This window comes from Balaenoptera physalus (genome assembly GCF_965194825.1).
Source record: "Balaenoptera physalus genome assembly, chromosome: 16".
Classification (NCBI taxonomy): Eukaryota; Metazoa; Chordata; class Mammalia; order Artiodactyla; family Balaenopteridae; genus Balaenoptera; species Balaenoptera physalus.
In genome coordinates, this window is record NC_138898.1 from 28519887 (window position 1) to 28579932 (window position 60046).

The 60046-nt window shown below is 42.5% G+C and overlaps 1 protein-coding gene across 3 annotated transcripts; it reads left to right on the plus strand.

The window, feature by feature from the left end:
- Positions 1 to 5614: 5614 nt before the first annotated feature.
- Positions 5615 to 52875, plus strand: PSMF1 (proteasome inhibitor subunit 1). 3 transcript variants are annotated; one of them, XM_082431415.1, is made up of 7 exons: positions 5615 to 5924; positions 12267 to 12419; positions 14252 to 14334; positions 26050 to 26232; positions 49635 to 49688; positions 50829 to 50987; positions 51531 to 52875. In XM_082431415.1, the coding sequence occupies exons 1-7, from the start codon at positions 5796 to 5798 to the stop codon at positions 51580 to 51582; spliced, it is 813 nt and encodes a 270-aa protein (XP_082287541.1). In that variant the 5' UTR covers positions 5615 to 5795; the 3' UTR covers positions 51583 to 52875. The 3 variants fall into 3 exon arrangements, with proteins under 3 accessions (XP_082287541.1, XP_082287542.1, XP_082287543.1); XM_082431416.1 differs by having other exon boundaries at positions 5649 to 5810; positions 51531 to 51954; XM_082431417.1 differs by lacking the exons at positions 5615 to 5924; positions 14252 to 14334 and having other exon boundaries at positions 12282 to 12419; positions 51531 to 51954.
- Positions 52876 to 60046: the final 7171 nt, after the last annotated feature.

Below are 60046 nucleotides of genomic sequence, written 5' to 3' on the forward strand. Positions count from 1 at the left end.
CTCATCACTCGTGGGAATGCAAAATGGTGCAGCAACTTTGGAAGACAATTTGGCAGTTTCTTACAAAACTAAACATACTCTTACCATACTATTCAGGAATTATGTTCCTTGGTATTTACCCAAAGGAATTGAAAACTTATATTCACACAAACGCCTGCACATGTATGTTTATAACAGCTTTACTTATAATTGCTAAAACTTGGAAACAACCAAGATGTCCTTCATTAGGTGAATGGGTAAACTGTGGTACATCCAGATAGTGGAATGTTATGCAGTGCTTAAAAACAAAAACAAACAAAAAAACAGACCAGAAAAAAAAAGCTATCAAGCCATGAAACATATGGAAAAATCGTAAATGCGTATTACTAAGTGAAAGAAGCCAGTCTGAAAAGACTACATACTGTATGATTCCAGCTCTATGATATTTTGGAAAAGGCAAAACTATGAAGACTGAAAAGAACGGTGCTTACCAAGGATTAGGAGGAAGGAAGGGATGAATAGGTGGAGAGCAGAGGATTTTTAGGGCAGTGAAATTAAATTTCTCTGTATGAAACTATAATGGTGGAAACATGTCGTTATACATTTGTCCAAACCCATAGAATGTACAACACCTAGAGTGAACCCTAATGTAAACTATGAACTGTGGTAATAATGATGTGTCAATGTAAGTTCACCAATTATAAAAAATGTACTACTCTGGGGGGGATATAGATAAAGGGAGAGGTTGCGCATGTGTTGGGGCAGAGGGTATGTGGGAAATCTCTGTCCTTCCTCCCAGTTTTTGCTGTGAATATGAAACTGCTCTAAAAATAATGCCTATTTGAAAACAACCTAATTCAAAAATGGGCAAAGGACTTGCACAGACAGTTCTTCAAAGAAGATATACAAATGGCCCATAAGCACGTGGATAGATGCTCAACGTCACTGATCATTAGGGAAATGCAAATCAAAACCACAATGAGATACCGCCTCATACGCATTAGGATGGCCACTGTCAGAAAACAAAACCAAAAACAACAAGCGTTGGCAATGATGTAGAGAAACGTGAACCGTTGTGCACTGTTGGGAATGTAAAATGTTATTGCCTCAGTGGAAAACAGTATGGCAATTCCTCATAAAATTAAAAATAGAATTACCATTGGTTCAGCAATTCTACTCCTGGGTATATATTCAAAACAATTGAAATCAAGGTCTTAAAGAAATATTTGTACACACATGTTCATAGAAGCATTATTCATAATAGCCAAAAGATGGAAGCAACCTAAGTGTCTACCAACAGATGAGTGGATAAGCAAAATGTGATAGGTATAGATATTCCAATAGATAGATAGATAGATAAATAGATATATATCTATGATACAGATATATACATGGAATATTATTCAGCCTTAAAAAGGAAAGAAATTCTGAGACACGCTACAACATGGATGAACCTTGAAGACATTAAGCTGTGAAATAAGCCAGTTACAAAAAGACAATACTGTATGATTCCACTTAAATGAGGGATCTAGAGTAGTCAAATCCTTAGAGACATCATTCTACAGAAAGTAGAATGATGATTGTCAGGGATTGGGAAGAGAGGGGAATGGGGAGTTAAGGTTTAATGGATACAAAGTTTCAGTTTTGCAAGATAAAATGAGTTCTGAAGATGAATGTTGGAGATTGCACAACAATATGTACTTAATATCACTGAATTGTACACTTCTAAATCATTAAGACAGTTAAATTTTGTCATGTGTATTTTACGACAATAAAAAACTTTCAAAAAACTACGTTATATTAAAATTATATATATATATATATATATATATATATATATATATATATATATATATAATTTTTTTAAAGAGTTATCTCCTCCAGGTGTCAAATATGCTGGGCACCTCATCGACAAGGGGAATGGGAAGTTCAGATACTATTGAACAGTATTAATCATGGAGGGCTTCTCGGAGGAGGTGTAGTGGTTGGGCTGATGCTAGGCCAAAGGGGCAGAATTCCAGTGGTGAATGATTCCACCTCAGTGTTCATCTGGATCCTGCTTCTCATCTCACTACTTCACAGTTTCCAGGGAGATAGCTTCCAGAGAACTTGGAATACCCATGTTGCTGTCACTTGGCAACCAAGAACTGGTAGCTGCAGCAACCTGCCACGTTCTTTCCATCATCCTGGGCCCTCATCTCTGGCATGGGCTCTGCACAGCCCGGGCACCGGGGGCCCAGCTAGGGAGGCACCTTCCACCTGCTTTCCTCTCAGCCACTCACAGGCCTCACAGGGACAACTGAGACTCTTGTTCATGGAGGTAAGTCCACAGAAAGTGCTAGATGGACTGGGGGTAAGGACTCAGACAACCTCCAGCCCCAGAGGATTCTCCCATTTGCTTCCATCCATGGAGGACCCTGGAGGACCCTGGGGTCCAGTGTGGATGGAACACAGTCCTGATCTCAAGGGACTCACAGCCTAGTGCAAGAGACAGAGCTCATTTCATTCTTTCAATACCCAGATGCTAGTGCCTACTCCATGCTGGCTGCTGACCCACAGACCAGGGTGTGGGGGATGCGGCACATAGCAGACTCCATGGTGCCCCACTCACTCCTCAGCAGGCACCTCTAAGAACCACAGGCTTCTTTCTTTAAACTTCGCAATTCTCTGCCTGAGGGCTTTTCATGCCCCCAGAAGCAGCCCTTGACCTGTGGCAGATGGGAGTCAGTGAACAAAACACACCAGTTCCCTTGCCTTCAATTGAAACAACTCTGAGATATGTCCTATACTGTTTGCCAGAGTTGCCTGGCAGGACTGAGCTCCAGGTGTCCAGAGCTCCTGGCTTGAGCACATAACATACATTGGCTGCCTTTCATCCCATCTCACTTCTCTACTCCCTTATTGCTATCTCCTGGAATCAGCTCCCTAATAAACCACTCAAATCCTCATCTCAAATTAGCTTCTGAGGGAACCCAAGCTAACAGGGATGATGTATAACAAGGAACCAAAGTTTTGTGAGATGTGAGCTCTAACCGATTGCACGCAAAGCAGTGGCTGAACCAAGGGGAGCTGTCTGCCCAGGGCAGGCAATAGTGGTAGGGGGGACATTGTCTTTAAAAACTTAAAAGCAGAAATAACATGGACCAACAGCCAGTCTACTTTTTATTATCACCATGAACCAGTCATTCTAACCAACTTCAGTGATAAAATTCCCCTCCCCCCTGAAGCTGATAGATCTCACTGTCTCATGCCCGCTCCTTGGCACTCCACTGAGGCCAGCTGCACTGAGGAGAGAGTCATTGTGGGCGGAGGAGATGGGGGAAGGCCTCAGTTTGTAGCAGTGACCTTCTAATCACCCAGTACCAGCTGCCTGGTACAGTCCTCCAAGTGCCCCTCTGCCATGGCAGTTTTCACTAGGTTACCTCTATCTGTAATTTTTTTTAACCACTAGACAGTGAGCTCCATAGCGGCAGGGACTACAGCTTGGTCATCTGGGCCTTGCTCATAGTAGACACTTAGGAATGGGGCTGCTACTGGGTGGGTACTTTTGTGCAGTGCACAGCCTGCATCACTATCCATGGCAACCCAGCCTATGGAGGTTTAGTGAATTAGTGAATGAATGAATGAATAGGTGAGAACTTTCAATAAGTGGGGAAAGACACTGCAAGCAGAAGGGACAGAGCAAGCAAAAGTAGGAAGTTTGCAAGTGCAAAGCTTCTCAGTGGAAAGGGCAAATAGCTTTATGTCACAGGCAGTACATCTCAGGAGTTCCATAGCCACTAGCTTTAGCATCACCCAGAGTGTGGTCAACATACCTGCACTCCATCTCAGAAATGCTCAGCCAGAATCTCTGCAGATGGGGTTCAAGAATCTGGGCATCCCAGGGGAACCCCAAGAACACAAAATTTGGAAAAGTACGGGCCAGCTAACAAAGTGAGTGGTGGACTGCAAAGCAGTGAGACTGGCCCAATTGGCCTGAGCCCAGGCCAATAATTCATTCATTCAGCATTCATTCATTCAATAAGTATATACTGAGCCAGGAAGGCATTCAGGTATATACCTGTGCACAAGACAGACATGGTCCCTTCTCACTTGTCACAGTTTAGTGGGAAGACAGTCATTAAATAATTACGCAAATAAATATCTAATTTAGTGTCAGCTTATGAGTAATGCTTTGCAGGAAAGAAAGCAAGGTAAGGGGTTAAGAATAGGAGGTTATTTTGGATGGGATGTCAGGGAAGCCCTCTGTTGAGACTGATAGGAGATGAGGGAAGGAGTCATTTAAAATGAAAGAGCAAACCATGCAGATGTTTGGGGAAAGAGCAATCCAGGTAGAGGGAGTATATGCAAAGGCCTAGAGAATAGAACATGTGGAAGAGGGAGACTGGTTAGGAAGCTTCTGCAATAGTCCAAGTATGAGATGCCAGAAGCTCAGACCAGGGTGGAGGTAGTGGAGGTGGGTGGAAGTGTTCGATTCAGAATATATTTTGAGGGTTAAGTTGACTAGTTTTGCTGTTGGATCAGATGTGGGTGTGAAAGAAGAGGGGAGTCAAGGTTATTGCAGTCAAGAGTGCAGGGAAATTGGAGGAGGTAATGTTAGAGAGAGACATTGCGGTGGGGAGCACAGACCACAGGAAGGTTCCTGCAGACCATGGGAAGGACTTACTTTTCTTTTCGGTGTGGTGGAAGCCCTGGGAGGGTTTTGAGTAGAGAAGGGATGTGATCTGGCATGTGTTCTAACAGAATCTCTAGTTGCAGAGTGTAGAACAGACTTTAGGGAAACAGAGATGGAGTACGGCAGTTTAGAGGCTGGTGCAGACATCCAAGTGAGAGATGATGATGGCTTGCAGGGTGCTGACTGGGATGGGAAAACTAAATTTATTTGAGTAAAAACAGTAAGTGGTAAAAATCATGAAGGAGACAGACAAATAAATGCCTGACATTTGGTAGTGGATCAGGAGCGCCAGCTCTCCAGTCAGCAGCTGCGTCTTCTTGGGGGAAGCGGCTTCCATTCTCTAAGCTGTTGACAAATCTGCAAAATGGGAATGATAATGGAACATACCTCATAGAGTTTTTGATAGGGTGATGTGAATGTTTTGACACAGGATCTAGCACACAGTAAATATTTAATAAATGTTATCCAAGGAGCCAGACTGGTAGACTGCAGTACCATCTCTGCCACTCACTCATCTTTGTGAAATTTACCCCTCTGTGTGTCTGTTTACCCATCAGTAAAATGGAGCTATCAAATACCAACTTTATGGGGTTGGGTGGTGAGCATTAAATAAATGAATACAAGTAAAGCATTCAGAATAATGTTCCATGGAGCAAGCACCGCATAAGTGTCAATTATTATTCTGAATATATTTTAGCCCTATTTCATTACCTCTTCTCCCACCAGCGTACGTCCACCCCATTCTGCAGATGGGAGGTCTGTGGCTCAGAACAAGGTAACCTCTCTTCAAACGATGCCACAACCTACGTGTAGCGGACCTGCCTGCTGCGGGGAAGACGGAGATTCCAGCTTTGAAGGACCTCGTCCCCAGGGGTGCTGTCCCGCTCACGCGCTGCCTGTCGGAACCTTTTAGCGTCTCCCTTCTGTTTCCAGCCGGGCGCGCTCGCGCAGCAGCGCCGGAGCTGGAAGTTACTTCCGGCGGCCACACCCCAAAGCTGAGTGTCTCCATTTTGGCCGCGCAGGTGGAGACTCGACGAGAGCCCGCGGAGTAGCGGAGCGGAGTCAGGAGAACTGTGAGGGCCGAATCGGCTCACAGCACATTCTCCCTTCCTTCCTCCGCCCGCAGAAGCCGGGGGCTCTCATGGCGGGCTTGGAGGTACTGTTCGCGTCGGCGGCGCCGGCCATCACCTGCGCGCAGGACGCGCTCGTCTGCTTCCTGCACTGGGAGGTGGTCACGCATGGCTACTACGGCTTGGGTGCCGGCGACCAGGTACGCCACGGAGCCGGCCCGGGGCCAGTGTGGAGGGGGTGAGGTGTCTTCTGCCCAAACCCAGAGGACCGGAGGCTCTGTCCAAAGTGCCTGACCTTCCCTCCTCCCGAGTCTGGGTTCTGCGAGTCATGACACCACTGGTACCTTTAGTCTACCGGTCGGGGAGGTGCTCTATTGTCCCAGCCTAGCTGGCACAGCACGATTTGAAAACCCAAGGACAGAAACTCGCTGCAGCACAGGCTGGCAGTCTCCGAGGCCGGGATTGTGCGGATCTGGCAGCGAGACAGGGGTTACTCTCCTGAGTACTCCTCACCTACCCGAACTCCGCCAAGCTCCTTCCCACGCTGCTGGGTGGGGTGGGGCTGTACCCAGTACTACCTTCCTCATACTGTAGTCGAGCGCCCACCAGATATCTGGATCCAGGCACAGGTATGGGGGGCCTCAGCTCCAGTCAAGATCCCCTAGAGCTCAGACCCCCTTCACGCTTTACTGAACGGCCTGGTGCAGCCCACTGACCGTTATGGTCTTCACTCAGGCTCCGGGGGAACAACCACCTCCCACACACATACAGACATGCACTCTGGGTGTAGGGCCAAGTAAGTTTCCTCCCCAGCAGCTGTCCCTGCAGGACCAGCTCCTCCTGCTCTCCCATCCTCAGGCTCTGTCTCTTACAGCAGGGGGCCCTGTGGTCACCCCAAAGAGCCCCAGGACTGCCGGGCCCAGCCGGCCTCACTAATTCATTGCCGTAGCAGTCTCCCATCTTCCCTGCCCCTTCCCTGTGACTCTCCCCTGTGACTCTCCCCCTATACATCGTTGTACACACCAGCTTCGTGTGAAAACTGGGCCTGGGCCCCTTACTGCCCCTTCATTTCCCTTCTGCTCCATCCGAGAAAATATCCTCCCATACACATGCTCAGGACTCTCTGCCTGCCCCTCACTGTCACTCTCTTCTCACTCTCAGAACCTAGACCAGCTCTGGGGAGCAGGGCGCTTCACTCCTTTCATCTTACAGTGAGATTTTAACCTCACTCTCATTTCTAACTGCTTTAGTTCTCAAATTCCGTAATCCTTTTTTAGTTTCTCAGATATACATCCAGAGTCTTAACTTTTCCTCTCCTGACACAGAGCTTTAGGGATCCCTCCTCAGACACAGTTTACACATCCTGGGCTCCTAGAGCCAGGTTCGCCCCCCCACCCTCACTGCTCCATTTCTCTGTCCCTTAGAACTCGTGACCAAGACTATCACACCCCCTCATGCTTTACCCTCACCAACAGGAATAAGCAACACAAGAACTGTCATGGATTTCTGGCTCTTTTTTCCCCTCCTCAGACCTCAGGTGTCTCACTGGGACCCCAGATACACACAGTAAACTTCTCCAGGCTCATGGGAAAAGAAGGACCAGCATTACACACACGCACACACACCACACCACACCACACCACACCACACCACACCACACCACACCACACCACACCACACCACACCACACCACACCCTGGAAGCAGGAACCATTCTCCCTCCCAGATGTCTTTGTTCCTGGCCTTTCTGTTCACCTTTTGCTTCCTTCCACTTACCTTGCCTTTCAACATTTCAGACCTTGGGATCAGGTAGAGGCAGGGCCCAGAATCTTGAGTGTCAGGTTTCCACTTTCAGTATGTGATCACCCCAAAAGAAACCTTACGTCTCCTCGCTTGCCTCATTCCAGCTTTCTAATCTTTAACAGCTCTTTCACTTGCCCCAGGCATTTCATTTCACCTTTTCCTGGGACATTCTCCCAGAAAGCCGATGCGTAGGATGGTGCAGGGGACAATGGAATTGGAGAGGGGGTAAGACTTGTTCCTGACCTTGGGGCTCCCCTATAGGCTCTCACCGCCGCCCCCCACCCCCCCTGCCCCTTGCCCTGTCCTTCAGATCTAACAGGTTTGCGCTGCTTTCTCCCCTCCTCATATACCTCACTCTCTGTATTTTACTCTCAGCTAGCTACTGCTGCCCTGACACACTGTTAGAACCTCTCCCCCCAGGAACAGGAACTTGTTACAGAGCGCCTGTGTGACTCCCTTCTCTTTTCCCCTTCCACACACACGTATCAACACTGCAGATCTGCTCCCACCACTCGTCCCCTCACAGATCCTGTCGGCAACTCTGTCTGAGTCACTTTGACAGCTTAGGGACATCAGTTCATGTAGGTCATTGCCTCCTCCTAACTGGCACCATCCCCTTGCCATGTACTCCAGGCTTCCAAATTTTCAGAAAGAACACAATCTCATTTCAATACTGGTCTAAAAAAATAAATAAGAGATACTTAACTGAATCCCAAAGGTCTATCTAATTCCACTCTGTTTATGATGCCACATGTCAAGTTCATGCAAGCCAGAAAAAGATGCTGGCTCCAGACATCTTAGGGGAGGCCCAGCGGAGTGCGGATGGGGGTTTAGAAGGCATTGCCCACTGTCCATCTGTCCACCCCAGTGCTAAATCAAGCATGTTCCCCCACGGGGTGGGGGGATGGGCATTTGTTCTGTGCACTAGAGCGTGGTGTGTTTTTGCTTCTCTCTGCTCCTTAAGTGCCACTGGAGTTCAGGTTGCACTTGTCCTCCTCTCACTTCTGCTGAGTGTACTTTCATTCAGAGTAGAAACCTTTTGGAGGCACATCTTTCCTATTAGTTTATTTAAGAGAGGTTTTAGTTTTCCAGCGTGGGGCCAGCAGTCTCAGCTGAGACCAGTAGTGTTTGCCAAGTTCAGAGGATGTTATGTTGCCTCTCCAGCCGCCTCCTGCTTCCCACCCTTCTGGGGGTGATAAGAGAGAGAGGAAGGTCCTGAAATTGTGTGCTTGATCATTTAATATGTTGACAGTTAAATAGAAAGCTAAATTGTCTGCTTTTCTCTTTGCTTTTGTGTCCTCTGGTACAGGGGAATTGTGTGCATAAAACTTGATTAGAAGAGCAATACATCTTCAATAAAAAATTCAATATTTGAATTTGGATTTCTTTCTTGAAGTCAGCACCGCTCCTCATAAGAGCTTTACAGCTGTGTCAGGTGGTTTCAGTAGCAAGGGAATAGAGATGGCCATAGACTTAATTTTGAGAATATTGTTTTCTGTTGTAGGAATCTAAAGATTATGACAAAAGAGAGAAAATGCCCCAAATGATCTTCCTTGGGTGCATTTTAGCCCAGGGACCCTGGAATGAACTCATGGCCATTAAAGAATGCTTCCAGCCCCAGGATTCTGCCTAAGGGGACAACTGTCTTTACTTTTGGGGGGCCAGTCTGGGGGACCTGGCTGGGAAAAATCTCCAGCCATAGCGTGGGCAGTCAGGAGCTCTGAATGCCAAACCCAGCTCTGCACTTGACTTACCATGACCTTGGGCAGTTTTCAGCCCCCCTTAGATTTTTTTTCATCCCAACGAGTTTACACAACCATGTACTTTGGCTGCTTTCCAATCGTAGCTCTTTGGGAGGTCTGATATTTGATGTCCTGCTCTAGAGGGCAGTTGAATGCCATGTTTGGCTTGATATCACCAAGGCCAGTCTCTTTCAGTCCCACCTGTTTTCCCATATCAGGGCAGCCCTTGAGCTGGGGAGCATTGGTTCCACTGCAGTGAGAGGTATCAGCTTCACCAGGCCCTAGGATTCTCTCTTGCTCTGGAAGCCTGAGGTTATGGGAGAGTGAGCAGGCTGAATTATTTATACTCCAAGAAGAAATTCTGGTGGGTTGAATGCTGTACATGGAGGTATAACTATAAATTCAAAGGCCCTTGATAGAACAAAGACAAGGCATGTCATCAAATTCTTGGCTTCCAAAGTAAACCTTAAATCCAGGACACTAAACATGTAATAGGAAATTTACCCAGTTGAGGGTGAGGGGATAGTTTCTCTTTCTCTTAGCAGAGTGGGCTGATTAGTTTCACTTTTGTTTTCTGTCACTCTCATTTCTCTGCTTCAGGCCTGTGAGTTTCCTTGTCATTTAGCCAGGTTTGAAACCATGCCAGTTGCAATGTCTTGAATTTTATTTGGGACCACTTTCCCAGTTTGATTCCTGAGCCCCAGAGGTGACCAAAGCGGAGAGGCCCACGATCTCCATTCTTGGCCTTCCGTTGTCCTTGGTGAGGTGTGAGTTCTGTGTTGCTGGATCTTTGTCTTTTGTTGTTGTTTCTCATCTTTGGTCCCACTCCCTCCCACCGTAGTCTCATGAATATAGATCTTCCCAGTCCACTTGCTGCGTGTTTAGCTGTAGAACTATGCATCTATGAAAACAATATATAGATTTTTGGTGTGTTTTTAATTTTTTTGCATAAATGGTACCTGGCTGTAAATCTCATTTTAAAAAAACTTTTCTTTGTCACATTGTTTACTTTTATCTATAATACTGCAGTTAAATCTAGTTTGTTCCTTCTAACTGCTACACAGTATTCCACTGTGAACATATTTTGCATTTTAACTCCCGTTTGGTTCCTCCAACAGGGTTGTGATGAAGATCCCTTGTCATAATCCCTGTGCCTCTGTGCACAGAATTTCTTCCAGGAGTGAAGGTTTTGGGTCACAGGGTGTCGGCTTATCTAATTGCACTGAATATTACCAGATTGCTCTCCAAAGGGGCTGTAAGAGTGTGAACGGCCACCAGCAGCGCCTGGAGGTTGCCATTCTCCCCACACCCACACAAACACTGGCAAAAAAATAGAAAAATAGATAACAGCAGTCTGATGGGTGGATCCTGGTATCTCATATTTCAACCTACGTGTGTCTGAGTGCTAGTAAAGTTGAATAATCCTTTATACACTGTTAACTGCTCTTATCTTTTGCTTGTTCATACCTTTTTCAAGTGGGTTCCCAATTTTTATTGTTCGTTTTCCAGGCATTCTCTTTTTGTACTAGTTATTAATTCTTTTCTTTTGCAGCCACAGCACATAGCTCATCCTAGCCCGTGACTGCCTGTTAACTTTGTCTGTAGTATCTGTTGTTGATCTGGAGCTTTAAATTATGAGCAGTGTCAAAGACAGCACTTTTTTTCTTTTGTGGACTCATTTAAGAAATCTTTCCCCACCTGGAAATCACTGTATTAGTTTTTACTATAGAGGTAGTTTGAGAACTATTTCTCAAACGTTAGTATGTAAAAAGAAAGTCCTAGGATTTTTTTTTTTAAAGAAATGAGGCCATCACAACTCACAGTGATGCATTTTTACACCCATTAGGTTGGCAAAAATTTTTTAATTGGACAATAGCAATGTTGCTGACCACGTGGAACAAGAACTCTCATACATTGCTCATGGGAGTGTAAATCCATACTTCTTTTGAAAACAAGTTGACTTTATCTTATAAATTAAAAGTTCTTCCCATAGAGATACTCTACAGGAGTTCCTCCATATGTGTACTAGGAGATGTGTACAAGAGTGTTCATAGCAACATTGTTTATAATAGCAAAACAAATAAACTGGAAGCACTCCAAATATCCATCAACAAGTGAGTGTGTAACTTGCAGCATATTCATGCAGTGATGGGCTATATGGCTGTGAACTATATAGCAAAAATGGAACGCTGTACAGCGAGTCAGCTATAGTTAAGTGTATTGACATGGATGAATCTCAAAACAGTATCGATTGAAAACGGCAGATGATAAAAGTGATGCTATTTATATAAAATTCAAAAACATTTGAAACAATATATTTTTAGGATTTGTGTATAGTAACACAACTATAAGGAAAAGTAAAGAAATTTTAAAAACAGCCTAGTGATTACCCATGAGGGAGGAGGAGGGAGATTCATCGGGGATACGCTACTCAAGGCTTGAGCAGAATTGGCCACGTTCTGTTTCTTAAGCTGGCTGTAGATACATAGGTGTCCATTTTATAATTCTTCTTTTATCTTGTACGTGTGCTATATTTTGTTTGTATGAAAGTTGTTCATAATTTTTGTTAAGACACTACAGTAGTCTGGAGAGGTGTACATTAGAATCTGTAGTTTTAGTCAACACTTCTGTGATCCCTTTGCAGATGGCCTGAATTCCAAACTTGGAGAAACACTGTCTTAGAATTTCACAGTATCCCTTTAGGTGACTGACCTTATTCTTGACAGGGGGACAGAGAAGAGATTGTTAAACCAAGGCTACAGATTCTTGACAGGTTCCAGTGCTGTGTCACAAAGGCAGTCAGCTATGAGGGAGGATCACTAGAGCAGGAGTCCAGAGACCCCAGACCTCTAACTTGCTGTAGGACCTTGGACATTTTACTTCTCCTGACCTCCATGTCTTCATCAGTGAAGTGAGGGAGTGGGATTAGATTATCTGTAAGGTCCTTTTTAGATCTGAGGTCATGATCTTTCACCTCTCATCTCTGGTGTCTTCTCAGCCGGGTCCCAATGATAAGAAATCAGAACTGCTGCCAGCAGAATGGAACAACAATAAAGACCTGTATGTCCTCCGGTATGAGTCAAAGGATGGGTCCAGAAAGCTCCTTGTGAAGGCTGTCACTGTGGAGAACAGCATGATCATCAATGTGCTGGTGAGTCCCTAGGACACAGAGGGGTCCGCTGATGGGAGTAGACCTTGGGATCACCTTTTTGAAACCCATTTAAGAACCCTCAATGTTTGTGAAGCCTTTACTCAGTGATCCTACTTCCAGAACTTTATTCTGAGGCGAGGACCCTAAATGTAGAAATGCTTTGTGTTCAAAGATGTTCCCTGCCTATTACTGTAAGAGGAGGGACTTTCCATCACAGAGGAATAGTTAAGTAAATTAAGGTAAATCCATTCAGGGACAGCTTGGGAGAAAAAAGCTTATTGTAGCCCCGGGGGCTACTTTTAGTTCTTTAGATAAGCTTAGCTTTCTGCTGCCTTGGAGCCTGTATACCTCTTGTTTCCTATGCTGGAAAGCTCTTCCTCTGTACCATTGCCGCCTCACACAGATACACACCCTCCACCCTTCCTTTAGCCTGACTGACTCCCTCTTGTTTTTCACTTACTCAAAAAGTTCAGTTCTGACTACTTACTCTCGTCTGCCAGAAAAATCTAAATTATGCCTCTGCTTCATTATTTTATTTTCCTGCCTGGTACTTAACACAGTTTGTAATTAGTGTACTTATTTATGCTTTGGTGTAATATTTGTATTGTACCACTATAGCAGAATATTCTGTAGTCTATGTAATATAGACTATAAGCACCCTGAGGGCAGTGACTCTTTTTTTAAGTTTAGCCTGGTTGTCTGTATTTATACAAAAGTATCATGCAGTCTGTATTGTGCTGCACTTGGCTTTTTTTCCCTCAATATGTTTTGGAGGTCTTTACATGGGAATGCACATAGCTATACCTTATTCATTTTAGCCACTATATAGTATTCCATAATACCATAATTTGTTTATCCCTCTCCCTTTTTTAAAAAAAAAAATTATTTATTTGTTTATTTATTTATTTATGGCTGTGTTGGGTCTTCGATTCTGTGCGAGGGTTTTCTCTAGTTGCGGCAAGCAGGGGCCACTCTTCATCGCGGTGCGCGGGCCTCTCACTACCGCGGCCTCTCTTGTTGCGGAGCACAGGCTCCAGATGCGCAGGTTCAGTAATTGTGGCTCACGGGCCCAGCTGCTCCGTGGCATGTGGGATCTTCCCAGACCAGGGCTCGAACCCGTGTCCCCTGCATTGGCAGGCAGATTCTCAACCACTGCGCCACCAGGGAAGCCCTATCCCTCTCCCTTTTGATGAACATTTAGATTTTGTATCACACAGGGTTCTTAGTTATAAACAACAGAATCCCCTCAGGTTTATTTAAACAGTGAGGTTTATTAAAAGAACTGGGGTAACTCACTGAATTGTTGGGAGAGCTGGAGAAACAGTTTCAAGGCTGGGCTTCCAGGGCATTGCTCCAAACCATGTCATGGAAACCACTGCTGCTGCCACCACCCCAGGGCATTAGGTACTGGCTGACTGCCAACCCAGGTGCCCCTTCTCAGGAGCCACTGATGTGTGACCCTTGCTGCTACCCTCGATAGCAAGACGTCTGCCCCTTACTCAGCCTGTTTATCCATGGTGCTCACCTCCAAGTTGAAGTTGTGCATCCATTTGGCACCTCAGTTACATGCCTGTGTCCAAGCTGCAAAAGAGCCTGGGAAGTAGGTTTTTCTGGGCTCTGCCTCAGAAAGGCATTATTCCTAGATCAGAGAAGTCCCCAAGCATGAGAAATGTATTTCATCTATTACAAACAGTCCTTATATATGTCTCTTTGTGCCCATATGTATTTCTTTAGATTGAGTAATTAAGTTGTTCCTCTCCCCCCTTGCCCCGCCACTTACTCATTAGACCAGAAATACCCCAGTCTCTCATTTTCTATTTTCATTTTTCTAGGAACATGGCTCACAGCAAGTGTCAGACTTGACCCTGAACTTGAATGATTATATCGATTCAGAACACCTGGTGGACTTCCACAGGTATTTCTAAGGGTTGGCCTTTCCCTGGGAAAAAGAAGAGAGAACCAGTGGCCAGATATAAGGAATGGACTTGAGGTGTCAGAGAATGGAGGAAGGTTAACAGAAGGATCTTTCTCTCTTGGGCACAGTCACTTCTCATTTCTCTTTTCTGTTTATTTGAAGAGAAGATTCACGTGGGAAATGCCACTTGAAATAAAATGATGCAATCAAGAGTCCACAAGTCTACAGGGTAGAGATGGGGCCTAGCCAGTGGAGTCAGTCGGAGTGAGTTCCTAGGAGGAAAAAGTGTACCTAATCTGGTACACTCCATCCCCCAATTTTTAAAATAGACTTTATTTTTTACAGCAGTTTTAGGTTCACAGCAAAATTGAGCGGTAAGTGCAGAGTTTCCTTGAACCTCCCCCCTGCCCCGCATTCTCACAGTCCACCAGAGTAGTGCATTTGTTACAGTTGATGAACCTACGCTGGCACACATTATCACCCAGGTTCCATTCTTGGTGGTGTTGGAATGTGTTTACTTTTGTAAGAAACTGCCAAACTGTCTTCCAAAGTGGTTGTACCATTTTGCATTCCCACCAGCAATGAATGAGAGTTCCCTGTTGCTCCACATCCTTGTCAGTGTTTCAGATTTTGGCCATTCTAATAGGTGTGTAGTGGTATATCATTTTTGTTTTAATTTGCAGTTCCCTGATGACATATGATGTTGAGCATCTTTTCATATGCTTATTTGCCATCTGTATATCTTCTTTAGTGAGGTGTCTAGGTCTTTGGCCCATTTTTTAATCGAGTTGTTTTCTTATGGTTGAGTTTTAGGAGTTCTTTGTATATTTTGGGTAACAGTCATTAATCATATATGTGTTTTGCAAGTATTTTCTTCGAGTCTGACTTGTCTTGACTTTTTATTTTGAAATTTGCAACCCCACAGAAAAGAGGGTTTGCAAAAATATTAACAATGACCCATGTACCCATCACCTAGGTTCACCAATTTTTAACATTTTGCCACTTCTGCTTAGTTTTTCTGTATGCTTTTTTGTTCTTGAACCATCTGAGAACTATTTCCAGACTTTATAAACCTTAACCCCTAAATATTTCATCATGTATCTCCTTGTTCTTACACAGACATCCTCCTGTTATCACAATCAGGAAATGTAGGATTGATGCATTAATGTCATTTAATACACAGTCCATGTTCAGATTTCTGTAGTCATCCCAGCAGTGTCCTTTTTAGCTAGTCTTTTGGTTTTAGGTTTGAGGTATTTTTTTTCTTATCCAACCAAATATCACACATTGCATTTATTTTCATGTCTTTTCAATTACTTTTCAACTAGAACAGTTTCCTAGACTTTTGTTGTTCTTAGCATTGGTATTTTTGAAGACTTGAGGTCAGTTGTTGTGTAGAACATTCAGATTGTTTCCTCATCATTTGATTCAGGTTGAACATTTTCAACAAGAACACTATGTAAGGGAAGCTGTGTTCTCCTAAGTGTTTTACATCAGGCACGTGACATCTATCTTATTGTTGATTTTGTTCAGTTTGATCATTTGGTTATGACAGTATCTGCCACCTTTCTCTCCAGTGAAGGCATCTGTTTTCCTTTGTGTTTAATAAGTGATCTGTGGTATTGTATTAGCAGACTGAATATTCTGCCTCCCAACAGTCTTTTACCCAGTGGTTTTAGCATCTGTTGATGATTCTTGCATGAATCAACTATTACTGTGATGATTATAAAACAGTAATTTTCTATGTTTATAATTCTTTCTACATTTATTAGTTAGATTTTTTAATTAAAAGCTTTCTGTTCTCTGTCCCCCTTATTTTTAATTTAAAAAATTTTTAAATTATTTTTGGCTGCGTTGGGTCTTCATTGCTGCATGTGAGCTTTCTCTAGTTGAGGCGAGCAGGGGCTACTCTTCGTTGCGGTGCGTGGGCTTCTCATTGTGGTGGCTTCTCTTGTCGCAGAGCATGGGCTCTAGGCACGCGGGCTTCTGTAGTTGTGGCGCACGGGCTTAGTTGCTCCGCGGCATGTGGGATCTTCCCGGACCAAGGCTCAAACCCACGTCACTTGCATTGGCAGGTGGATTCTTAACCACTGTGCCACCGGCGAAGTCCCTATTTTTAATTTTTAAAATATCAAAATAGACTCCTGGGTTATTTTTTATTCAAAGTTATATTCCATTTCTGTCATTCTTTGAATGCTCAACTTGTTCCAGAGTTGACCAGTAGGAATTCCCTCAAGCTACCTCACCTGTCTTTTTGACATGTCACCATGTCAGAGCGTTTTCACACTTACTGGCACAATAAGGTGTTCTGCCCTCACGTTGTACTTTACTTGCCCCTGCCTTGAAACCAGGGATTTTTCTAAGGAAACATGATTTCTTTTGGTGGGTAATAGTTTCCAAAATCTGGGCCCTGAGTGTGCTCATTAATATGAAGGATGTCATTGCTTTCAGGCTTTTTCAGAGAAAAGAGCTAGGAAACTTTCCTGGAGGTTTTTTTTTTTTTTTTCTTAACATTTCAAACTAATACTTTTATTTTTAATCTAACACTGCAGGATTTGTGTTCTCTTATTCTGTACTTGTAACTCCCTTCTGTGTTGAGAACCCTGATGCCCAACAGCCTGAAAATACTTACTCATTTGTTTGATTCTAAAATACATGCAGATAGTTTTTGAACTGCTACATCAGTGCCGACCAAGAACAGATCTACTAAGTAAAGTCACAAATACAGTTTCTTTCCAGTTCTTTTTGTCCTTTGACTGTGTGCCACTGAGCATGTATATCGTCAGAGTATTGTGTTCAAAATGTACTTAGATTTAATGCTTGTTGGTCCATCAGTGTAATGAAATTATCTGTTTGATAGATAGTTGGGCCCATTTGTTTCCATGTTATTCCATTTCGGGGACTTTATCCCCATCCTCATTGACCTCTTCAGGGTGTTGGCGGAAGCCTGGCATCACTATAAATTCAGTCATGAGAACTGCCTAGAAATCCTGTTGGATTTAATTGCATCTAATCAGCGATAACCATCTTGAACCTGCTCCACTTCTCTCAGACTTCAGACAACCTGCCCGCATCATTCTGGCCACCCCTCTTTGTCTCCATCCTTCTTTCACGCATCCTCTATGTGAGGAGATCCCAACTTGCACTCCTGGTCATCACCCTCCAGTCAGTTTCCCACACAGCAGTTGGACCAACGTTTTTAAAACACAGATCAGGTTATGATTAAAAGTCTTGCTTGAAATCCCTCAGTGATACCACCTCACACACGTTAGGATGGCTACTATCAAAAAAACAAAATAACAACTATTAGTAAGGATGTGGAGAAATTGGAACCCTTGTACACAGTTGGTGAAAATGTAAAATGGTACAGCAACTATGAAAAATGGTGTGGTGGTTCCTCAGAAAATTAATTACCATATGATCCAGCAATTCCACTTCTAGACATATACCCAGTAGAACTGAAAGCAGGGTCTCAAAGAGATAACTGTGCACCCACGTTCATAGAAGTGTTTTTCATAGTAGCCAAAAGGTGGAAGCAGTGTAAGTGCCCATGAATACCTAGGACAGATGAACAGATAAACAAATTGTGGTATATACAGACAATGGAATGTTACTCAGCTTTAAAAAGGAAGGAAATGCTAACAAATGCTTCAGCATGGATAAACCTTGAGGACATTGTGCTAAGCAAAATAAGCCAATCACAAGACATTCTATATGATTCTACGTATATGAGGTACCTAGAATAGTCAAACTCATAGAGACAGAAAGTAAAATAGTGGTTGCCAGGGATTGGAAGAGGGGAGAATAGAGAATTATTGTTTAATGGGTACAGAGTTTCAGTTTTGTAAGAGGAAGCGTTTTGAAGATAGGTGGTGGTGGTGATAGCACAACAACATGAATATACTTAATACTGCTGAACCGTACACTTAAACTGGTTACGGAGTTGGTAAATTTTTTACAAAGTAAATCTAAAAAAGAAACCCCAAACCCTTCAATGAGTGTTCATTTCTCCAAGGATGAAGAACAAAATCCTTGGTGAGGCCTAAAGCCGAGGGCCCAGCCCCTCTAACCTCATCCTGTGCCACTTCCCACTTAGTTCCTGTGTCTCAGCTGTGGTGCCGTGTGCCTCCTCCCTCTTCAGAGCTCTCCCCTTGGCCGAGAGTGCTCTCCCCAGCCGCTTCCCACAGCCAACTGCTCCTTCCTTCAGTTCCCATTTAAACGTCAGCTCCTCAGAGAAGCCTCCCCTGCTCCCCCCATGTTGGAACTTTTGAAGCATTTAATAAGTAGGTATTTTATGATTAACTGCCTACTAGCCTGTGATCTCCTTAAGGGCAGGATCTGGGTCTTTTTCACACAGTAGACAAAGGAATGAAGGAGTGAAGTGAGGCCAGGCCTGGCCTTGGCAGAGCTGCTCTTCTGGGTGCTGCCCACACCGTGACCCTACCTCACCCCTTAAGAGGGTAAAGGGAAGGACACTGAGAGTGTGGCCTCTCTCTTGACTTTTTCATTCTGGAATTCCATTGGGAGAGAAATTGACAAAACCTCTGGAAAAACCCAGGCCTGTACACCAGGCTGTTCATGCTCCTTAGAGCATTTAGTCCCCTCAGCAATACTGAGAGAGAAACGGTGATAATATCTCCATTTTGTTTTTTTAAAATAACATTTGTTGTTGGAGTTTTGTGTGTGTTTGGGGGGGGTGTGTTTTGATTGCTGTACAATGACATAGTAGGACTACCTCCGAGTGTTCTGAGAATGAGATGAGATGTCAGCACAGAGTGCTTAGTGCTGGGCCCAGCCCTTCATGAATATGCAAACGAAAGAAATCTGATCACAAGGAATCATCTCCATGGAAACTGAGGCTCAGAGAGCTGGGGTCTGGATCTCTCTCCTGATCATAAGGCCCTCCCTCTCTCCTCTGCCTTTCTGGCAGCAGCACTGAGCTGCCTGCTTCTGGCCCCCTTCCACCATCTGGCCCTCCTTGTTAGGTCGTCATGGCATGTCATGTCTGTTCTAGGTAGAAATCTGTGCCCCTAGTTGAGTAAACTGGTTTGCTAAGGAGTATAAACCTGTTCCTTTCTGTCATGCCTCTACTATGTTAGGATGACAGGCTGTCTTTTGCTACTACCAAAATGGCAGTTCTCCTAAGGCTTAGAAATCATGCAAGAACTTCTCATTTGGGACTTAGTAGTTTTTTAATCAGACCTGAGTTCTACAGGTAAACCTTTTGCATAGGGAGATCAGAGGGCTTCCACCTGTATCACACACAGCTCATCTTACTGAAAGGAAAGAGGAGTTAGATTTATCCCCGCTACCCAACTTGGTCAGGGAAGCAGCATGGTGTACAAAGTTCTGTGTTCTAAGTAGGAACCTGATCTTTGTAGGGATGTATGGACCACAGGCCCTTAGAACGTCTAAACCATTGCAGGTGTTACACTTTTTAGTCATGGAACTCTTTATTCAAGCACGCGTAATAGTCCATTGTCTGTATTTACCATATTTTGTTTATCCATTCATCTATCCTAGGTATTCATGGCCACTTACGTTGCTTCCACCTTTTGGCTACTTTGAATAATGCTTCTTTGAACATGGGTGTACAATTATCTCTTCATGTTCTTTAGGATTCTGGAGGAAAGAGTAGGGACAGCAAATGGAGGTCCTTGTGCCCTATCCACTTGGCTTTCTCCATTGCCCTTCCTGGGCCCCCTTCCATGCCAGAGAAGCCCTGAAACCACTGATCTAGTCTAATCTCAGTGATTTTATGGTTATGTAATAAGTGATTTTTTAATTAAACTTTTTATTTTGAGATAACTAGATTTACATGCAGTTGTAAGTTGTAAGGTATAATACAGAGAGACTTGTATCCTTTATACATTTTACCTTTATACATTTCATATCAATTATAACATTGTATAAAACTACCTTAAATATTACAGTGAGGATATTGACGTTGATACACTGACAGTAAGTATTTCCATCACCACAAGTATCCTTCCTGATGCTTTTTATAGCCACACCCACTCCCCCTCCCCACCCCTAACCCCCTGGAAACCATCATTTATTCTCCATTTCTAAAATTTTGTCTTTTTTTTTTTTAATTTTTATTGGAGTATAGTTGATTTACAATGTTGTGTTAGTTTTAAGTGTACAGCAAAGTGAATCAGTTATACATATATATATATATACCACTCTGTTTTAGATTCTTTTCCATATAGGTCATTACAGAATATTGAGTAGAGTTCCCTGTGCTATATAGTAGGTCCTTATTAGTTATCTATTTTACATGTAGTCATGTGTATATGTCAATCCCAATCTCCCAATTTATCCCTCCCCCCTCCCCCGATAACCATAAGTTTGTTTTCTACATCTGTGACTCTACTTCTGTTTTGTAGATAAGTTCATTTGTACCATTTTTTTAGATTCCACATATAAATGATATCGTATGATATTTGCCTTTGTCTGACTTACTTCACTCAGTATGACAATCTCTAGGTCCATCCATTTTGCTGCAAATGGCATTATTTCATTCTTTTTTATGGCTGAGTAATATTCTATTGTATATGTGTGCCACATCTTCTTTATCCATTCCTCTGTCGATGGACATTTAGGTTGCTTCCATGTCCTGGCTATTGTAAATAGTGCTGCAATGAACATAGGGGTGCATGTATCTTTTTGAGTTATGGTTTTCTCTGGATATATACCCACAGAGGGATTGCTGGATCATATGGTAGCTCTATTTTTAGTTTTTTAAGGAAGTTTCATACTGTTCTCCATAGTGGCTATACCAATTTACATTCCCACCAACAGCGTAGGAGGGTTCCCTTTTCTCCACACCCTTTCCAGCATTTATTGTTTGTAGATTTTTTGATGATGGCCATTCTGACTCTTGTGAGGGGATAACCTCACTGTACTTTTGATTTGTGTTTTTGTAATGATTAGTGATGTTGAGCATCTCTTCATGTGCTTTTTAGCCATCTGTATGTCTTCTTTGGAGAAATGTCTGTTTAGATCTTCCACCCGTTTTTTGATTTTTGGTTTTTTTTGGTTTTTTTTTTCTTTTGATATTGAGCTGCATGAGCTGTTTGTATACTTTGGAGATTAAACCCTTGGTGGTCTATTCATTTGCAAATATTTTCTCCCATTCTGAGGGTTGTCTTTTTGTTTTGTTTATGATTCCTTTGCTGTGGAAAAGCTTGTAAGTTTAATTAGGTCCTACTTGTTTATTTTTGTTTTTATTTTTATTACTCTAGGAGGTGGATCAAAAAAGATCTTGCTGCAATTTATGTCAGAGTGTGTTCTGCCTATGTTTTCCTCTAAGAGTTTTATAGTATCCGGCCTTACATTTAGATCTTTATTCCATTTTGAGTTTGTTTTCGTGTATGGTGTTAGGGAGTGTTCAAAAATTTTATGTAAATGGAATCATACAGTATGTAACTTTCGGGATTGGCCTTTCTCACTCGGCATAATACCCTTGTGATCCATCTGAGTTGTTGCATGCATCAATGGTTTGTCCCTTTGTCTTGCTGAGTAGTATTTCATGGTATGGTAGGCATGGCATTTCACAGTTTGTTTAACCATTCACTAGTTGAAGGACATCTGAGTTGTTTCATTTTTTGCTGTTACGAATAAAAGTGCTATGAACATACATGTACAGGCTTTTGTGTGGACATATTTATTTCTCTACAATAAATGCCAAGAGTTCAATGGTAATTGCATGTTTAGTTTTTTAAGAAACTGCCAAACAGTTTTCCATAGTGTCTGTACCATTTTACATATCCACCACCAGTGTATGAGTGCTAGTTTCTCTATCTTCACCAGTTTCTGGTGTTATCACTATTTTTCATTTTAGTTATTCTGATGTATAGTAGTATTTCATTGTGGTTTCAATTTGCATTTCCCTGATGGCTAGTGACAGTTCCTTGTATATTTCAGATGCAATTCCTTTGTTGGATCTTGGTTTATAAATGTTTTCTCCCAGCCTGTAGTTTGTTTTTTCATTCACTTAACAAGGTCTTTTGCAAAGCATAAGTTTTTAATTGATAATAGCTATTTGATAAATTTTTGCTTTTATGGATCAAGCTTTTGGCATCAAGTGTAAGAACCCTTTGCCTAGTTCTAGATCTCAAAGCTTTTCTCCTATTTTTTTTTCTAAACATTTTATAGTTTTATGTTTTACATTTAAGTCTGTGGTCTATTTTAGAGTAATTTTTGTATAAGTTGTGTGGTTTAGGGAGAGGTTCATTTTCTTGTCTATGGATGTCCAGTTGCTCCAACACCATTTGTCATTGAATTGCTTTTGCAACTGTGTCAAAAATCAGTTGTCTGTACTTGTGTTGGTTTATTTCTGGGTTCTCTTTTTTTTTTTCCATTGATCTTTATGTCTGTTCTTCTGCCAGTGTCACACAGTATCTGTTATTGTAACTATGTATCAATAGTACACCTGAATATTGAGTAGAGTGATTCAAGATCGCCCACTTTTTCTTTGTCAAGGTGGTTTTCACTATTCTTGAGTCTGTGCCTTTCTGTATAAACTTTAGAGTAAACTTCTCTTTGTCCATAAAAAACCTTGCTGGGATTTTGATAGGATTTGCATTAAACTTACAGATCATTAAACCTAAAATGGGAAAAATTGACATTTTTACTATGAATGTGGTATGTCTCTCCATTTATTTAGGTCTTGCTCTGTTTCTTTCATCATCATTTTATAATTTTCAACATATAGGTCCTGGACATGTTTTTTGTTCTTTTGGGGTGTGAGAGGTGATTATAAATGGTGTTCCGTTCTTGGTTTTGATTTTCAAATGTCCATTGTTAGTATATAGAAATGCAGTTTATTTTTGTGTGTCGATCTTATATCCCGTCACCTTGCTGAATTCGTAGTGTTCTTGGAGGGGTTTATTTGGTAAATTCCTTGGGAATTTCAAGATAGACTGGCATGTCATCTGCAAATAGGAGCAGTTTCATTCCTTGTTTTCTAATCTGTGTGCATTTTCTTTTTCTTGCCTTACTGAAGTGGCTGTAACTTCCAGTATTATGTTAAATAAGAGTGGTTAGAGAGAACATCCTTACCTTGTTCCCAGTCTTAAAGACAAAGTACTCAGTCTTTCATTACTAAGTATATTGTTAGCTGTAGTTTTTTTGTAGATGCTCTGTATCATGTTGAGGAAGTTCTCTTCTATTCCTGCTTTGTTGAGAGTTTTTATCATGAATGGATTTATCATGTTGGATTTTGTCAAATACCTTTTCTGTATCAATTGATATAACCATATCATTTTTCTTAGCTTATTGATACGGTAGGGATTTGTAACTATTGAACCAGCCTTGCGTACATACAATAAATCCTATGGTATGTAATTCTTTTATATATTTTTGAATTTAATTTGTTAATATTTTGTTGAGCATTTTTGCATCCAAGTTCATGGGAAATAGTGGTCTGTAGTTTTCTTTTTTTTGTACTGTCTTTGTCTGGATTTGATATCAGCATAATACTGGCCTCATAAAAATGGATTGGGAAATGTTCCCTTCTCTTGTATTTTCTGGAAGTGACTGTAAATTGGTGTTAATTCTTTAAATGTTTGGAAGGCTTCTCCACTGAAATCATCTGGACCTGGATATTTCTTTTGGGGGGTGCTTAAATATGAATTGTGTTACTTTAATAGAACTATTCAGATTATCTATTTCATTTTGCCTAAATTGTTACAGTTTGTGGTTTTTGAAGAATTAGTCTATTCTAAGTTGTTCAATTATGTTGTTATTAGTATTCTCTTATCCTGTCAATGGCAACAGATTTGTTATAATATCCCATTGCATTCTTGATATTGGTGATTTGTGTCTTTTCTCTTTTTATGTCTGTTGCTCTTGCTGGAAGTTTATCAATTTTGTTCATTTTTTGAAAGAACCAGCTTTTTGTTTTTTTAATTTTCTCTTGTTTTTCTGTTTTCTCGTTTATTTATTTATTTATTTTTCTGGGAGGTGCCTGGAAATCTGCATTTCTAATGGGCTTCTAAGCGATGCTGATCCTGGTAGTGTGGGGACCATGCTTTTTTTTTTTTTTTAAAGAACAACAGCTCCTGTTTATTTTTTTATTTTTATTTATTTATTTATTTATGGCTGTGTTGGGTCTTCGTTTCTGTGCGAGGGCTTTCTCTAGTTGCGGCAAGTGGGGGCCACACTTCATCGTGGTGCGCGGGCCTCTCACTATCGTGGCCTCTCTCGTTGCGGAGCACAGGCTCCAGACGTGCAGGCTCAGCAATTGTGGCTCACGGGCCTAGTAGCTCCGCGGCATGTGGGATCCTCCCAGACCAGGGCTCGAACCCGTGTCCCCTGCATTGGCAGGCAGATTCTCAACCACTCCACTGCGCCACCAGGGAAGCCCCTCATTTATTTATTTTTATTCTTTATTATTTCCTTATTTCTGCTTGCTTTTGGTTTAATTTGCTCTTCTTTTTCTAGCTTCTTGAGGTTAGAATTTAAATTGTTGATTTCTTTCCTTTTTTCCAGTGTAAACATTTAGTGCTATAAAGTTTCCTCTCAACACTGTTTAGCTATAATCTCACATAATTTAATATGTTGTACTTTTATTATTATTCAGTACTTTGTATTTTTTTTCAAGACTTCCTCTTTGATCCATGGATTGTCTAGAATTGTATTGCTTAACGCCATGTATTTAGAGACTTCCTTCCAGTTTTGATGCTTAGTATGATTCCATATGGTCAAAGAACATACTCTGTATGATTTCAGTTTTTTTTTTACATTTATGAGGTTTGCTTTTTTTTTTAACTTATTTTTTATTGATATATAGTTGAATTACAATGTTGTGTTAATAACTGCTGTACAGTAAAGTGATTCAGTTATACATGTACATACATTCTTTGTCATATTCTTTTCCATTATGGTTTATCACAGGATATTGAATGTAGTTCCCTGTGCTCTACAGTAGGACCTTGTTTATTCATTTTATATATACTAGTTTGCATCTGTTAATCCAAACTCCCAATCCAATCCTCTCCCACCCCCCTCCCCCTTGGCAACCACCAGTCTGCTCTCTATGTCCCTGATTTATAAGGTTTGCTTTTTGACCCCGGATATGGCTCATTTTAAAACACCAGATTTTTAGGAACTCTGTGGAGTCCTGCCCACTCCCTGTTACCTCAGTCTGCCTCAACACTTCAGCTATAGCTCACATTGCTTGTCTCTCACCAGCAGAGAAAAGAGGCCTAGAGCAGCCTTCCAAGGGCCCCTGAGTTAGTGACAGAATTGGACATTAAGCCCTGAGGGCCCTGCCTACTTGGACCAGGAACCTGGTTCATCCTCCCCATGGAGCCTTTGCCTTCCATGACCCTTTCCATGACATGTGATGAACACACAATGAGGCTGAGGGTGGGGTGGGGTGGGGTGGGGTGGGCAGGGCACAGAGGAGTAGCCAGTCTAGGCCCTGTGCCCCTACACTCTCACCGCTTTTTAATGGGGTGGTAAGCGAGGAGGGGCAACTCAGATGCCTAAGAAGCTTAGGCCCAAACCTCGGAGACAACGCCAGGCTGTTACCTGCCTCACCCAGGTCCGCCGGGCGGCCCATTCCCACCCTTGCAAACAGTCTAAGCGTGACACCAAGAGCTATCAGGGCCACCGCCGCCATTGCCGCTGCCGCCACCGCCAAAATACTGTACGCAGGGTTGCCAACCAGGTGCAAGCAGTTGACACCTCGTCTCCTTCCTGCAGGGTCTACAAGAAGAGTGAGGAACTTCGGTCTCGTCTTGTGTCTGGGATCATCACACCTATCCATGAGCATTGGGTCAAGGCTAGCGTAAGTCCCCACCAGGAGTTTCCCCCTGCCACTGCCAGAGAGGTGGACCCACTCCGGATTCACCCACACCACCCACATACCAGCCGGCAGCCTCCCTGGTGAGTACAGAGCCCACAGTGGCAGCCCCTTCCTCTGCAGAAGGATTCTAACCATGACCATCTTGCCACTTGACCCCCCTCTGGCCTCCATGTGTCTTCAATAGAATTGTCAGAATCTTGGTATATGGAGATAGAAAGTGGAGATGTAAGTGGAACAGTGAGTTCTTGTACTGCTACTAGTCACCCCAACAACCCAGCATCCTAAGGCTGCCTGCCTCCTTTCTAGAGGCCACACACAGCCTCTGAGTCTGCGCAAGGGTCAGTGCCTCTGAGGTGTGTGTGCAGCCCTGCAGAGTTGCTGCCCAGGTAGTTCAGTTTTTTATTCCAGAGCTCTTTGTCTGTGCAGGACCCTGGACCAGGCTTTTGCGGAAAATGCAAAGATGTAGAAATACTGGAAGTTCCTGGAGGGAATATGTTCCCAATGTTCCCTTTCTTTGCCTTTCACTTCGTTGTAGTCCCCTGATCTCTTTTACAACTTGAAAACTTTGCCAAAACAGCATGAGGTATGAGCAAGTCATATACAAGGTCTTTGCAGATTAGGATGGCAGCACTTAGGACTGGAGACTTCTGCTCTGAGGGAGAAGACAAGGACCAGGGACACCTTAGTCTCTAGTTGAGATGGCACGTCCCAGTTTGGGGTCCACAGTGTGGTAGTAATGGTGGGGTTGGCGGGGTTGTGGAGAGGGCTCACTGTGCGGCCATAATAAGCACTCAATAAGTGTTAGCTGCCGTTGTTAAAAATGACTCTGTTTTGCAATTATGTACCTTTGGTTAGTTAAATAAATAGGAAATTTGTTTAATTACTATAATAAGTAATAATTGGCAAGTCTCTGGCAATCCTTGGAAATATTGGGTTCTGTGGGGAGAGTGGAGGATAATAAAAAGTGGTTGAAAGGTTGGGAACAGCTTGTCTGATCTAACCTCTTTATTTAAGATGACCTGCCTAAGATCACCAGCCACTAATAAAGAGACAGAGCCAGGGCTGGGGGTCCAAGTGTCCTCACTCCAGCACAGTGCTCTGTTGTGATGCAACCAGAATATGGTGGGAAGATTTAAGGATAAGCCCTGGACAGCAATCAAACAGGGGGAGACTTTTAGACCTTAAGTAGATAGTAATTCTCAGGTCTCTCAGATTTACTTCCTATTTCAAAACAAATATTCTCTGAAGTCTCCTTCACTGCCTCAAAATGGAATTCATAGATGATCTAACTTACCAAATGGACAGTTTCACAAAGGATCAGTATAAAGTCCTGACTATAATATAAATGAGAAATAAAAAGTGAGTAATTAATAAGATAATGTGTATTTCATTGTGTAGATGCCTGAGCATGATTACACTGGAAAAAAGATAGGCATTTGCACTTGTATATGGAATTATTTTGAATTCGACAGTAACAAAAGCAGGCATGTGCTATGTTATAGTTACATTTCTGGAAAAATTTTTATTGAAACAGTATAAAAATACTTTGTGTTCACATATAAAATGGCCTTAGACTAACTTATGGTAGGTAATTTTATGTAGGCTTTACATCCCTATGAATGTCTAACAAGACTTTGGCAAGTTGTGTAGGATGTAGATTATTCATTATGTGGAGCTCTACTGTGGATTATAGAGCATGAAGCATCTCTGGTCTTTGCCTATAAATGCTATAAGCACTCTCCAATCACTGTAACAAACAAAAACACCCCTGGGGCTTACACAAAAACACCTCCAGGGCACCTGGAGACTCTGCCATCCTAATTGGGAATCATAGACCTGAATCTGGAATTATGAAGGTAAGAAATCCTAGCCTTGGAAGAACAGAAAGAATGAGAAAATCACCATATTGCAGCTTCTGCTGAAATAATGTAGTGACTAGGCACAAATTGTCAATGGTTGCTAAAACCATTAGGTAAAAGGTTGATGGGCAACTTTATAATGGATGAATCAGACTGATAGCACCTGAACCCATAGGTCAATCTTAACACTAAAAGTGGGACAGCCAGACTTTGTGTATTCTAATATAATGCAATAGTAGGTTCACAACAACATGAATCTAGATTGAACTCCCAGTTTAAAAGAAGCATGAGAGGTAGAAGAATGAGTTAAAGAGACACATGAGGATACATGGGTTCCAGCCAATGTATGGAACATGAAAAATTTTTACAGGATTAATTGATCTTGTTTTTTTTCATCAAATAATGGCATGGGGAGAAAAGGAAGAGGGGGCTTGTTAATTAGAGTCTTATCAACTAAATCCAGTGTTGGACTTTGTTTTGATCTTGATTCAAATAAACTAATTCTAAAATTATTTTTGAGATATTTGGGGAAATTTGAACAGGGACCAGGTATTTGATAATGTTACTGCTAATTTTCTTAGGTGAAATAATTAAATTCTGGTTATGTTAAAAAAAAAAAAGAAGTCTTTGTCTATTGTATATATATAATTTTATTAACTGAAGTATTTAAGGGTGAAATGATATGTCTGGGATTTGCTTTAAAATAATTTCACCCCCTAAAAGAGTGAGACATTGGGAAATGAGTGTAGGTGAAATAAGAATGGTAGAATATTTTGTTTTTTAATTTATTTATTTTATTTATTTATTTTTGGCTGCTTTGTTTCTTCTTTGCTGTGTACAGCTTTCTCTAGTTGCAGCAAGCGGGGGCTACTCTTCGGTGCGGTGCGTGGGCTTCTCATCATGGTGGCTTCTATTGTTGTGGAGCACAGTCTCTAGGCACGTGGGCTTCAGTAGTTGTGGCACACGGGCTCAGTAATTGTGGCTTGTGGGCTCAGTAGTTGTGGCTTGCGGGCTCTGGAGCGCAGGCTCAGTAGTTGTGGTGCATGGGCTTAGTTGCTCCGCAGCATGTGGGATCTTCCTGGGCCAGGGCTCGAACCTGTGTCCCCTGCATTGGCAGGCGGATTCTTGACCACTGTGCCACCAGGGAAGCCCAGAATGGTAGAATATTGATAATTATTAAAACTGAATGGAGGGCTTCCCTGGTGGCGCAGTGGTTGAGAATCTGCCTGCCAATGCAGGGGACACGGGTTCGAGCCCTGGTCTGGGAAGATCCCACATGCCGCGGAGCAACTGGGCCCGTGAGCCACAACTACTGAGCCTGAGCGTCTGGAGCCTCTGCTCCGCAGCAAGAGAGGCCGCGATAGTGACAGGCCCGCGCACCGCGATGAAGAGTGGCCCCCACTCGCCGCAACTGGAGAAAGCCCTCACACAGAAACGAAGACCCAACACAGCCAAAAATAAACATAATAAATAAATAATAAATAAAAATTAAAACAAAAAAAACTGAATGCAAAGGTACATGGGTGTTCATAAATTAGACTTTGTACTATTTTTTGGTCCCTTTGAAAATTTCCTTAATAATGAGTTTTTTATTGATACCAATCCTTCAAAAATTCTTCCAAAAAATAGAAGAGGGAGGAACACTTCCCAACTCATTCTGTGAGGCCAGTATTACCCTGATACCAAAACCAAAGACATCACAAGAAAAGTACAAACCAGTATCCCTTATGAATATAAATGTAAAAATCCTCAACAAAATACTAGCAAAAGAAATCCAGCAACATATAAAAAGGGTTATACACCATGACCAAATGAAATTTATTCCAGGAATGTTTGGTTTAACATCTTAAAATAAATCAGTGTAATATACCATATTAATAGAACAATAGACAAAAAACACATGTTCATCTCGATAGAGAAAAAGCATTTGACAAAATCCAACACCCTTTCACAATAAAAGCATTCAACAATAGAAGGAGACTTTCTCAACTCCCAAAGCACACAGCTAACATCCTACTTAATGGAGAAAGATGGAAATGTTTCCCGGTAAGGTCAGGAACAAGACAAGGATATCTGCTATTGCTACTTTTCTACAACATGGTACTTGAAATTCTAGCCAGCGTAATCACTCAAGAAAAAGAAATAAAAGGTATCCTGATTAGAAAGTTAGAAGGAAAGCAATCTTTATTTGCCAATGACATGGGATCCTGTATATAGAAAATCCTAAGGCATCCTTTTTAAAAACCTTCTAGAGCTAATGAATGAGTTCAGCAGCATGACATAAGATCAGTAAACAAAAATCAATTGCATTTTCTATACACCAGTAGTAAACAATCTGAAAATGAAGTTAAGGAAATAATCTCATTTGTAATAACCCCAAAGGTATAAAATACTTAAGAATAAACTTAACAAAAGAAGTACAAGACTTGTATACTGAAAACTACAGAATGTTGCTGAAAGAAGTAGGAAGATTTAAACAAAAAGATAGCCAGTGTTTCATAGATAGGGAGACAATATTTGGCAATACTCCCCAAATTGATCTGCATACTCAGTGCAATCCCAATCAAAATCCCAGAGTTTTTTTGTTTGGTATGGGGTAGGGGGGTTGGGGGAGGCTTGTGTGTGTGGGTTTTTTGTGGGGTTTTCTGGTAGAAATTGGCAGACTGATCCTAAAATTCATATGGAAATGCAAGGGAACCAGAATAACTAAAACAATCATAAAAAAACGAAGTTGGAGGACTCACAGTTCCCAACTTCAAAACTTATTACAAAGCTACAGTAATTAAGACAGTGTGCTATTGGCATAAGGATAGATATGTAAAGCAGGGGAGTAGAATTGAGAGTCCAGAAATAACCCATACATTCATGGGCAATTGATTTCAACAAGGGTGCCAAGACAGTTCACTGGGGAAACAGTAGTCTTTTCAGATGGTGCTGGGACACTGGATATCCACATGAAAAAGAATGAAGTTGGACCCATTCTTCAAACTATACACAAAAATTGACTCAAAATGGATCATAGACCTAAGTGTAAGAGCTAGATAGAACTATAAAACTCCTAGAAGAAAACTTAAGAATAAATCTTCATGACCTTGTATTAGAGGTGGTTTCTTAGATACAACACCAAAAGCACAAGCTACAAAAGAAAACATAAATGAATTGGACTTCATCAAAAATAAAACCTTTTGTTGCATCAAAGAACAGTATCAAGAAAGTGAAAAGACGGCCCACAGAATAGGAGAAAGCATTTACAAATCATATATCTGACAAGAGACTTGTATCCAGAATACATAGAGAACTCTTGCATCTCAGTAATGAAAAGAAAACCCAATTTTAAAAAGGTTAAAGGATTTGAATAGACATTTCTCCAAGTAATATGTACAGGTGGCCCATAAACATGTGAAAAGATGTTCATTATTAATCATTAAGGAAGTGGAAATCCAAACTACAATGATATACTACTCGTTTGTGCACATATTCATGTACAGCTTTTGTACATGAACGGTCATAGCAACATTATTCATAATAGCCAAAAAATGGAAACAACCTAAATGTCCATCAACTGATGAATGCATAAAGAAATGTGATACATGCATACGATGGAATATTTCAGCAATAAAAAAGGATGAAGTACTGATACTGATATACGTCACAACATGTGTGAACCTTGAAAACATTATGCTAAGTGAAAAAAGCCATTTATGTGAAATGTCCAGAATAGGCAGATCCATAGAAACAGAAAGTAGATTAGTGGTTGCCAGGAGCTGAGGTGGAAGGATTAGAGGGCATGAATGGGGAATGACTAATGGGTACAAGGTGTCTTTTTAGGGTGCAGAAAATGTTCTAAAATTAGAATAATTGCACACTGTGAACATCTAAAAACCATTGTTAAGTGGCTGAATTTTATGAAACATGAAATATCCCAATAAAGATGTAAAAAAAAAAATTAAAAGGTCCTAACCTTGACTTAATTGGAAATGTGAATATATAACAATAGAAATGAGGCTCCCAGGATCAAACTATAAGAGAACTGATAATAATCGCCCATGATTGAGACTTTTGTATTTTTCCTTCAACTAGAGAGTGGTTTGGTAATACCTAAACAATATTTTATGGGACCAACATTATACTAGCAAAAGGATTCCTTCACCCTAAGAAACAAGGCAAGGATATCCACCCTCACCAGTCTTATTCAGCATAGTACTGAGAGTTTTGTGTTTGTCTTTGTCTTTCTTAAGGCAAGAAAAAGAAAGGAAGTTTATATTCACAGATGACATAATGGTCTATATGGAAAATCTCAAGGAATCTACCCAAAAAAATAATAGCAAGGTTGCAGGATGCCAGTTCAACATTCAGAAGTCAATTATGTTTCACTATATTAGCAGTAAACACGTGGAAACAGACATTTAAGATACAATACCATTTGCAATCACTGAAAAAAATACTTAGGTGTAAATCTAACAAAACATGTTTAAGACTTTTATGCTGAAAACTATAATCAAAGAAGACCTAAATAAATGGAGAGACATAACATGTTCAAGGATCGAAGACTCAACATAGTAAAGATGTCAAATACTACACAAATAGACTTACTAGTTTAATTGAATTCCTATAAAAATCCCAACAAAAATTTCTGTAGATAGAGCAAGATTATTCCAGAAGTTATCTGGAGAGGCAAAGGAATTTGTAGTAGCTAAAACAATTTTGAAAATGAATAAAGAGGGAGAAATCACTCTACCCAATGTTCAGGCTTATTATATAGCTACATTAGATGGATGGACTCATAGATCAATAGAACAGAATAGAGAACCCAGAAATAGGCCCACAGACGTATAGCCAGTTGACTTTTGACTAGGGTGCACAAGCAAATCAATGGAGCAATTGGATAGTCACAAGCAAAAATAAGCCTTGACCTAAACCTCACACCTTATATATAGTTTAACTCAAATTGGATTGTAGATTTAAATGTAAAACTTAATATTACAACACTTTTAGAAGAACTCAAAGGAGAAAATCTTAAGGATCCAAGGCTTGGTGAAGAGTTCTTAGATATGACTCTAAAAGCACAATCTATAACAGAAAAAAAAAATCAATAAATTGGACTTCATCAGAATTAAAAACTTTTGTTCTGTGAAAGACCCTGTTAGGATAAAAATATAACCTACAGATTGGGAAAGAATGTTTGCAAACCACATATCTGGCAAAGGAATTGTATCTAGAAAGATCATCTTAAAACTCAACAGGTTAAAAAAACGAACAATCCAATTAGAAAATGAGCAAAGGATATGAAGAGATGTTACACTGAAAAGGATATACAGATGGCAAATAAGCACAGGAAAATGTGTTCAGCATTACTGGCCATTGGGGAAATGCAAATTAAACCACAGTGAGATACTTCATACCTATTAGAAAAGCTGAAATGAAAGTAATGATACCAAATGCTGGAGAGGGTGCAGAGAACTGGGATCTCTCATACATTGCTGGTGGAACATAAAATGGTACAGCTACTCTGGAAAATTGTTTGGCCGTTTTTTAAACTAAACATACACTTAATGGTAAGACCCAGGAATCACACTCCTGGGCATTTATCAGATATAAAAATTATGCCACACAAAAACCTATCCACAAATGTTCATAAGCAGCTTTATTTGTAATAGCCAAAAACTGGAAACAACCTGGGTGTCCTTCAATTGGTGAATGATTAAACAAACATCCATTCCGTGGAATACTACTCAGCAATATAAAGGGATGAATTGTTGATACACACAACAGTTAGATGGATCTCAAGGTCATCAGGCTGAGTGAAAAAAGCCAATTCCAAAAGGTCACGTACTGTATGATTCCATTTATATAATATTTTTTGCAATAACAAAATTATAGAGGTAGTAAACAGACTAGTGTTACCAGAGGTTATGGATGGGACAGGGCTGTGGGTGTGTTAATAAAAGGGGATAGCATGAGGGAGATCTTTGTGGTGGTGTAACTGTTGGGGAAAACTGGGTGAGGGTACACAGGATTTCTCTCTACTATTTTTCCAGCTTCCTGTGAATCTTTAATTATTTCAAGGTAAAAAGTATTTTAAAGTTTAGATGCTGAGGAGTCACGTAGGTTCTTAAGTCCACTGTATTTATTGAGCTCACTACATGCGGGGCACTGGATCTCCCGCTGGGTGCTTCACAAAGGCCAGTGATGCCATTCATGCTCCTGCTCTTACCTCATCTCATGGGGATGAATGGGTTACTTGGAAGCACGTAGGAAGAGGAACCTGAACCACACTTGGTGTTCAGGGAAGGCTTCCCTAAGAAGGGACTCACCTCCAAGCAGGAGGAGATGTTAACCAGGCGAAGAGTAGGGTAGAATGGGTGCTCCAGCCTGAAAGTCTGTCCTGTGCAGAGCCCTGGAAGAACAGGTGGTGTGGTTAGAGCTGGGCAGGGGTACAGTGGTGGTGGTGAGCCGGTTGCTGAGCCCAGGGCAGGCTTCCCCACTTAGTGGGGAGGGGAAGGGTACAGTACAAAACCAGCGAGTGGTTTTGGGCCTTAGTTCAGGGAACCTTTACTGTGTCAGGGCTGTAAGTCTTTGGGTTGAGAAAGGCCTTGGGACATATGTGGGCATTGTTCTAGGCCTAGAAGATGGGAAAATAGAGGCTGGGAGTAGTGCCAGCCAAGCACAGGCCTGCTGCAGGCACAGCCAGTCTTGCCCCATCCTGCCCTTCGTGTTCCTTTGGTTGGCTAAAACTCCTGGCCCCCTAGCCCTGGCATTCACCCCATCTTTGACAATACTACCACTCAGTTATTTTTTGTCTAATTGCAAGATTATTGGCTTTTTTCAAGTGCATATCCCCTTTGCTCTACTTTTTCACCTCTTTGTATCTCCATCACCCAGACCTATGCCTTGCACATTTTTGATGAATTCTATGTTCAGCAACTGTTCCCCTCTGGGTTCAGCGATCCCCGGGCCCGGGCCCCTACTCTTGAGGCATGTGCTCTCTCTCTGATGTGGGAGACAGGTGAGTAAATAAGAGTGCCGTTGCAGAGGTTAGCACAGAGATCCTTCATAGGTAACCTAGGAAAGACTTCTTGGAGGAGGTGCTGCCTGAGCTGTGTCTTCACGGGGAAGAGGAGAACTATTCCTTAAGCTCCTTTTCTTTTTTCCTTTTCGTGTGTCTGAATTATTTCCTAAGATTCCTTTCATGGGGAGGTTGTTCCAGGTTGTGAGAACAGCAGGCCAGAGGCATCAAGGTCTGAAAGCATGGGACTGTCCCTGAATTTTGTCTAGAGAAAGAATTCATGTCGGAATCCTAGGATATAACAGCTGTGAAGGAGAGGACCCTGATGCCAAGTACATGCATCTCCCCCATGGGCAGTTGGAAACCATTGAAGGATGCTGATGAGAGAGGGTGTTAGTGTCTTTGGCTCAGGATCCTGGCGGATTGGAGGGAGTGAGGCAGAGGGCCAAGCCTCATCACTCCTGTATACCACTCTTAGCAGATGGGACTTGTTCCCCTTCTTTCTGCTACCTCACCTACCTCCCATGTCAAGAAGAGAGTATTATATGGCAGTTAGCAGCACAGGCTTTGGAGGTTGATCACCTGGGTTCAAACCCTAGCCTTGTAGCTTTGCCTGTCTCTCAGTGAGCACAGTTAGCCTTGGTTTTCTCATCTGCACCTTGGGAATTATTATACCTGTCTCAGGTTTCTTCGCGTGGAATATGATGATGTCACGTATTGAGCTCATTGCTCAAAATATAGTAGATGCTCAAGAAATACTCAATGGATCCTATTCAGGTAGCAAGCAGAGACGAGAGCAAGACTGAAGGTATAATGACTAGAGGGTTCCCCGAAAGAGAGAACCTTCTTTTATTTTTTTTAAATACATAGTCTGTTCCTCCTAGAAAAGGATTTGATGCTGTGGAACCACTTAGGTGTGAGAGTATCGACCCAGAGGGTGTGCTGGGCAACTACATTTAGGCCCAGGACCTTTATGGACATTGTTTCCTCTGTCATCATGTTGGCCACCACTTATCGAGGATAGGAGAAACTGCCATTTCTTGGCTGTCCACCATGTGTTGACCACCATACCAAGTGTTTTCATTTATGGTTGCTCATCTTCCAGGCGGTCCTACACGGAAATCAGCAGCATCCTTACTTTTACAGAGCAGTATACAGTGGATAAGGGAGGTAGCATAACTTCCCAGAATTATCTAACTGGGAGGGTGAAGACTGGGGTTTGCCCCTACATGGGACTCAGAAGCTTATGCTTTCCCCATTGCACCCTTCAGTGTTAGTTCATGTAATCAATTTGTGTACAAGTTCAGTGTAGTGAGTGCACACTGATTATGGAGAAAAATCCATCCCCTAACCCCGCTCAGTTAGATCTTTCTCAGGCAAGCTTATCTCCCGGGACTGGGACACTGAACTAGAAGAGGAGGCGGAATGTTTAGGAGGCTTTTTGTCAGCCACTAGCGAATTGACAGGTCTTGCCTCTGTAGTCCCCTTCACTCTCCACCCCCACCCATTGCCAGCCCCCTTCCTCTGTCAGCACAGATGCCTATAATGACGACTTCTTTGTGAGAGCCCCATCACTACCATGTTGCTGGGCAACCAGCCACTCACACTTTCACCTTTTTGTTTTTCCCACAAATGCCAGATTTAAGGGTGGGGCCTTAGGGCAGGAAGAAGGGAAAGCAAGAAAGCAGAGGGCCCATCTGGCTGCTGCAGGTTGTTAATTACCCTATCACTGAACAGCCTTGGCTTACATTCTGAGTAGGAAACAACAGCCTCTGCCCCTTCCCATAGGATACAGTTCTGTGTCTCACCCCTCACTTTCCACACCATATTGCCTGTCCCACACCTGGAAACCTCCAGATGCTAACTGAAGTTGGGATGTCTTGCTTCACTAAGTGTGTGGTGATGTGTGTCCAGACCTTGTCAGAGGCTATTGGTGTGATGCTGGTATAGATGGAGAGGACATTCCATTGTGAGAGAGAATTGAAGGTGAAGATTAGGTCTGTTCTACTCCTGAGATCTCTAGGGAAGAAATACTGAAAACAAGCCATCTCTAAGGGAATTTTTTTTCATCTAAGCCTAACTTTTTGTTGTTGTTGTCATTACAGTTCTAACCCATTTCCCTTTGCTCCATCTGTCCTCAGTCAGGAGACTGTATGCCCCAAATCTTGTTCTTTGTTTTGAAAAATCAAAATTTCCTATGCTTAACCAGCTTTGCTAAAACTAATCCTTAGATATAAAGCTCTTATTTAAGTCATTCAGAATTCATTTTTAATCCCATTCAGTCTATATCTTTACATATTTTCTAAATGTTCCCAATATTTGTGTTCCACATTTTCTTTTTAAAATTTTGTATTTTGTTTACTAAGGTGGTAAACATATACTTTTTAGTATCTGATACTTTGTTCTACTAATATATGCTATGCTGTAGTTTGCCTAACCTCCACAGGGAATTTCAAGAATGTCCAATTTTTCATTTTAAATAGTACACTGAACATCTGTATATAAATGTTTTCTTTTATTTCCTGGAGTTATATTTTCTGTGCTGGCAGATCTCAAGCTTTTTTGTCTCAGGAACTCTCTTGCATTCCCCCAAATTATTTAGGACCCCCAAAAGAGCTCTTGTTTGTTTGAGTTGTATCTATCAATATTTACCATATTATAAATTATAGCTGAAATTTTTAATTAAAAATTTAAATTTTAAATTTAAATATACATTTATTCATTCATTTAAAAAAATAATAAACCTGTTGTGTGTTAACCTAAATAACAAATTTTATGAAAATAACTATTTTCCAAATCAAAAACTTAATGAGAAGAGTGACATTGTTTTCATTGTTGCAGATCTCTTTAATAGTGGCATAGAAGACAGCTAGATTCTCATTTCTGCTTCTGCATTTAGTCTGTAGGTGATAATGTTTTTGTTTAAGCCTTAACATAGGTTGTTGGAAAAGAGAGTAGTAGTAATTGTGAATATTCTTTGCATTATACCAAAACTTGATAAGTGATAGTTTCTTTAAGGTGTTAAGGTAAAACAATAAAATAGCCAGTTACTACCAACAAAACAGGTTTATCCAGGAGCAGCAAAGAATTGCAGTTTGGGACATGCAGCTGTGGTTCACCACATGCAAGTCTGGTAAAGCAAAGGAGAAGTTCTTTTATAGAGAATAAGGGGAAGTTGAGAGGGGCTGTTATAAACCTAAAGCCCATAGGAGAAAACTGGGAGTTTGCAGTATAATGGCTTTTCATTGGCTGAGTTGTGAGATTCTTTCATTGGCTGAGCTGTTGCCAGACAAGGAGAAAATCTTTCTTCCTCTTCCTGGCAGTAGTAAAGTAGTATTACTTCCTGCGGGAGATGTAAGGTACTGTCTTCCTGCTGGGGTCTGTGTTGATGTCAAGTGATTTGTGCATGAAGGCTCTGCTCTCCCTTCTGGCCTCTTGATTCCATTTTAGTTAGTTTCCCTTTATTAATTTTCACAAAGGGTTAGTTGCAATGTAGAATCTGAATCTATATCAGTGAACTTTTTGTACATTATTACATTAAAATCCACTGCTCTATCATGCCCTTTTAATGGATCTTTTACTAGTGCATGCTATTGGGAGATCATGAATTGGTTATTTGGAAACTGTTGGTCCACTGAGATGTGCAGATTCGCTAAACGTTGACACATTTTATTACACAATATTTTAAAAATCACATTCATCAATATTACCAATCTCATCAGCATCAGTATGGGAGAGCTGTCAAGCTAGTGGTGAATACAAATTTCCAAATTGCTAATTTTCACTTGAAAGCTTGAATTTTATCATTGGCAACATATACTGTCAGTTATTTTCCTTGAAGTAACAGGTTCACATGGTTTTCAAGAAAGTATCAACTGTGTAGCCCAGTCTGAATAACCATGGTTTGTCTGTCAGTCATTGTTTTGTATAAAAATGGTTTTCCATGAAAAAAACGGCTACTTCAGCTAGCAACTTAAACAACTGCACGAGTACTTCTCTTTGAGACAACCGTTGTATTTCTACATGCAACAGAAGTACTTTATGCATATTTCCCATTTCATCACACAGAATATTAAAAAGAGGTGTACTCAAAGATCGAGAGTTTAGAACACTTGGTAATTTTTAACGATTCTTTAAGGACATTCTGAAGCAAAACTGGATGGGGGTGGGAGTGGTCGGAGTGGCTGGTGAGGGAGGTTACAGTGACTGCTAGTTGAATGCTTCTGCTTTGATTCATGCTAAGGCATCAACTGTTTTACCCACCATTGCTTTTGCACCATCAGTGCAAATATCAACGCAGTGAAAAAAGCAAATAGCTTCTAAGATGAAATAGTTTTGACCTCATGGATCCCCCCTGAAATGAGAGTCTCAGGAACCCCCCAGGGGTCCATGGACCACATTTTGACTCTTTTTTTTTTTTTTTTTAATGTTTACAGGCCCATTTGAATTTACTCTTTTGTGAAGAATCTATTCAAATCTCTTGCTTATTTTTCTGTTGGGTTGTCTTGTCTATTTTTGATTTGAGGCATTGTTTATATAGTCTGTATTTAAGTCCTTTGTCAGATACATGTATTACAAATATCTTCCCTCTTGTAGTTTGTCTTTTCACTCTGTTAATGGTGTTTTTTAAATTAAAACATTCTTAATATTTTATGTAGTTTGGCTTATCAATACTTTCCTTTTATATGTGATGCTTTTTTGATCTGTTTGAGAAATTTTTGCCCTACCCCAAGGTCATGTAGAATTTCTCATATTTTCTAGAAGCTTTGTTGTTTCACCTTTTATATTAAGATAATCCATTTGAAATTAATTTTTATGTGTGTTGTGAGATAGATTCATATTTTAGCTTTGATCTAGCACCATATTTTGAAAAGAATTATCCTCTACCTATGCCACCTTAATAATTTTCATTTTTCATTACTTGTGAAACAATAATAGTTGCCCTCATTCTTTTCCTTGGAATGGAAGAAATCTTTATCCCTTTGATCTTTTTCCCATGGATGGCAAAGCTAGTTCAGTAATATTTATATGGCTACCTTTTATTGAATGCCAACTGTTGCAGACAACATACTAGTCATTTCATCCACGTGCTTTTATTTAATCCTCTCAACCCCATGAGATCAGTAAGGGCTATCCCCCTTTTACAGTTTACATGAAACTGAGGTTTATGTGTAAGTAACTTGACCACAACCATTAAGGAGCAGAAGCTGTATTATAAGAATAGAATATTGGATACTACTTATTAAACTCTTTATTGTGTACCAGGTGCTAAGCTTTTGTAAACATTCTCATTTAATCCTTATAACAACCCTGAGCAATAGATACTATTGTCTGTATTTTACAGGGAAGAAAACTAAGGCTTAGAGATTTCATGATTTGCCCTAGGTCAGACATCTGTTAAATGGTGAAGCCTGAATTTGAACTTGGGTCTAACTCTGAAACCTATGCTTTTATCCTCTGCACAATTTCTTAGCCCCAAGTGGGTCTAAGTGTCAATTATGTGTCAGATACTGTGCTAGGCACTGGGAATACATGATGAGGTATGGACCTAACCTTCAAGGAGTTCACAGTCGATTAGGGCTGATTGCCCCTTTTATTCCAGACCGTAACTCTTTTTAAAATCGTGAAAGAAGTATGTCTGAGGTCTCCTGCTCAGAGAAGGTTGATTATTCTGAAGGACTGAGTTGAGATAGGATATAGAAGGAAGGGCTTCACTGAGATAATGCATGATGAACTAAATTTTAAAGGACTAATAAAAAATCTGTAGTATTGGGAGTAATTGGCATTTGTGGCCAAGGGAACAGTGGGTACAAATGGGGCTATGAAATCATCTTATCATCGTGTGTGTGTGTGTGTGTGTGTGTGTGTGTGTGTGTGTGTGTGTGTGTGTGTGTGTTTATAGGCAGGGGATGGATCAGGGGGTTATATATTACTTGTGCTGGCATGTGAAGGGAGAATAGGTGAACATGGGGGCCACATCACAAAGGGCCTTATGTGCTAAGGAGCTGGGTTTGATCCTGGGGTAATGGAAGCCATCAAAATGTTTTGGTTAGAAAGTGATCCATTTGGGACCCCTTTAACCACTGACTTTTTTTTTTTTTTTTTAAGGAATCCCACTTAGATTCTGGCAACTAATATAGGTAATATTTATTGAGCCTTTACTGTGTGCTGAGCTATTACGTTAAGTATAAAATATAATCTCTTTTAACCTTCATTAACAAGAGAATGAGAGATAGGTGCTAGTGTTATCCCCATTTTATAGAAAAGAAAACTGAGACACAGAGAGGTTAATCAACTTGCCCAAAGAAACACAGCTCATAAACATCGGTGTGGGATTCAAAGGGGTATTTTCTCCTTTTGACACCTATATCAGCAGTTGCTTCAAAAGAAACTGTCTTGGCTTGGATTATTCCAAGAACAAAGAGAAAGCTAGTATGGTTGGAGCATGGTGGGGTAGAGTGATGGGAGATGACACTGTAGGGGTAAGCAAAGGACAGTTTGTGTAGAGCCTTGGGGTCATTGTCAGGAGCAGTGGGAAGCCACTAGGTGTATTTAGGACGAGAGGGACTTGATATTATTTACCTTTTTTTTGTTTTTGTTTTTAATTCCTCTGGCTCCTTTGTAGAGAATGGATTAGAGAGGGACAAGAGTAGAAACAGAAAGACCAGGTAAGGGGCTGACACAGGCACCCAGGCAAGAAATAATGATGGTAGGTGGTAGGTGGTGGCAGATATGTAGATGATCTGGGATATATTTGGAAGTATACTATGCAGGACTTGCTTATGGGTTGGCCTGATGGTGGGAAGAAAAAGCAAGGATGATGCAAGGAGGTTTTTTTTGTTTTAGCCTAAGTCATTTCTAATTTGGGGCTACCATAGGTAATGCTTCAGGGAACATACTTTTCATGCAACTTAGAACACATCTGAATATTTCCTTAGCATGCATTCCTGACAGTAGAATTAATATATTAAGGACTAAGCCTCTTTTTAAAGATTTTGATACGTATTGCCCAGTTGCCTCCCTAAACAGTAGTATTAATTCGCATTCCCCCTATATTTTGGTGTCATTTCCGCATCTTTTTCACTGCTGGAGTTAGTCTCCTTTTTCTTTTAAATTATTTAGAAAGGCATCATCCCCATAACATTTGTAAGCTAACTGAACCCAAATTCAGTTTCTTGTTACCCCATTCCTCGCTGGCTATTGGCTGGAGGCCTCTCACCTCCTTAAACCTCTTGCATTTCTTCTCACGTGGCTGCCTCCATATTTAAAGCCAACAGCAGTGTGTCAGGTTCTTCTCATGCTTCAAATCTTCCCTTCCACCTTTACTTCTGCCACCAGCTAGAGAAAGTTCTCTGCTTTTAAAGGTCCATATGATTAGATTAGCCCACCCAGATAATCCCCCCTTTTTGAGGTCAACTGTGCCAGAAAACATAAATGCAGGAGTGATTTCTCATCACACTCACAGATTCTGGGGATTAAGGGGTGTGGAATCTTGAGAGGGGGACATTTCTACCAAAGGCAAAATACATTTCCCCTCCCCCAGGGTTCTGAGGAGTCTTTTGCCGTTACTGTATCAGCTCAGCCTAAAATCTTATCTAAATCTCATCAGCTTAAAGGACCTAAATCGAACCTTCTACATCATCTAAATCAGGTACAGTTGAAGCTCCTGAGTGCAACTGCTTTCTGTCTCTTGACCAGAGAAATAGGTTGTCTGTTCCCATCATACAGTGGTCAGATGGGCAAAGAATAACAGTTATCGATTTCTAACCTGGAAAAAAATATGAGCATGAAAGTTGTTAATTACAGCATTATTTATAGTTACACACACCAGAAGCAATACACCAATACCTACAGTAGACGATTAAGTAAATTTTACAAATTTGCTTCACTTGAGTGACTATTATTTGGCCATTAAAAATGTTAATAGCAAAGACAAACAACATGAGAAATATAGGACACAAGTGGAGGAAAACAGTGAGATCTAAAATTATATTTATTATAATTGTCTAAAAATATGCTTATAAAAAGACTAGGAAAGAATAGCAAAAATAGTCATTGTGTTAGAGTCAGATGATGGGTGACATTTTTCTTATAATTTTTTAGTATATGCATATGTTTTCTTTCTCTTTCTTTTGAAAATCTTTGTTCACTTAGCCTAAATTCAGTATTTTCCAACCATTCTCAGTCCCCAGTTCACCTTTGAACTCATAGGATATCCTATATCCTATATCCTGCTTGCTCAGAGCACATAACTGGTGCTCTCCTTGTTTATGTGCACACACTGTTGTCTATAGCTATCAGCATTTCCATTTTCCCAGTCCTAAGTTTCTACACTTGGCAGGACAAGGCAAATAAACCCAGACCACAGAAATTCCCCAGCTGAACTTGTACCCTCGCTGGGAAGCAGCCTAGCCGTTGGTGCTCCCCAGACCAGCAATGCCAGATCATGTGGGAGCTTTCAGAAAATGAAGGATCTCAGGTCCCATCCCTGATCTTCTGAATTAAAACCTGCATTTTAGCAAGATTCTCCCACTGATTCATGTGCACATTACAACCTGAACAGAACTGGCCTAGGTGGTTCAAACAATGCCATGAAAACTGACTCAGGGATCAGGGTCTGGAAATCTTCAGGTAATTGCTGCTGGATGCACTGTGAAAGCACAGCCGGCACTCCTAAAGAACTCTGATGTGCAGATGGAGAGCTTTGCGTTCACGCCTGGTGATCACCAATGGGTGCAGACCAGCAGCTGTGTTGAAAGCAGCCATATTGATGTTCTGTACCGGTTAAGAGCCTAGGTTTGGAAGACTCTGGTTCTGGAATAAGCACACTCCTTCCTGACTTTCCCATTGACTGCAGCTATATAGAATGCATGGAGCAATTATTTGAGGATGCTGAAAAGTAGTAGCAGATAGATTGGGAAAGAAGACCAGAGGTTGAAATTCCACCATACTGGCCTCCAGTATGAACTCAAGGAAGCCCAAAACAAGGAATTAGATATTGGCATGGAAAGAGAGCACTCCAGGACAGCCCTCCATTCTGGCTAAAGGGGTGGGAATGGGGTCTAGTGCTCAAGCGAGAATGGGGAAAATCTCCCGTGTTTCTTCTTCCTTTTCTCCATTGTTTTATACTCCAGCATGTGACAGTCCACAAACTTAAAACTGAGGGAGAAGACCTTTCCTTTCCAATAAGACTTGTGTCAAGAGTATGGAGTGAACCACTGTTGCTTTTTTTTCTTTCTTTGTTCTCCCTCCATTTGATATAGGCATGTGGACACAGGCACTGTCAGGTCAGGGGAAGTACATGGCAGAGCAAGGTAAGCAGCGTCCCAGCTTTCTGGTCAGAGGACCAAAAGAGGAGCCCCAGGGAACTGGAAGGTACCAAGGAGATAGATCACAGAAACGGAAGAGTTCAGAAAGCAACTCCATAAAGTTATGGACTCCAGGCCTTACCTGCAAACTGTACATAAGTGGATCTGATTGTAAATAGCACACCAAAGACTTTGAGAACAGAACTACGGATAGCCCACTGCCAGGTCTCAGACTGACCACTGGTTAGCACATATGTGGTACACAACTGGATAGCACTGCAAAGGCTTTCCAAACAGAACTGACATTGAAACCTGAACTTGGATCCCAAACCCAGCTGGGTCGATTGCCTGCTAAGACAAAAATACCAGGATTCTCCCCAAACCTCATAACAGAAAGTGTTCAAAATTATTGGGCATACAAAGAATCAAGAAAATTTCAGCTCACAAAAAGACAATCAACAGATGCCAATATTCCAATGTGATGCAAATGTTGGAATAATTATGTGACAGAGATATAAAGCAGCTATTATAAAAATGCTTAGGGCTTCCCTGGTGGTGCAGTGGTTGAGAGTCTGCCTGCCAATGCAGGGGACGCGGGTTCGCGCCCTGGTCTGGGAGGATCCCATATGCCGCGGAGCAACTGGGCCCGTGAGCCACAACTACTGAGCCTGCGCGTCTGGAGCCTGTGCTCCGCAACAAGAGAGGCCGCGACGGTGAAAGGCCCACGCACCGCGATGAAGAGTGGCCCCGCTTGCCGCAACTAGAGAAAGCCCTCGCACAGAAACGAAGACCCAACACAGCCAAAAATAAATTAATTAATTAATAAAAAAAAAATGCTTAGAGAAGTGAGGGCATTCTAGAAACAAATGGAATGATAGAAAATCTCAGCAAAGAAACAAGGTACAAAAGAGAACCCAATGGAAATTTTAGAACTGAAAAATAATAATACAGTAATCAAAATAATTTCACTGGATGAATCAGTAGCAGAATAGAGATAACAGAGGAGAGATTAAGTACTTGAACTAGATCAGTAGAAATCATCTGAACAATACAGAGAAAAAATATTTTAAAATAAAGTTTCAAGAACCTGCAGGACAATTATAAAAGAGCTAACGCGGTCGTGAAAGTCTTAGGAGGAGAGGAGAAGGAGTGTAGTACAGAAAAATTATTTGAAGAAAATAATGGCTGAAAACTTCTCAGATTTGGCAAAAGACATAAACCTACAGATTTAAAAAGCTCAACAAATCCTAAGTAGGATAAACCCAAAGAAGTCCATGCTCAAACATAATCAGATTGCTAAAAACGAAAGTCATGAAAGCAACTAGAGAAAAACACACATTGCTTATAGAGGACTAAGAATTTGAATGATTATGGATTTCTCATCAGAATACGTGGAAACCAGAAATAAGTAGACCACCATTCTTAAAGTATGGAGAAAAAAGGATTGTCAGACCCAGAATTCTATATCCAGCAAATACGTCATCTTTCTTTCTGAAGGGTTTTAAGATATTCTTAGTAAAAGGATACAAAGAAAATTCATAGTCAACAGATCTTCTCAGAAGGAACTGCTAATGAAAGTTCTTCAGACAGAAGGGAAGGGATACCAGATAAACACTTGGAACATCAGGAATAAAGGAAGAGCAATAAGAATGGTAAATATCTAGATAACCATAATAGACTGTTCTCTTGACTTCTCTAAAACATGTTTTATAATTGAAAGCAAAAATTAGAACAAATTCATTGTAGTTATATATGTCATATAATATGACAATATTGTATGTTATATAAGACAAGGAAGGTGAATGAAAGGACTTATGCTGATAAGGTTTCTACCTTCTACTTGAAATGGTAATATACTATTTCTCAGTAGACTGTGAAAAGTTACATCTGTTTATTGTAATCCCTCAAGCAACCACTGAAAAAACTACAAAGAGATCTAGTCAAAAACTCTGAAGTTGAATTAAAAAGAGAGAAAATAGAGGAAAGAAAGAGAACAATTGGAAAAGCAATAATAAAATAGCAGATCTAAATCTAAACATATCACATTAAATGTAAATGGTCTCAACACACCAATTAAAAGGTCATGGCTTTTGAAGTTGGGTAAACCTAGTGTGAATTCATTCTTGGCCACTTACTACCCATCTGGCCATGTGTAAGAACACTTGCTTCTCTGAGCCTCAGTTTCCTCGTTTGTAAAATAGGAAAAAAATTGTACTTCCTCAGAGGGCTATTGCAAAGATAAAACAAGGTAATGTTTATAAGGAGCTCAGCACATCCATCTGTTTAAAAAATAGGGGAAATACATATTTGCTCATATATGCAAAGTATCTTCGGAAGAACATACAAGAAACTGATGTCATTAGTTGTCTGTGGGTAGCCTGGAGGACAGGGCTAAGAGGGAGATTTTTTTACTTGTACAGGTCCACAGTCTCTTATCTTACAACTCTGAAATCAAAAGAGCTCTGAAAACCAGGTGTTGTTGATATTTTTATTTTGTTTTGTTTTTTTCATAAGATTGGTGCCACACCTTGTTTGGTAGCAAAACCTGAACTGAGGTGGCATGAAGCTCCTATATGTTCATTTTGTGTGAATTCTCATTCATTTTGCAGAAATATTAGGGTATTGGTTATAGGGTACTACACAATAATATGTTAGGTATATTCATCTGACCTTTCTGAAACATGAAAAATTCTGAATTCCAAAACACGTCCAGCCTAAGATTATGGATCTATGTATCCTTTGAATTTTGAATTCAATCTGTGTATTGTTTTGGATTTTGAAACTGGTGAAGGCATTACCTATTCAGAAAATGAAATTTTAAAAACTAAATTTAGCATGGCGCCTGACACAAAGCAAGCTGTCAGTAAATATCAGCAGCTGGAATTATTCCATTCTTCCAGGCCTTTCCTGTCAACAAATCTGTTCATGTCCAATACTATGTTTCACCATGACAGCAGACTCTTTGAGTGTTACTACTTAGATTTTCCATCGTAAAAGACTGAGGTGCAAAGGTTTTGTGACAGACCCCTGCCAACCAGCCAGACAATCCGCCACCCAGAGTCCTGAGGTTTTTCCTGTTCACCAGACCACCTCAGCCATAAGCATGGCGTCAACAGGATTTGTGTGCCCAAGGGAGGCGTGTTGTTTTTATCTAAGAGGAGAGGAGAGCACATAAGGAGGAATTGTGTGTGGTCAGGATCACCCCCAAATCCCAAAGGGCCTTCAAAGGGCCCCAATCCCAAAGGGCCCCTTTTGAAGCTGGGCCTTACTGTCCAGTGGGCCCAGCTAGGCAGTTGCGCCTACAGCATTTAGTGTACAGCACTGTCTTTCAGTTGATTACCAGATGAAGTTTTAGGGGCTTGATTCTAGAGACCATTTACAAAAATTAGTTTCTTTTTTTTTTTTTTTTTTAAATCCCAAGAGCCTCATTCAGGATATCCAGTGCTGAGACTGTAGGATCTGGGTGTGTATATAATGAATATAATGAGCTCACAGAAGTGTGCGTGTGTTGCACTTAGACTGTGTTGAGTGTGAGCCTAAAGGATATGCCGTGACAATTGCAAGAATGCAGATTGTTGGGGTGGGCCTGGCAGCTACCTTTCTAGCCTCCATTGTGCTCTACCTCTTCTTTCCTCCCCACGCTCTGTGGCCTAGGAGAGAAAAACAGAGATGGCTTCATGTTTCAGGAGCCATCAAGGCTCTGTTTTCCAAGTCATTTTTATAGCCACTAGAAGCTTCTGTTTGCTGCTCTGTAGGGGGCAGTTTGTGGAGATAAGTGTAAAATGCTTGCTGCCCTCTGCACCACTTGGTCTGTCCAGTGAGGCAGGTTGTTGGGAGGCCACCAGAAAGTTTTAACTGCCAGCTCCATGAACCATGGCTTGGAAACAATAACCTAGGTCAGGAAAAATTGCTTCCCTTGGGAGCCACGTCCACCTAAGTCATGGTGTCCTTTCCAGCTCATAAGGTAGAACTGACTGGAGAAGCACCTACTTTTGGATTATTTTCCTAGTTGCTTAATTAATGGCGTCTTACCTGTAAGCTTTGATTAGCTGCTGTTTACCAGGCTTTTCTGAGGTCTCCCATGCCCCAGAACTGTCAGGTTTGTATTGCTCACCGGGGCTCCAGGCAGATTGCAAAGCACACTTTTTCAAATACCAGATCTTCTTTGTTTTATTATATCCATAGCCATATCCTTTATAGAAAAAATAGGAAAGTATAAAGAAGAAACTTCTCCCATGTGTAACTGTCACTGTTTAAATTTTCAGTTATGCTTCTTTCTCGTTTTATTTATATACACACACACACACACACACACACACACACACACACACACAATTTTTCATAGTTGATTTCCTAGGCTATTGATAATCCCCTTTTCTCCCACAGTTAACACTGGAGCATAAACATTTTTCCACATCATTTTAAAACATTCTAAGAACATTGTTTGCATGGCTGCATTACCATGATCTGCCTAACTGGTCCCCATTTACAGCCAATCCTGTTCCCTTGGTTAAAGTCTTTATGATGAAATTTTCATTTGAATTATGTATTATTTTTTTAAGATGGATACCTAGGCATAAAATAATCAGATCACAGAATGTAAAGATACAGAAGGCTTTTGAGAGGCAGGTATATTTTGTGTGTATATATATATTAATATAGACTTAGTCTCCACAAAGCACGCACGGACTTATGCTCCTGGCTCCTGCAGTCTCAGTGTGGGCAAAAATTGGTTCTTGGTTGGGGGGTGAAAAAAATCTTCGAAGTTACAGTGGTTTGTGGCTACCCAGTGCAGTACCTGTGATGTTAACATTTCATGCAGGGGCCCTAATGAGGAAAAGGTTGAGAAGCTCAGTTCCAGTTGTGTAAGAGCACCCACCTCGCTCCACCCTTTGAAGCGTTTAAATCGGAGCTTTTGCGCCGCGGTTTTAGAATATAGTATTTTTCTGATCCAAATGTTCTTGGTTCTTTGTACACACTTTGGGAGCCTGAGAAGGGTATGAATAAAATAAAATTTATCTGGTTACCAATGTTCATATTTTTATCTTTCTACATTATTGAGCTCCTCCACGTTTCTAGTTTTATGTCCAGCTCTTTTCGCGTAATTGCCATTGTAATAATTTCAGTGTTAGTCTGTGCCAAGGACCACTTTGAAATATCCCTTGTGGTCTGGTCTCATGCAGGGGCTTCCCCTGTCCCCCATGCCTGGGAGTACATTTGTGTCCCCAGAGGCATCAGGTTTGGACCTCTGGGAGCCCGGGCGCCAGGCTGCTCTGGGACTTTCAGTAATTGTCCCTTGTTTGTTTCAGGTGTGATCCCCTGGGCCCGTTTGCTGTCGGGGGAGAGGACCTAGACCCCTTTGGGTGAGTACTGCTGGGGAGGTGACGGCAACACGACTTGCTCTTATGGCCTTTCAGCCCAAGCTCATCTTCTAATTTTAGAGCTTTTCATCAGTCTTCCTTTGGGGTGAAGGAAGCAGTTGTTGCTGAGTGGCTGAGAAAGCGTTGCCGCTGTTCTGCTCTGCCATACCTGGAGCAGTGCAGGAGGGCTCTGAGTGTTGGGGAGTGGCTGAGCAAGCCCAGTGGGCAGCTCCTCTGTTGTTTTCTGGCCCTGCTTGTTTTGATGGAAGACAGCAGCTGTCCCTTGGATGGAAGGATATCATGGGGATCTATCAGGTGCAGACTGAAGAGCACACAGTGGGCTACAGACCTGAGGGCAGTTCAGGGCTGTTCAGAGGTCACCTCACTTGGTAAGGGGAGTCTCTGATCCTCATTAGACTCTGGTGTGGTTCTTGTCAAGTCCCCAACAAAGTTATTTCAGCCTCAGCTAGGCACTGTCTTCTCTGAATGCTTTTAGATTTTAACCTCTGCTGCAAAGTGTCCCCAGCTTGAGTGTCTCACTTTTAGACCATGGGGAAATCATATAAGTCTGCAGTTAAGCTTGAACAGTGACTTCAAAGTTTGGGGAACATCAGCTTATTCATCCTAGTTTGAGCCATGAGGTCGGATCCATGGAACTCCATGAGGGACAGATGCTGTCAGGAGCCAGACTTGGGCAACCAAATTATGGATTGCCCTGCGACCCTTTAAGGAAACAGAGCAAAAAAGCTAGCATCATGAATTGTCTCAATTCATTAGTCCTTAGACCTAAAGTAGTAGCCTGCAGAGCCTTGTGATGGTTCTGCATTGACCTTGACAAGTTCTGGCACATGTTCTCTATCAAATTGTCCCCCTTGGGTGCAGGAGATGGCAGGGATCTCAATTTTGTGGGTTCAGGGAGCCTGTAGAGCTGAAAGTAGAGGCCACGATTGCCAGAGAAGGTGTGTTCTTTGTGTCGTTGCTCTTGCCCACTTCCTGCTGGCACTCAGGCAGCCATCCACATGCGTCTGCTTGAACCATCCAGAGTTGATGTCCCAGTCATTTTTAATCCATTCTCACCACCTTCACTCCTTCTCCAACAGCTGCTTGCCACATTTGCTTACCCATCGTTCCTTCTTGCCTCAGGTGTCGGAGAGGTGGCATGATCGTGGATCCCCTGAGATCCGGCTTCCCAAGAGCACTTATTGACCCATCATCGGGCCTCCCAAACCGGCTTCCTCCAGGCGCTGTGCCCCCGGGAGCACGCTTTGACCCCTTTGGACCCATTGGGACCAGCCCATCTGGGTAGGTATTCACTCAGGTATGCTGAGAAGTAGGACCTTGATGGCAGCTCAGCTCAGCATTGCAGGAATGAAGGCGTCTGACGCCAGGCGCAGAGTCACCACTAACTCTGTCCCCTGCTGCCAAGAGAGTGGAGCCTCCTCCAGGCACCTGCCTGATGCCTCCCTGGAGACTTCCAGGAGCTTCCCATTCCTCAGTGCCTCCCTTCCCCAGCTCCCGTCAGGGAGGACTCAGAGGAGGGGTTGCTACTCACACTTAATGGACTTTTTGTAGGTGTCAGGAACTCACTGGATCCTTATGTCAACACTTGTGGGTGGATATTACTGTCCACATTTCACACATGCAGAAATCAAGGCTCTGAAAGATGAAGTAACTAATCCAAGGTGGGAGAATAAGAATTCAGACCCAACTCTAGAGTGCATGCTCTTGAACTGCACAAACCACCACATCATTCTGGAGGCAGGCTCCCTCCATTCAGGACCCTGTGTGCCTGTGTGCCCCTGGCTCTCCATCGCCCCAACTCACCAGCCCCTCTTTCCATTCCAGACCTAACCCAGACCATCTCCCCCCGCCGGGCTACGATGACATGTACCTGTGAAAGCCTCAAGAATGTAACATCCCAGCCTTCCCTCTACTCTCCTGGAGCTGCCACTGCTGGCCGCATCAGCAACCGTTTTCTTGCGGGCTGGGGGCAAGGGACTCTGCCCATGTGTTTGCGGGCTAGCTGGGATTGCCTCCCCACCCCCTACCAGGGCCAAGGTACCTGCTGCAGCTGTCCACCTGGCTGCATATAGGTCCCAAAGAGAAATCAGTGTCTCTCACCACCAGCTCCTCCCCACTTCCCAGGGAGACTCCGGCAACATATACCCTCGACCCGATGCAGTCCCAGTTGCAGCACTGTAAGAACAGAACACATTTTGGATGTTATTATTAAGAACCAAATGTCAATACAAAACTCATGTTGCCAGTCTCCCACGCTTCTTTGCTGCTCAGTTCCTTCCATTTATGAGACTTGAGAGTTTGAATCTTTTTTTTTTTTTTAATGATTTTATAAACCTGGGAAGGACATTTTATTTATTTGTTTATCTATCTATGGCTGTGTTGGGTCTTCGTCTCTGCACGAGTGCTTTCTCCAGTTGCGGCAAGCGGGGGCCACTCTTCATCGCGGTGCGCGGGCCTCTCACTGTTGAGGCCTCTCTTGTTGCGGAGCACAGGCTCCAGATGCGCAGGCTCAGTAATTGTGGCTCACGGGCCTAGCTGCTCCCCGGCACGTGGGATCCTCCCAGACCAGGGCTCGAACCTGCGTCCCCCGCACTGGCAGGCAGATTCCCAACCACTGCGCCACCAGGGAAGCCCCCGAGAGTTTGAATCTTTGAGGGGCTAAGTGACTCTTTTTTCCTACCCAGGGCCTGTTCTTGCTTCTCAGGCACCTTCCTTTCATAAATTGCTCTTGCTCCTGACACCACTAAGATGAGTCCCAGTCTGGCGTCATGGATGAAAATGAGTGACTGGAAACCCCATAGGCCACAAGGATGACTTTCACAAGGACAGGCACATTGCGCAAAGACTGCATCATTCTGAAAAGGGCAAAATCTTCCAGTTCTGCTTGTCTGAGCCAGTCCTCTGGGTCCCTCTGTGCCTGGGCAATGGCAGCCTATGAACAGAGGAATAAACAGAACAGACCTGAAGGCTAACCTCCTTTTTGCCACTAACTTACTGAGTGACCCTAAGCAGGTCCCTTCCCCTCCCAGGGCCATCGTGTCTACCTACGAAATCTGAGGTGTGCCTTTCTTGCTCTAAAACATTCTGATGTCTGCTTCTATGTCTGATGACCCCTGGGAACTGGGGCAAAAGGGAAAGAATAAAGGTTCAAGGCTTTTTGTGGTACTTACCTACAGAGTCTGCAACTGTGTGCCTCTCACCCCTCTTGCAGCCCAGACACAAGCATAGCAGCGTGGTGATGAACTTCAGGACAAGCAGGGAGCCTGGTCTCTGAAAGCCAGTGGCAGGGGGCGGGTTGGGGGCAGTGTGTGATAGGGGTGAATGAAGGAGCTGGTGATGCAAGAAACAACCCAGGAAGGCATTTCACCCCCAGGGAGCCCCAGCCTCTGGAAACCTGTGCCCTCTGTCCAGGCCCACCTGACCTTTGGTGTTCTCCAGATCCTTTTCAGCCTGAGGCCTGACAGATGTGGTCAGTGATGAACCCCTGTGCTGGAGTGGAAAGAGCACTCTAGAGCACCAGACTCAGAGGCAAGAGATCAAGGCACTAGTCACTTTCACTCCCTAACTAGCATTTCAGCCACGGGTGGGTCCTTAAACTTCTCAGCTCCTTGGATTCCTTCCCCTAAATTAGGACGTATTATTTATCTGTGGGCAGAGGGCTACCAGAGCCTTCCTGAGGCATCTGCTAATATGCTGTAGCCTGAGTTGCCTGTCTGCTGTGCCCGAGAGTGGGTTAGGAGTAAACTAAACAGGCATATGTGCCCAGGGTCAATCCAAGATGGAGGCTGGGACTAGGTGGGGAGGCTAGCATGAGCCGGCTTCCTGGGCATTTCTGGCAGACCCCAATTCAAGCACTGATTTAGTAAAAGACCACCTTGAAGCTTTTAGAACAGCTCTGCTCTGGAGAAAGACCCAGAGGTCAGGCAGAGCTACAAATGCAGTCATTAATAGCCTTTTTCCTCAAGAGCCAGCAAATGGGTAGAACGTTTTTGTTTTGAAACTGGATCATATCTTCAACCAAAAGGACTTGGGGTAATTTGCTCATAAAAGTATCTTTTATTATAAAATGAAGCATTTAAAGGAACATCAGACAAGTGGGAGAAGTAGATAACTTTTAGGACCCTGATTCAAGGAAAGGACAAGATTGAAACAATAAATTCGCCACTTAGATTTTCTAATAGCAAAAGTGGAAAGGATAGCCATAAATATAATTCTGTTTTCTGAAAATAGAAACTTTAGTGATCCACCTGCAGAATCCGCAGGTTTTCTGAGTGGGTCTCCTTGCATCAGGGACAGTGAGGAACACGGACTATGTCTTAGTTATGTGGGGGAAGGTGAATGGGGCCTTCAGGAACTTCCAAGTCAGGCTGTCGGTATGTGTTGTATATCTGGGCCACTTCCCTCCTTCCAGCCAAGCAGCCAAAGGGAATGGTTCAGGTATATGTTTTGTGGAACCCAAAAGGTTGGAGCCTTAGCAATAAATATCAGCACTTAATAACCTGTTCCTCTTTTTTAAAAATACAGTTTTATTGAGATATAATTCACATACCCATAAAGTTCACGTTTTTTAAAGTGTGCAATTCAGTGTTTTTAGTATATTCACAGTGTTGTGCATCCATCACCATGTCTGATTCCTGAACATTTTCATCACCCCAAAAAGAAAACCCATACCCATCAACAGTCACTCCCCATTCCCTCCTCCCAGCCCCAGGTAACCACTAGTCTATATTCTGTCTCTAAAGATGTGCCTATTTTGGACAGTTCTTACACGTGGAAATCACACAATATGTGGTCTTTCATGTCTGGCTTCTTTCACTTAATGTTTTCAGGGTTCATCCATGTTGTAGCATGTATCAGTAATTCATTCCTTTTAATGGCTAAATAATATTCCACATTTTCTTTATCCATTTATCAGCTGATGGACAGTTAGGTGGTTCCCACTTTTTGGCTATTATGAATAAGGCTGCTATGAACATTTACGTACAAGTTTTTGTGTGGTCATATGTTTTTGGTTCTCTTGGGTATATCACCTAGGAGCGGAGTTGCCGGATCATATGATAACTCTAATTTTTTTGAGGAACTGCCAGACTGTTTCCCAAAGTGACTGCACCATTTTACATTCCCACCAGCAGAGTGTGAGGGTTCTGGTTTCTCCGCAGAAACTACTTTAGCTTTTTTAAACAAACAAGGAATTTTGACCTAGGTCAAGCAAAACAGAGACCAGAGACAGTCACCCCTGGGGAGCAGACTATGGCTTTGGTAATAGCCACCTTGGGATGACCACGGCTGGTGAGCCACAGAGGAGTTTGGGTTTGACTTTTGGGGAAGTTTCAGGGCTGGATGTGATACAGGAAAGGTCCTGTCTGTAGGGAAGTTGCCATGACCTTTCCGGGTCTAGCGCGATTCATGGCATCACTTTTGCTTGGTTTGAAATTTCTTTGTTGATCCAGTGGCTTACAAGTAAAATAAAGGTCTGGTTCTAAATCTTCGTCTTTCAGTGAAGTGCCATAGACCATGTGTACCATCTCTGGCAGCTCCTACATTCCCACCTTCTCTTCCTTGCCTTGCCTCTTTCCTAATTCTTAGAGCTGGCTGTGTTTTTCATTGCATTGCATTTATCTACTTAGTCATGAGCTTCTGTCAGCCTCCGTGGTGAAATCATTGGTCTCAAGACCCTGACTCTAAGAATGCCTTATGTTCAAAACAGATTTTATATTCCTGTGCTGGATGGGCAGTACCTGTTGACACGTAGTTAGAAAGTGGGTAGCAAGCCCCATAACAACCTCATTCTTTGAAATCCAGCTTCCTTCATGGCCTCCCTTTCTACTCTCATTAATGACATTCTATTACTGATCCATGCCTCTTCACGGAAGAAAAATTAGAATCTGTGGAGCAATGAATATCTGTCACCTTCTAATCTTGCCCACTTTGGGCAGTTCCAATGAGACAGGTCCCACCACCAAGGAGAGGAAAGATCCCTCACATGCACATCCTCACATTTGTCTTTTATAAAACTTAACATGCTTATGGGCCACTATTGACTTTTTTGCACCAAAAGAGAGGTTCAAAGGCAGGCATCCAAGCCCCCAGCTCTTGTTTGTCCTTGGGATACCACAAGGCACACCCTAAGTCACTCCAGCTGTGCTGGACCCTGAACCTGACCCAGAGGGTGTGTCACAAGTAGAAGTGGCAGGCAGTGAGGGTGGTGGCCAGAGAGTGCCAAGACCCAGGTGACTAAAGATAGACCCTAGAGTGCAGAGAGCAGCAATGACATGAGGTTGGAACACCTCACTAGTGGCAGGGCCTGTCTCTGCTTAGGCTGATAGTGCAGTCTAATAGAGGAGACTGGATGACCATGAGGAAAGGCCATGTTCCATATTAGCCACGTAAGGTGAGTACTGTGAGTATGACAGGGGTTCTGAGAGAGGAGACAGTGGGAGGGCTGCAGGAAACAGAAACTACTTCAGCTTTTTTAAACAAGATTTGGATGCAGACATCAGCAAGATCACATCATCATTGCCTTGATCTGGGGATCAGGAAACTCCAGAGCCTCACAGCAACTGCCTAGATCTGCGCCCGAAATTAAATCCCCTCATACTGCCACCTTGACCGCCCCCACTCTCAGCTCAGTTCCAAGTGCAAGGCTCAACTGCATGCATCTGATAGTTGGAACCGACATCACCTCTCAAACCATAGCTGCAAGGGAGCCTGGGAAAATGTTCTTGTTTCCTTTTCCTCCCTGTCCCTTCAGGAAGGCACATTTGGGACAGAGTTCTGATGAGCCAGTGTCTCAAGTCTGTCTACAGCATGGGCCTTGATAGAGATGAGCACCACAGCCATGCTTCTCCAGCTTGCCCAGGCCTACCAGTCTCCTAAGATGCTTGCTCGAAGGACACAGTACATCCTGGGCCCCAACCCAGACCTGGATCCAAATCACTAGGCAAGGGCCTTTAAGTTCATTTTTTACAAGTTCCTCAGGTGATTCATGTGACGAGACCAGTTTGAGAATTCCTGAGAAGGGAAGGCTACATCCTTGCTACTCAAACCAGCAGCACCAACAGCATCACCTACAAACTTGCTAGAAATGTGCAATCTCAGGCCCCACCCAGGCTTATTAAATGAGAATCTGCATTTTAACAAGTTGCCCAGATGATTCGTGTGCACTTTAAAGTTTGAAACTCTCTAGTGTACAAACCTGATATCTTTTTCCTTTACCTGGATATCAGGTGAAAAGAATCAAGTCAGTCTTCTCGGTTCATGGCATACTATGACTAACGCATGCAAGAACATCCTTATTTTAAGTTTTTTCCATTTTACCCCCTGTAACCTCTCCATTCTTTTCTCCCATATCACTCAAATGTGTTTCATATATGTTTTAAAATATGCATGGACCCTTGTAAAATAGCATACATTATATCTTCAAATCATAACCATAATGAAATACTATCCCCATTTTCTAGGCCAGAAAAAGAGGATTTGGAAAGGTCTAGTTATTTGCTCAAAGCCAAGCAGGGCTCTCAGAATCAAGCAGGAGTGGGTGCGACTTCCAGCCCTCCCTTTGCTGGTATGTGGCTTTATCTGCAAAATGAGCATCACCTCTACCTTCAGGATTGTTGCAGGGTCCAACCAAATAATGTGTCTTATAAACAGATAGCAGGAGCTCAGTGGCTACCAGCTATCATTACTGAAGCCACATGGGTAGATAAGACTGAGGGTCATGGACAAGAGGAGGGGAACCTTAGGCTGCTACCCAACAAAGAAAACAAGCTTGTATCTGGTGCCCCCAGTGTGCTAGGCTTTTCCTTGTTTCATGTAGTACACCTGGCTACTCCCGCAGGAAACACTGATAGCAGCATTAGTTGAAGTAGTGCTGGGTTTGCTCTTTTAGGGGTGGCAGAACCATGATGGGGACCTGAGTCAGCTGGTTCTAAAACCAGTGCTCTTTTTAGTAAAACTGCTGTACCCAGACCTCACATCTTGTCCAGACGAGGAGTATGGGCAAAACCCACTCCTGAAGCTGGAAAACAAGTGAAGTCTTGTATGAGAACAGTGCTGCATAATTCCCAAGACAGTCTAAGACTCCTAAGTCAGTCCTGTTTGCAAAGTGTATCTCATATTTCTGAGCACTTCCACCTATAGCCACAGCACCCAAGCACCCAGGTTAGGAGCATCTGAAACCACCCAGCCCAACCCCTATCCCACAGAGGAAGAAACAGGCCCACAAAGCCTCTCTGTAAGGGTGACCTCCTGAGAGGCTTCACTGGGCCCCAGAAATGGCCTTGGACTCTGTGCTCTGACCACAAGTGATGCTCGCCCCAGCCTTCTGAGTTTGGTAGGATGGGAGCTACTCTCCCCATTGAACAGATAAAAAGCAGGTCCAGAGCAGCTGAGTGACCTTACCTATGCCACAAAGACGACAGAAATCCTAGCCCAAGGCTTTCCTACTAAACAGTACCCAAAACAGTCATGTTGGTCTCTGAGGAACAAAAATAGGAGAATCCCCTTCCCTCCCGCTTCCTTTTCTCCCCTCAGCGAGGCTGTAAGGGGAAGGGGCCATACAGGTTCAGCACCCTGGTCAGCGCCCACCTATGCGCAGCTGCAAGAGGTAGCCTTTGGGCCAGGGTAAGCTTGTGTCTGCTGCTCCCCAATCCAGGATGGCCCTCCCCTGGGGACAGGCAGGCATTCCTAAGAGAAGGAGACCTGAACCTAGGTATCCTGCCTCCAAGGCAGAGCCCCGCCTTCCCTCTCTCCTTCAGATTAGAGCCACAGGAGCACAGTTTCATTCTGTACGCTTCTTGATTCCTAGGACATAAATTCACATGAGAAGCCTAGGAAGAAGAGAGGTGGCCTGAGCCATGGGGCCCCTGGGCAAGTTCCACCCCCCTTTTTGGTTTTCCCCAGTAGTAAAATGGGGATAAAGGTGGGCTTGACTGCCTCCAAGATCCTGCTCACCTGTGAGATTCCATGATTTAAGTAGGCCATGGGTCTGCCCAAGTTCAGTGCTCCCCCAACTGTCCTCTCCTCTCCCCCACAGAGCTTCCCAATTCATGTCTACACCACGAGCCTCAAAGTGGCAGCCCACAGCCCAGATCCACAAACGTGCTCTGACTGGCCTGCATGCTATTAAATTTGAGTCTTGACTCTGCTATTTACCAGCTGTGTGACCTTGGGAAAGTCACTTAGCCTGACTGTGCCTCAGCTTCCTCATCTGTAAAATGGAAGTAATGATAGCACCCACTCTCCAAGACGGTTGTGAGGTTTAAGTGAGCTAGTAGATATAAAGACTTAGAAGAGTGCCTGGCACAGAAAGAACACTATATTTGGTCTAATGTGTATAACGCATAACGGGTTCACTGAAATGTAGAAACATGAAGTGTTTTCTTTTATCCGACTAACCTCTGTCAAATCCCCCTTTCTCATCTCAGCATCTAGGGCCCAACCAATAACTAACTGGTCACTTTGATTTTCAAATTCAGTCCAGTCCAGTTTAAAACTTTCCAACTTATATCCAGTTCCAAGAGGTCTCCTCTGACCCCTTTTGAACCCTTGCTCCTCCACTGTGGTGGGATGGGGAGGAAGAAGGGAGAAAAATGAAGTGTCTCTTCACTAACCATGATGATGGGCCAGGGGAGGTGCTCTTACTCTAACTCATGCTGAGGTTTTGTTTGTTTTTGATGCTGGAGTCTTCAGTAGACAACATGCCAAATTTGGGGGGGTGTTGAGAGCTTTATCCTGGACTCTCAGAGAGTAGTGAGGGTCTCTCTCAGTCCGTAAGAGGCTCATAGCCCCTCTGCTTCTTGAAGTAGTATGCTGGGCTGCATAGCTACCTGTGCCAGCCCACAGCTCCAGCTTCCTCTCACCTGCCTACCTTCAAGGGCCTCAGAACACTGGGAGGGGATGCAGGACTGCCCTTATTCCTCCCTGATTCCCAGCACCATCATCCCTTCAAGCCAGCGTGGGCTGTTTGCATGGGCCTCCCACATCAGAAATTCTCCAGGTCAGAAATAGACCTCATCTCCATGTTCACACTAATTCACGAGCTCCAGAAGATACTTGTCAAGCCCTCTCAAGAATACTTTCCTAGTCATTTCCTGCCTAATCCAGGATGTGTGGCCATTTGGAGTGCATACCCGTTGGCAGGATGGTTATAATCCTTTCTGAACTAGTAAGGTTATGAGAAAACATAAAAACATTCCCAAGAGGTTTGTCATCTCTGCCAAGGCTCTGCAACATCAGACTAAGGTCAGTCAGGCAGATGAGTCAGACTGAGTCAACAGGTACTCTCTGCTTTGGAAGTGGATACTTCAGATGATGGGGGCAGCCCTTTCAGCTGACGTTGA

Excerpts from the sequence above, each read along its gene's own strand:
- PSMF1 (XM_082431415.1), top strand. The coding sequence starts at position 5,796 with ATGGCGGGCTTGGAGGTACTGTTCGCGTCGGCGGCGCCGGCCATCACC. Across the intron at positions 12,420-14,251 it reads GCATGATCATCAATGTGCTG|GAACATGGCTCACAGCAAGT; the intron begins GTGAGTCCCTAG and ends TCATTTTTCTAG. Across the intron at positions 26,233-49,634 it reads ACCAGCCGGCAGCCTCCCTG|GTGTGATCCCCTGGGCCCGT; the intron begins GTGAGTACAGAG and ends TGTTTGTTTCAG.